This window comes from Physcomitrium patens, chromosome 2 (genome assembly GCF_059467195.1).
Source record: "Physcomitrium patens ecotype Gransden chromosome 2, ASM5946719v1, whole genome shotgun sequence".
NCBI lineage: Eukaryota > Viridiplantae > Streptophyta > Bryopsida > Funariales > Funariaceae > Physcomitrium > Physcomitrium patens.
Window position 1 is genome coordinate 14,385,333 of NC_143411.1, and position 72,089 is coordinate 14,457,421.

Consider the following 72,089-nt stretch of genomic DNA (forward strand, 5'->3'; position numbering starts at 1 on the left):
TATATAGATGAAATGTTATTTGAAGATAAATATTTATTCAAGGATGAATTTTTATTGATGGTTGAATATTAATTTAAAATATAAATTAGAAACTAATATTAATATTAATATTAATAAATAAAATAAAATTTTAATAATTATTATTTTTTATTTATATGAAATTCTACATTGACTTATTATTATAAGCATGAATTGATAATAGAGATTTTGCTTCACTACTTAGGTAATTTAAAGAGATTAAAGAATGAAATAATAAGAATTAAAATAAAAGCTATAACTTATAAAATTTACATAATTAATTTACTTATAATAAATTAAAAGAAACTTCTAATTAATATAGGTTTATTTTAGCTCACAAATATAAATGCTCAATTTATATTAAGATCTTAAAAAATTCTTTTCAAGATTCTAAAAGTCAACATAAAAATATCTTTGGATTTTCATCCTCAAATTAATGGACAAATGGAGTAATGAAATCAAATTTTGAAGCAATATTTGAGATTTGCCATCAACTACCAATAAAATGGTTGAACAACTCCTTAACTATTGACAAAAAAAATTTATAATAACACAATTTATTTTTCAATTCAATAAATATATTTCTTTACTAATTATAATTATTATCTATGAATTAATACTTTTGACTTTTTAAAATTTGATAATCTTGTGGTAGAAGATTTAACAAATCATTTACCAAAACTACATACAAAAATGAAGCAACAACTAAAAAGACTCAAGAATAAGAAATGATCAATATAGATATTCATAGCAAAGAACAAGTTCAAATCCATATTAGAAACAAAATATGGTTATTTGATGTGATACAATCACGGACATATGCATGTAAGCCAACAATTACATGTATAAATAGGTAGAAGTAGGTAAAAGTAGGTAAAAGTAAGTTAATTCTATAGTATTTGATATGAAAGCTTCATAGAAGCTTCATAGATGCTGCTTTGACTTTATAGGTGTCTTTAATTGAATTTTTGGAATTATAAACCTAGTCAACATGTTGGCCATGTGCCACACATATTGTTAGCTTAAAGACCAAGCTAACTATGTGGTTGTCAAGGACAAGAACTCGATGAAAAGATAATTCAGACAAGTGAGCCTTCACTCAAAAAAAAGTAACAAAATATAAATAAATAAGTATGTATATTGAAAGAGAAACATGAATGACTATTGCCAAAACACAAGAAAATTAGAGACCCTTGAAACTAGATTGGAAGCAAGAAAGAAGTTGACAAGAATGAAGAAGGCTTCACTCTTGTCTCTACATATACTATCTAACTAGGAGCTATGTGGCAACGTTCTATAGGACCTCCAATATGTGATAACTTTGTAGGACACATGCCTTGACTTATAAGGCAAGTTTTTCTATGTGTGGGCCATATAGTTAGCTTGATCTTCAAGCTAACAACATGTGTGGCACATGGCCAACTTGTTGACTACGTTTCTAATCCAAAAAGTCAATTAAAGACACCTATGAAGTCAAAGTAGCATCTATGAAGCTTTTAGAAAGCTTCCATATCAAATACTATAGAATTAACTTACTTTTACCTATTTTTACTTACTTCTATATATTTTTATATGTAATTATGAGTATGTCAATGACATTACCTCCTCTTCTAGGAACGAGTTCTATGAGGAGCAGTCATTATATGTTCATGAAATATATGATGTAATAAATTATATTCGCTACATACTTTAATCTTTGTTCTCTTTGAAGATGATTGATAGGGCCTCTCAACCATCGGTAGTATCCCATATCAGGATGGAAAGACCACCTAATTATTTGATCATTGTTGACGCCTTCATAACTTCCCTCAAATAGAACATTTGGAACACCATCAGGACTTGTTCCTACTTCTAGTAAAATCATCAAACATCAGGAGTCCCTTCCTAAGTCGTGATATCAAACGCAATGTATCTTGCCATCTATTTGAGGGAGAACATGTTGTTCTTGAAGATCTTCATCTCGATTGTGTCGTCTTGAAGGTTGTAACAATCGTAATGTCTCATTTGATAGATCAGCAAATAAAGGCTCTTGAGTCGAATTCACTGATTGTTGGTTTTCCATCTCTTGAGTATCACAACTACAAAGAAGCTACAAACAAGGATTGAAAGTAGAATGTTATCTTGCCTAAATCTTGTTTCTTTTATAAAGAAGGTTTTCATCTTGATTTTGATGGATGTCTTTGATGAAAAGCCTCCATTGCCTTAGCTACATTTATAAGATTCTTTACTCGCTCCCATGTAAATTCACTAATATCATATCCATGCCAATGGACAAGATATTCTAATTTATTTTGGCGCCGCCTTGAATCTAAGACTTCTTCTATTTCAAATTCTTCATTATTATCCACTTCTATAGGAAGAAGTAGAGTTTGTCATCTTTTTGGTATGTCTACTGTCTTGTATGGTTCAAGAAGAGACACGTGGAATACTGGATGGATTTTCATTGACTCCGGTAGATGTAAACGATATGCAATTGGATTGATTTGTATAAAAATAGAAAATAGTCCAAGCCTTCAATAGTCCAACTTGTTACAAAGATGAGTGGTCTTGATATTGCGATGAAGTAATCATACCTTATCATCCATGTGGAATGGTGGTTATTCCTTTTGATAGACATCCATATTGACCTTTTGTTGTTCTTGAGCTCCTTTTAACTGTGCCTTTATCGTTGCATGTAGCTTTGACAAATGAATTATCAAATCTTTTGCATCAGGATTATCAACTTTTGAAAAGTCAAAAGTATCAAATCGTGGATGATAACTATAATTAGTAAAGAAAGGTATTTGTTTTGTAGAAGAATATATCGTGTTATTGTAAGCAAACTTTGCTAATAGCAAAAGAGTTGTCTAATCATCTTGTTGGTAGTTAATGGTATACCTTAAATATTACTCCAAAACTTAATTAATACGCTTCGTTTGTCCATCAATTTGAGGATGGAATGTCAAAGATAGTTTTATATCCACTTTTAGAATCTTGAAAAGAGTTTGCCAAAATCTTGATACAAATTGAGTTCCCTTCTTTGATATAATATCCTTGGATAATCCATGATAGCGATAGATATTGTTAAGAAAGACCTTAGTAGTTTCTTCACCTGTGATAGATTTTGTACATGCTATAAAATGTGCCATCTTGGTAAAATGATCTACTATCATGAATATAGAGTCATAAGAACCTAAGATTGAAAGATTCGTGATGAAGTTCATAGAAACAGAAGACCATGGTTGTTCTAGAATGGGTAATGGCTGAAGAAGTCCAAAAGGTCGATGACGATGAGTTTTTGATCTTGAGCAAACATCACATGATTGTACAAAATCTTTGACTGCCTTCCACATTTGAGGCCACCAAAAATTCTTAGATATCAATTCCAAAGTCTTATTGTATCTAAAATGTCCTAGTGTTAGGAAGTCGTGACGAGCTTGAAGAACACGTAAACATGCTTCTCCTTGTGGAACATATAGGCATCCTTCGATATAAAGTTGGTTATTCTTGAACTTGAATTTAGAGGGATCATGAGATTTAGAAGAATTATTTTTGATATCATGAACAAGAGGGTTTGAAGACATACTTAACTGGATTTGCTTGAGAAAAGTTAAATCAACAGTCAATGTCGATTTTATTGCTCAAAGATTAAATTATTCTGGCTTCAAGAGAACCGTTCTTTGTTGCTCAAAAGCTGCATTTCTTTCTTTTGGTGCAAGATAAGAATGTCTAGACAAGACATCAGACAAACCTTGTTATTTTCTTGGCCAATAAGTGATGATAAACTCGAATCTTGATAAAGACATGCTCCAACGAGCTTGACGACGATTTAATATGCATGCTAACATGAAGTACTCGAGGTTCTTGTGATCTGTATACATGGTGACTAGATTGGAAGCACCTTCTAGATAATGATGCCATTCTTGAAAAGAATCCACAATTACAAAAATTTCTTTGTCATAGATCTCAAAATTGATTTCTGTTGCTGGAAATTTTCTTGAATGAAAGGCTACTAAATGAAGTTTTTCATGTGTTTCTATTTGTGACAAAATACACCCAGAGCAAAGTCTGATGCATCTGGTTCCATAAAGAACACTTTGAAAAAATCAACACGATACATGATTGGTGTAGAAACAAACGCTATCTTCAAAGATTCAAAAGCAACTTCCGCTTCTTGATTCCATTAGAGTTTGTCTTTACAAGTCAAACGTGTAAGTGGAGCTACAACTTGAGAGAAGTCCTTCATGAAGATCCAATAGTAGTTGACAAATTTCAAAAAGCATTGGACATCTCTTACCATTTTTGAGATCTTCCAATCTATAATATTTTGGGATCTTCCAATCTGTAATATTTTGAACTTTTTTAGGATCCATCATAAATCCATCATTTGAAATGATGTACCCTAAAAAATCGACTTGAATAGTGTAGAATACACACTTTTTTATCTTAGTATAGAGTCTTGCATTTCTTAATTTTTGTAACACATGATGAACATGAAGTTTATGCTCTTTTAGATTCTTAGAATAGATCAAGATATCGTCTAGATAACATATCACAAAATCGTCCAAAAACTCTCAAAAAACATCATTCTTTAGATGTTGAAAAGCTGTTGGTGCATTTGTAAGTCCAAAAGACATGACGTTGTATTCAAAATGTCCATACCTAGTTCAAAACGTAGTCTTTTATTCATCTCCTTCTTTGATGCGTATTAGATTGTATGCTCCTCAGAGATCTATTTTTGTATAGATGTTAGCTTGATTCAACTGATCAAGAAGTCCAAATATTAAAGGTAGTGGATACTTATTCTTGATGGTAATCTTATCGAGTCCTTGATAATCAACACACATCTGTAATGATCCATCTTTTTTCTTCACAAATAGAATTGGAGCTCCTGCCAGAGATTTAGAATGGCGTATGAAATTCTTGGCTACATTTTTTTCAATATACTCTTTGAGTTCAATCAACTCATTTTGTGATAAACTATAGATTGGTCCGAATAATGGTTGTGCTTCTTCTTGAAGGTCAATTGAACAATCATAGGCAAGATATTTCGGGAGTGTATCCATATTTTTTTTTTCAAATACATCTTAAAATTCTTGATATTGGCTTGAAATGCCACTTGAAGTCTTTCCTCTAGTAGAAATAGGTGTGGCATAAAAAATATATGGTGATTCTTTCATAGCAGCATGCAAGAAACCTTTTGCACCTATAAACATGGGTTTAATTGAACTAGACTTATGACTCTCTACTTGATTAACTACACTCGTAGTTATACTTTTAGAAAAAGTGAGAGTTCAAGAAATCCAATCTATTTAAGAGTTGTATTTTTTTAACCACGATAAACCTAAAATGATTGGATTAGAAGAAGATCTAATGATATTAAATACTACAAAGCTATTATGACCATCAATTATTACTTTTATAGGAAGGATTTTGTGTCTAATATCTCCAAAAGACAATGGACGACCATCTATGACTTCTACATGAACAGGTTTAGTTTTCTTTACTAAAGATATACTATGTCTTTTAGTAAATTCTTCATCTAAGAAACACGCTGAGGCTCCTGAATCTAACAAGGTAGAGGCTTTGTAATATTTAGGTCCTAAAATAACATTTAATGTAAAACAAGGAGAGGGCTCTGAGGAGAGAATAGGATCTTTACTAGATGTTGTACAAGGTTCCAACTGCATGGTCCCTATTGTAGCTAGACAAACTCGTTTTCTGACATATTATCTTCTTTGATAGCCATACTCCTCATTTAGTGATTGTGTCGTTTCTTTGGATAATGTTGAGCAGTGTACTTTGATTCTTTACAATATAAACATAATCTTTAATGACGACGATGAGTCTTTTCTTGCTCAGTAAGAGGTTTGAAATGTACTGCATCAATTTGAATATCCTCTACTTCCGAATGTATGTATTGAAGAGGTGTTGGTGTTGCCATTGAATTATAATAATGTTGAGGTCCACTTATACGGTTCTCATATCGAAATTCAAAAAGGCAATTGTTGCACTTCATAGCAAAGTCAATTGCTTGACTCAATGTTTGAGGATCAGGTAAATTGAGCATTAATTTTTTTACCTCATATTGTAATCCGTAGAGAAATTGGCTAATAAGTACAGCATTCTCCCACTTGATATCAGTTGCAAGTTGTCAAAATTGTGAAGCATCTAACGTTACTGATAGATTGCTTTGTAGTAAAATATGGATCTTATTGGTTGCAACATGAATTGCATCATGTTCTCTATACATGGATCGAAATTCTGCAAGAAAAGCCTCTAGATTATCCAATATTGGATCTCATCGTTCAAGAAAAGATAAAAACCATGATACTCTTGAACCTAAAAGAAGCATACCAATGAATCTAACTTGTGATCCTGGAGCTGGATAGCTTTAGGGTTGAAGTTCAATCACAAGTTGCACTTGATTGATAAATCCTCGAAACTTGGATCTGCTGCCATCAAACTTCTCAAGTAAGATAATTCTTGGTTTTCTAACACTAGAAGGACATTCCACTATAGGAAAAAGGACATGATTTGGTGCAAATGTTGAAGCAGCTCCAATCATTTCTATATCTACACTTCCTGCCAATCTTATTGTTCCTTGTGGTGGTAAGTTCAGTTGATGCATCGCAAGCATTAACTCCCTTAATTGTTCTTGAATTTGTGCCATTGCACTCTTCATTTCAATAAGTTCTGCTATGATAAAACTTAGAAGAGAGAAGATGTCTAATATCGCTCAAGACAAATAGAAGAGAGGACTTGAGAACAAAGAAATTACTAAGGACAATATCAATTTAGAAGAGGGTAATCCGTAACTTCTAATATGCTTATATGTTATCAAGAAAAAGGGATAATCCACTATTAATCAAGATTAGACAAAGCTCTGATATTGTAGGTGTATTCTTGTCAATCTGTCAAGGACAAGAACTTGATGAAAAGGCAATTCAGACAAGTGAGCCTTCACTCAAAAAAAAGTAACAAAATATAAATAAATAAGTATGTATATTGAAAGAGAAACATGAATGACTATTGCCAAAACACAAGAAAACTAGAGACCCTTGAAACTAGAATGGAAGCAAGAAAGAAGTTGACAAGAATGAAGAAGGCTTCACTCTTGTCTCTTTATATACTATCTAACTAGGGGCTATGTGGCAACGTTCTATAGGACCTCCAATATGTGTTGACTTTGTAGGACACATGCCTTGACTTATAAGGCAAGTTTTTCTATGTGTGGGCCATATAGTTAGCTTGATCTTCAAGCTAACAACATATGTGGCATATGGCCAACTTGTTGACCACGTTTTTAATCCAAAAAGTCAATTAAAGACACCTACGAAGTCAAAGCAGTATCTATGAAGCTTCTAAGAAGCTTTCATATCAAATACTATAGAATTAAATTACTTTTATCTACTTTTACATACTTCTATATATTTGTATATGTAATTATGAGTATGTCCGTGACAGTAGCTCACATGTAGAAAAACTTGCCTTGTAAGTCAAGGCATGTATCTTACAAAGTCAACACATATTGGAGGTCCTATAGAACATCGCCACATAGCCCCTAGTTAGATAGTATATATAGAGACAAGAATGAAGCCTTCTTCATTCTTATCAACTCCTTTCTTGCTTCCAGTCTAGTTTCAAGGGTCTCTAGTTTTTTTGGCTTTTTGATAATAGCCATTCCAGTTTCTTTTTTAATATATAAATCAAGTTATATCTATTTTTTAATCTTTCTTTGAGAGAAGTCTCACTCATTTATTTGTCTTTATCATGTTCTTGTCCTTGACAGATTGACAAGAATACACCTACAATATCAGAGCTTTGTCTAATCTTGATTAATAATGGATTATCCCTTTTTCTTGATAACATATAAGCATATTAGAAGTTGCGGATTACCCTTTTCTAAACTGATATTGTCCTTAGTATTTTTTTTGTTCTCAAGTCCTCTCTTCTATTTGTCTTGAGCAATATTAGACATCTTCTCTTTTCTAAGTGTTATCATGGTAAAACTTGTTGAAATGAAGAGTGCAATGGCACAAATGCAAGAACAATTGAGAGAACTAATACTTGTGATGCATCAATTCAATTTACCACTACAAGGAGCAACAAGATTGGCAAGAAGTGCAGATATAGAAATGATTGGAGCTGCTTCAAAATCTGTACCAAATCATGTCCCTTTTCCTATGGTGGAATGCCCTTCTAGTATTAGAGAACGAAGAATTGCCCTACTCGAGAAGTTTGATGGCACCAGATCCAAGTTTCGAGGATTTATCAATCAAGTACAACTTGTGATTGAACTTCAATCCCAAAGCTATCCAACTCCAGGATCGTAAGTTAGATTCATTGGTATGCTTCTTTTAGGTTCAGAAGTATCATGGTTTTTATCTTTTCTTGAACGATGAGATCTAATATTAGATAATCTAGAGACTTTTTTGATAGAATTTTGATCCATGCATGGAGAACATGATGAAATTCATGTTGCAACCAATAAGATCCGTATTTTACGACAAGACAATCGATTAGTAATATTGTATGCTTCACAATTTTGACAACTTGTAACTAATATCAAGTAGGATGATGCTACGCTTATTAGCCAATTTCTTTACGGATTATAATATGAGGTAAAAAAATTAATGCTCAACTTATCTGATCCTCAAACATTGAGTCAAGCAATTGACTTTGTTGTGAAGTGCGACAATCGCCTTTTTGAAATTTGATCTGAGAACCATACAAGTGGACCTCAACGTTATTATAATTCAATGGCAACACTAACACCTCTTCAACACATACATTCGGAAGTAGAAGATATATAAGTTGATGCAATACGTTTCAAATCTCTTATTGAGCAAGAAAAGACTCGTCATTATCAAGAAGGATTGTGCTTATATTGTAGAGAACCTAAGTACAATACTCAATATTGTTCAAAGAAGTGACACAACCATAAAATCAGGAATATGGCGATCTAAAAAGATAGCATGTCAGAAAACAAATTTGTCTAGCTATAATAGGGACCGTGCGGCTCGAACCTTGTACAACGCCTGGTGAAGGTCCTATCCTCTCCTCAGAACCCTCTCCATGTTTTACAATAAATGTTATTCTAGGACCTAAACATCTCAAAGCCTCTGCCTTACTAGATTCAAGAGCCTCAACATGTTTCTCAGATGAAAAATTTGCTAAAAGATATAGCATATTTTTAGTAAAGAAAACTAAACTTGTTCATGTAGAAGTCATAGATGATTGTCCATTGTCTCCAGAAGATGTTACTCATGAAATACTTCCTATAGAAATAGTAATTAATGGTCATAGTAGCTTTATAATATTTAATATCATTAGATCTCCTTCTAATTCAGTCATTTTAGGTTTATCATGGCTAAAAAAATATAATCCTAAAATAGATTGGACTTCTCATAGTCTTGATTTTTCTGAAAGTATAATTAAGAGTATAGTTAATCAAGTAGAAAGTCATAAGTCTAATATAATTAAACCTATATTTGTAAGAACAAGTGCTTTCTTACATGCTGCAAAAGAAGAATCGCCTTGTGTCATTTATGCCATACTTGTTTCTATTGGTAGAAAGACTTCACGTGGCATTCCAAGCCAATATCAAGATTTTCAAGATGTATTTGAGAAAAAGAATGTGGATACTCTTTCAGAACATTGTTCCTATGATTGATCAATTGACCTTGTGTCATTTATGCCACACTTCAAGAAGGAGCACAACTGCCATTTCGACCAATCTACAATTTATCTCAAAATGAGTTAGCTAAACTCAAGGAGTATATTGAAGAGAATTTGGCCAAGAACTTCATACACTATTCCAAATCTCCAATAGGAGCTTCAATTTTATTTGTGAAGAAAAAAGATTGATCATTGCAAATGTGTGTTGATTATCAAGGACTCAACAAAATCACTATAAAAAAATAGGTACCCGCTACCTTTGATATCTGGACTTCTTAATCAGTTGAATCAAGCTAAGATCTATACAAAAAAAGATCTATGGGGAGTATACAATTTGGTACGTATCAAAGAAGGAGACAAATGGAAGATTGTATTTCGAACAAGGTATGGATATTTTGAATACAACGTCATGCCTTTTGGACTTACAAATGTACCAACAGTATTCCAACATCTTATGAATGATGTCTTTCGGGAGTTTTTAGATGATTTTGTTGTTTGTTACCTAGACAACATCTTAATCTATTCTAAGAACCTAAAAGAACATGAACTTCATGTTCGTCAAGTATTACAAAAACTAAGAGATGCATGACTCTATGCCAAGATAGAAAAGTGTGTATTTCACAATACTCAAGTCGACTTCTTAGGATACATCATTTCAAATGATGGACTTATGATAGAGCCTAAGAAAGTTCAAACTATTATGGATTGGAAGATCCCAAAAATGGTAAGAGATATCCAATACTTTTTGGGATTTGCCAACTATTATCAGATCTTCATCAAAGACTTTTTTCAAATTACAGCTCCACTTATACATTTGACTTGCAAAGACAAACTTCAATGGAATCAAGAAATAGAAGTAGCATTTGAAGCTTTAAAGACAGCCTTTGTTTCTGTACTAATCTTGTATCACGTCAATTTTTTTAAGCCATTTTTATAGAAACAGATGCATTAGGCTTTGCTTTGGGTGCTATATTGTCACATATAGGAACAGATGATAAACTTCACCTTATAGCTTTTCATTCCAAAAATTTTTCAGTAGCCGAGATCAACTACGAGATCCACGACAAAGAACTTTTTACAATCGTGGATTCATTTGAAGAATGGTGCCATTATCTAGAAGGTGCTTCTAGCCCAATTACAGTGTATATTGATTACAACAACCTTGAATATTTTATGTCAATACATATTTTGAATCATTGCCAAGCCCGTTGGAATATGTCTTTGTCAAGATTCGAATTCAAGATCACTTATCGACTAGGAAAACAACAAGGTTTGTCAGATGCACTCTTTAGACGATATTATCTTGCACCAAAGAAAATAAATGATACTTTTGATCAACAACGAATAATTCTCTTGAAGCCAAAGCATCTTCATCTTCGAGCAATAAAATCAACACTAGTTCTTGATTCAACTTTTATTAAGAAAGTTCAGTCTAGTATGTCTTCTGATCCTCTTATTCATGATATGAAGAGAAATCCTCCAAAGTCTCATGGTACTTCTAAGTTTGAATCCAAGAAGAATCTACTATATTTTGAGGGACACCTATATGTTCCAGAAGGAGAAGCACGTTTACGTATTCTTCAAGCTCGTCACGACTTCCCAGCACCAGGACATTTTAGATACAATAAAACTTTGAAATTGATATCTAGGAATTTTTGGTGGCCTCAAATGTGGAAGGCAGTCAAAGATTTTGTACAATCATGTGATGTTTGCTCAAGATCAAAAACTCATCGTCATCGACCTTTTGAACTTCTTCAGTCATTATCGATTTCAAAACAACCATGGTCTTCTATTTCTATGAACTTCATCACAGATCTTTCAATCTTAGGTTCTTATGACTTTATATTCATGATAGTAGATCATTTTACCAAGATGGCACATTTTATAGCATGTACAAAATCTATCACAGGTGAAGAAACTACTAAGGTCTTTCTTAACAATATCTATCGCTATCATGGATTATCCAAGGATATTATATCAGAGAAGGGAACTCAATTTGTATCAAGATTTTGGTAGACTCTTTTCAAGATTCTAAAAGTGGATATAAAACTATCTTTGACATTCCATCCTCAAATTGATGGACAAATGGAGCGTATTAATTAAGTTTTGGAGCAATATTTAAGATGTATCATTAACTACCAATAAGATGATTGGACAACTCTTTTGCTATTGATAGAGTTTGCTTATAATAACATGATACATTCTTCTAGAAAATAAATACCTTTCTTTGCTAATTATGGTTATCATCCACGACTTGATACTTTTGACTTTTCAAAAGTTGATAATCCTGCTGCGAAAGATTTAATAATTCATTTGTTAAAGCTACATGCAACAATGAAGGCATAGTTAAAAGAAGCTCAAGAACAACAAAAGATCAATATGGATGTCTATCAAAAGGAATAACCACCATTCCACATGGATAATAAGGTATGATTACTTCATCGCAATATCAAGACCACCCGTCTTTGTAACAAGTTGGACTATTGAAGGCTTGGACCATTTTCTATTTTTGTACAAATCAATCCAGTTGCATATATCTACCAGAGTCAATGAAAATCCATCCAGTATTCTATGTGTCTCTTCTTGAACCATACAAGATAGTGAACATATCAAGAAGATGACAAGCTCCACCTCCTCCTATAGAAGTTGTAGAATAAGTAGTTATTTTTAGAATGTAGATACCTAGTGTATAGTATAAACAGGGATAGATAACTGCTGAAAAGGTGGTTCAGTAGGTAGAATGGATGAATAGTCAGGAAAAGTAATTATCATCTGTAATATAGGAGTTAGTATCTCGAGGTAGTATAAGGAGGATGGGAGAGGGGAAGAAAATACCAAACTGTGAGAGTCATAAGCCGAGGGCCAGACTGTGAGAGTTGTGAGCCAGGGTAAGCTTGGTGCTACCTCTTTTCTTTTGTTTGTTATTTTCTTTGAATAAGAGGATTGAAAGTTTTTGGATATTGTGAAGTGAATTATGGAAATGTGATTAGTATTATTTGAGAAGAAGAAAGATTGAATGCTGAAATCTGATTGTAGTTCAGCATAGAGAATGAGTCTATGTTTGTGTGAAACATTGTAATGTGAATGGCAGTTCTATGTGAAGAATTCCAGAGATTGGAACAAGGGTAATTATGTACTGAAAGCTGTGAAGGCACAATATTACAGTTGGAGATTATGAGGGTGAATATATTGGTGGAAATAGCAGTTATTAGTATGACTGAATTGCTGTAAGGAAGAGATCGATAAAGTGAAGGAAGAGATTATAGTTTCCTTCTGTGTTCAGATATTAGAAATAGAGACGATACATTCAGGAGGTAATTGATTGTGTGACCCTAACGTGAATGCTTAAGCAACTAGTCATTCGTCGTGTTTGAATCTCCCTATACGGGTTTATTCTGGGAGGTTTCTTTTGGAATAAGTAAAACGAGCAATCACATTTTGGCGTTGCTGCCGATGAGTAATAATAGCTTTGAGAGTTAGAAATTAATTACCGAACGTGTGAAAAAATTGGCAATGGAAGACGATTTCAGTAGTATTTGAAGAAAGAGTATGGTTATTAAGAATGAGAATTTAACAGCAAAGAGAATAAAGTAATCAAAGGAAAGAACAGAGCGATCGCAAGCAAGAAATTTGTTGTGTAATGAGCGAGATCACAAATTAAAAAAGAAGCATCAACAAAATTAGATTAAGCCATGGTTGCATGTCTGTCGGCATATTCGATCGTACCCAGAAGACGATCGACCTCTAATATTTCAGAAGTACATACCGTTAAAGAAATTGCCAAGAGCACTCATAGAGAGCGCTGCTAATAGTCCAGCAAACCTCTCGAAGCCGTTAACGGAAAACGAAGAAGGCACAGAGGAATTAGGTATCCCACTAGGTATCTTTTCAATTCAAAATACGTCCGATCTTAACAAGACTGGTTCTGAAGATTGACATAAATTACTTGCCAATAAAGACCAATTCAGAGTATATCAAAACCTGTCGTTTTCACCTCATATTCAACTAGTAAAATTATTTGGAGATAATAATAGTCAATCGGGAAGGCCTGAAAGTCTGAAAAAGACTTTTGCAGGAGATAATTTTTATTTTAATAAGAAATTGAGCAGAACACCGGCATCTTTAATGATGTCTAGAGGACTAGCAGTTCCGATTGCAGTTCAAATGGGTACAGTGGACGATCAAACGACTAGCATCATGTCATTACCTACTTTTCGGGGTTTGCTAGGTGTGGATCCAGATCAACATTTGTCTCAATTCTTGATGGCGTGTGTAGCCAATAATGGAAGAACAGAAGACATTTGGCTGAGATGGCTGCCAGCAACATTGAAAGACATAGCTTTTGAGTGGTATAACTATCAACCTGTGGAACAATTTATCAATTGGGAGGTATTGAAAAATATATTTTTAGTCCATTTTCGACCAATTGGTTTTGAAGAACGTCTTAGAAAAAAACTAATGAACAGCAGAATGGTACCAGGAGAAGTGGTACAGTCATATTATGGTCGTGTAGCGGATATACTTCAAAAATGGCCAAATAACCAAATGCCAGAATCATTTGTATTGTCCATATTGGTTAATGGACTATACCCACCAGAATTAAAAATGTTTGTAAAGGAGGTCCAATCAGCTACCATTGCATCATCTCTTGAGCGAGCAAAAGTATGGAAGGAATGTTTCTATGACCAGAACTTAACAGTTGGAGCCACAATGATTCCATCTCAAGGAGGTTATCAAATGACAAATTAGAATGACGCATCCGAAAGTTATTTGGGAAAGAATGATTATAATACAATTCCACAGGGAATAGTGGATGCCATTCCATTGCAAGCTGTACCACCATCATCATCATCCATATGCACCTTATTTCGCATATCAAAAATCAATACCTACAAAGAAATTGCCAAATGCATTGGTATCAAGGGATCCCAATGAGTCATTGTTGTTAATATTGACAAAAAAAATGGATGAATTGGCTGTAAATGTGGCCAAGGATAAAGAAAAAAGGCATAAACTAACCAATATGCATCCCAATGTCTCGTGCAGCAATTGTAAGGGGCAAGGTCATTTAACAACAGAATATCCTTCACCACCCCAAATGATTGTATAATGTACCTTTTGCGAGGGCAAGCATATTACCACCAATTGTTGGAATTTATGGAAGCAACAACAACTCAATAACCAGATAATGAATCAACCAACTTCGTGGGATGTCAATCAAGTACAAACAAATAATAGGTTTGGTTGGAATGGAAATCAAGCGAATAAACAAAATAGGAATTATTCTAATTTTCTCAACTCTGAATTTCACCAAGAAGGTGTATCCAATATTCATGGATTGGCGATGAACCAACCAGGATACCATCAATATCTACCCATGATGAAGCCAATGCCAGACTTTATAGTAACAATGAGTCAAGCAGGATCCTTTACTCATCCGAAATGGAACAGACCTAGCCGTAATATACGAGTAGAGATACCCATTATCCCTGAATGAAGTGGTAGGAGACCACTTTGTTGCTATCGTTGAAGACAAATCAGACATTATGTGAGTGAATGTCCTAATCCAAGGGCAAGTGATGACTATGCTCCAATATATGGAAATTGTAAGCAGTCTAGTCACACTTATCAGCAATGCAATGCACCCTTTAATTATAATAACCGAGACCAGCAAATGCAAATAAGCCAACTGGTAGAGGACAAAGGCCCTGTTCAATGAAACTCACTAGTACATCGTATCGAGGTGGTGAACGCATTGCTTACCAAAGGCCAACAAAAAGATAAGAATTCAATTCAAAACAAAGATGAACCAATTGCAAGAGAAATTGGTATGGAGTGACCAAAACAGATGTGAAACAGAGCGGATAAGGGCTGAAATTGAGGCCTTGAACACCGAAGTGACAAGATTGGCAGAGAATGTAGTCAATATTGGTCAAACATAAGTATCGACGTTGCCAGTTTCTAAAATTCCAGAAGAGAGGAGTCACTTTCAGTGCTAGTTGGAATTGAGAGATACCCAGATCCTGAAATTGGAAGCTCAAGTCCGTGAACTGGGTGAGTACAATGAAGACCTTTCAGCTCAGTTGAGGCAGGAACCGATGGAAGAATTGGAGGAGGATGAAGATTTGCAGTTGGAACCAGAATCGGTGGAACCAATAACAGATACTGCGGCAATTGATTAATTAGATAGGTCAGAGGGATCGCAATTTTTGTAGAGTTTTGTTAGATAATTTTTAGATAGATATCAATTGAGTGTTTGCGAGGACGCTGCACAGTTAGGAGTGGGGCTATGTAGAATAAGTAGTTATTTTCAGAATATAGATACCTAGTGTATAGTGTAAACAGGGATAGATAATTGCTGAAAAGGTGGTTCAGTAGGTAGAATGGATGAATAGTCAGGAAAAGTAATTATCATCTGTAGTATAGGAGTTGGTATCTCAGGGTAGTATAAGGAGGATGGGAGAGAGGAAGAAAATACCAAACTGTGAGAGTCGTAAGCCGAGGGCCAAACTGTGAGAGTCGTGAGCCGGGGTAAGCTTGGTGCTACCTCTTTTCTTTTGTTTGTTATTTTCTTTGAATAAGAGGATTGAAAGTTTTTGGATATTGTGAAGTGAATTATGGAAATGTGATTGGTATTATTTGAGAAGAAGAAAGATTGAATGCTGAAATCTGATTGTAGTTCAGCATAGAGAATGAGTCTATGTTTGTGTGAAACATTGTAATGTGAATGGCAGTTCTGTGTGAAGAATTTTAGAGATTGGAACAAGGGTAATTATGTACTGAAAGCTGTGAAGGCGCAATATTACAGTTGGAGATTATGAGGGTGAATATATTGGTGGAAATAGCAGCTATTAGTATGACTGAATTTCAAGGACAAGAACTTGATGAAAAAACAATTCAGACAAGTGAGCCTTCACTCAAAAAAAAGTAACAAAATATATATAAACAAGTATATATATTTAAAGAGAAACTGGAAATGCTGTTGCCAAAACACAAAAAAACTAGAAACCCTTGAAACTAGACTAGAAGCAAGAAAGGAGTTGACAAGAGTGAAGAAGCCTTCACTTTTGTCTCTATATATACTATCTAACTAGGGGCTACGTGGCGACGTTCTATAGGACATCCAATATGTGCTGACTTTGTAGGACACATGCCTTGACTTACAAGGCAAGTTTTTCTACGTGTAGGCCACATAGTTAGCTTGATCTTCAAGCTAACAACATGTGTGGCACATGGCCAACTTGTTGACCACGTTTCTAATCCAAAAAGTCAATTAAAGACACCTATGAAGTCAAAGCAGCGTCTAGCAAGCTTTTAAGAAGCTTCTATATTAAATATTATAGAATTAACTTACTTTTACCTATTTTTACTTACTTCTACCTATTTATATATGTAATTATTAGCTTACATGATTATGGTCGTGACATTACCCCCCCTTCTAGTGACGAGTTCTACAAGGAGCGGTCATCATATGTTGAGAAAATCTATGATGCGACGAATTGTATTCGCCACATACTCTGATCTCTGTTTTCTTAAAAGATGATTGATAGGGCCTCTCAACCATCGGTAGTGTCCTATACCAGGGCGGGAAGACCACCCAATTATTTGATCATTGTTGAGGCCTTCGTAACTTCCTTCGAATAGAATATTTGAAACACCATCAGGAGTTGTTCCTATCTCTAGAAAAATCACCAAACATCGAGAGTCCCTTCCCAAATTGTGATACCAAACGCGTTGTATCTCACTATCTATTCGAGAAAAAATATGTCGTTCTTGAAGATCTTCATCTCGATTGCGTCGTCTTGAAGGTTGTGACAATCGTAATGTTTCGTCCGACAGGTCAGCAAATGAAGGCTCTTGAGTTGAATCCACTGGTTGTTGGTTCTCCATCTCCTGAGCGCCACTACTACAACGAAGCTATGAACAAAAATTAAAAGTAGAATGTTATCTTGCCTAGATGTTGTTTCTTTTATAAAGAAGGTTTTCATCTTGATTTTGATGGATGTCGTCAATGAAAAGCCTCAACCACCTTTGCTGTATTTGCAAGATTCTTTATTGGCTCCCATGTGCGTTCACTAATATCATATGCTTGCCAATGGACAAGATATTCTAATTTATTTCGGCGTCGCCTTGAATCTAAGACTTCTTCTACTTCAAACTCTTCATTATTATCTACTTCTATAGGAGGAGGTGGAGCTTGTCATCTTCTTGGTATGTCCACTGTCTTGTATGGTTCAAGAAGAGACACGTGGAATACTGGATGGATTTTCATTGACTCCGATAGATGTAAACGATATGCAATTGGATTGATTTATGCAAAAATAGAAAATGGTCCCAACCTTCGATAGTCCAACTTGTCACAAGGATGAGTGGTCTTGATATTGCGACGAAGTAGCCATATCTTATCACCCAAGATGAATGATGGTTGTTCCTTTCGATAGACATCCGCATTGGCCTTTTGTTGTTCTTAAGCCTCTTTTAACTGTGCCTTCATCGTTGCATGTAACTCTGATAAATGAATTGCCAAATCTTTCGCAGCAAGATTATCAACTTTTAAAAAGTCAAAAGTATCAAGTCGTGGATGATAACCATAATTAGCAAAGAAAGGTGTTTGTTTTGTAGAAGAGTGTACCGTGTTATTGTAAGCAAACTTTGCCAATGGCAAAAGAGTTGTCCAATCATCTTGTTGGTAATTAATGGTATATCTTAAATATTGCTCCAAAACTTGATTAACACGCTCCGTTTGTCCATCAGTTTGAGGATGGAATGCCGAAGATAGTATTATATCCACTTTAAGAATCTTGAAAAAAATCCGCCAAAATCTTGATACAAATTGAGTTCCTTTCTTTGATATAATATCCTTGGATAATCCATGATAGCGATAGATATTGTTAAGAAAGAGCTTAGCTGTTTCTTCACCTGTGATAGTTTTTGTACATGGTACAAAATGTGCCATCTTGGTAAAATGATCTACTATCACGAATATAGAGTCATAAGAACCTGAGATTGGAAGATCCATGATGAAGTCCATAGAAACAGAAGACCATGGTTGTTCTGGAATGGATAATGGCTGAAGAAGTCCAAAAGGTCGATGACGAGGAATTTTCGATCTTGAGCAAACATCACATGATTGTACAAAATCTTTAACTGTCTTCCACATTTGAGGCCACCAAAAATCCCTAGATATCACCTCCAAAGTCTTATTATATCTGAAATGTCCTGCTGTTGGGAAGTCGTGATGAGCTTGAAGAACACGTAAACATGCTTCTCCTTTTGGAACATATAGGCAACCTTAAAAATAGAGTAGGTTGTTCTTGAATTCAAATTTAGATGGATCATGAGATTTAGAAGAATTGTTCTTGATATTATGAACAAGAGGGTCTGAAGACATACTTAATTGGACTTGCTTAAGAAAAGTTAAATCAACAGTCAATGTTGATTTTATTGCTCGAAGATGAAATTATTCCGACTTCAAGAGAACCGTTCTTTGTTGCTCAAAAGCTGCATCTCCTTCTTTTGGTGCAAGATAAGAACGTCTAGATAAGGCATCGGATAAACCTTATTGTTTTCCTGGCCGATAAGTGATGATGAACTCGAATCTTGATAAAGACATGCTCCAACGAGCTTGGCGACGATTTAATACGTGTGCTGACATAAAATATTCGAGTTTCTTGTGATCCATATACACAATGAGAGGATTGGAAGCGCCTTCTAGATAATGACGCCATTCTTAAAAAGAATCCACAATTGCAAGAAGTTCTTTGTCGTGGATCTCATAATTGATTTCTGCTGCTGAGAATTTTCTTGAATGAAAGACTACTGGATGAAGTTTGTCATCAGTTCCCATTTGTGATAAAACCACACCCAGAGCAAAGTCTGATGCATCTGTTTCCATAAAGAATGCTTTGAAAAAATCAACACGATACAAGATTGGTGCAGAAATAAACGCTGTCTTCAAAGATTCAAAAGCAACTTTCGCTTCTTGATTCCATTGGAGTTTGTCTTTACAAGTCAAAAGTGTAAGTGGAGCTGCAACTCGAGAGAAGTCTTTGATGAAGATCCGATAGTAGTTGGCAAATCCCAAAAAACATTGGACATCTCTTACCGTTTTTGGGATCTTCCAGTCTATAATAGTTTGAACTTTCTTAGGATCCATCATAAGTCCATCATTTGAAATGATGTAACCTAAGAAATCGACTTGAGTAGTGTGCAATATATACTTTTCTATCTTGGCATAGAGTCCTGCATCTCTTAATTTTTGTAACACACGACGAACATGAAGTTCATGTTCTTTTGGATTCTTAGAATAGATCAAGATGTCGTCTAGATAACATACCACAAAATCGTCCAAAAACTCTCAAAAAACATCATTCATTAGATGTTGAAAAGTTTCTGGTGCATTTGTAAGTCCAAAAGGTATGACGTTGTATTCAAAATGTCCATACCTAGTTCGAAACACAGTCTTCCATTCATCTCCTTCTTTGATGCGAATTAGATTGTATGCTCCTCGAAGATCTATTTTTGTATAGATCTTAGCTTGATTCACTTGATCACGAAGTCTGGATATTAAAGGTAGTGGATACTTATTTTTTATGGTAATCTTATTGAGTCCTCCATAATCAACACACATCCGCAATGATCCATCTTTTTTCTTCACAAATAGAATTGGAGCTCCTGCCGGAGATTTAGAATGGTGTATGAAATTCTTGGCTAGATTTTCTTCAATATACTCTTTGAGTTCAGCCAACTCATTTTGTGATAAACTATAGATTGGTCCGAATGGCGATTGTGCTCCTTCTTGAAGGTCAATTGAACAATCATAGGAACGATGTTCCGGGAGTGTATCCGCATTCTTTTTTTCAAATACATCTTGAAATTCTTAATATTGGCTTGGAATGCCACTTGAAGTCTTTTCACCAGTAGAAATGGGTGTAGCATAAATAATGTATGGTGATTCTTTCATAGCAGCATGCAAGAAAGCTTTTGTACCTATAAATACAAGTTTAATTGAACTGGACTTATGACTCTCTACTTGCTTAACTATACTATTAGTTATACTTTTAGAGAAAGTGAGAGTTCGGGAAATCCAATCTATTTGAGGGTTGTATTTTTTTAACCACGATAAACCTAAAATGACTGAATTAGAGGGAGATCTAATGATATTAAATACTACAAAACTATTATGACCATTGATTATTACTTCTATAGGAAGGATTTTGTGAGTAATATCTCCAGAAGATAATGGACGACCATCTATGACTTCTACATGAACAGGTTTAGTTTTCTTTACTAAAGATATGCTATGTTTTTTAGTAAATTATTCATCTAAAAAACACGCTAAGGCTCTTGAATCTAACAAGGCAGAGACTTTGTAATGTTTAGGTCCTAAAATAACATTTAATGTAAAACAAGGAAAGGGCTCTGAGGAGAGAATAAGACCTTTACTAGAAGTTGTGCAAGGTTTCAGCCACACGGTCCCTATTGTAGCTGGACAAACTCGTTTTTCGACATATTATCTTCTTTCACAGCCATACTCCTCATTTTGTGATTGCGTCATTTCTTTGGACAATGTTGAGCAGTGTGCTTTGGTTCTCCACAATATAAACATAATCTTTCTTGACAACGACGAGTCTTTTCTTGCTCACTAAGAGGTTTAAAACGTACTGCATCAATTTGCATATTCTCTACTTCCGAATGTATGTGTTGAAGAGGTGTTGGTCTTGCCATTGAATTATAGTAACGTTGAGGTCCACTTGTACGGTTCTAAGATCGGAATTCAAAAAGACAATTGTCACACTTCACAGCAAAGTCAATTGCTCGACTCAATGTTTGAGGATTAGGTAAGTTGAGCATTAATTTTTTTACCTCATATTATAATCCTTAGAGAAATTGGCTAATAAGTGCAGCATCATCTCACTTCATATCAGTTGCAAGTTGTCGAAATTGTGAAGCATATAACGTTAATGATCGATTACCTTGTCGTAAAATACGAATCTTATTGGTTGCAACACGAATTGCATCATGTTCTCCATACATTGATCGAAACTTTGCCAAAAAAGCCTCTAGATTATCTAATATTGAATCTCGTCGTTCAAGAAAAGATGAAAACCATGATAGTACTGAACTTGAAAGAAGCGTACCAATGAATCTAACTTGTGATCCTGGAGTTGGATAGCTTTGGAGTTGAAGTTCAATCACAAGTTGCACTTGATTGATAAATCCTCGAAACTTCGATCTGGTGCCATGAAACTTCTCGGGTAAGGCAATTCTTGGTTCTCTAATATTTGAAGGGCGTTCCACCATAGGAAAAAGGACATGGTTTGGTGTAGATGTTGAAGCAGGTCCAACCATTTCTATATCTTCACTTCCTTCCAATCTTGTTGTTCTTTGTGGTGGTAAATTGAGTTGATGCATTGCAAGCATTAATTCCTTCAATTGCTCTTGTATTTGTGCCATTGCACTCTTTATTTCAAGAAGTTCTGCCATGATAACACTTAGAAGAGAGAAGATGTCTAATATCACTCAAGACAAATAGAAGAGAGGACTTGCGGACAAAGAAAATACTAAGGACAATATCAGTTTAGAAGAGGGTAATCCGTAACTTCTAATACGCTTATATCTTATCAAAAAAAAGGGATAATCCACTCTTAATCAAGATTAGACAAAGCTGTGATATTGTAGGTGTACTCTTGTCAATCTATCAAGGACAAGAACTCGATGAAAAAATAATTCAGACAAGTGAGCCTTCACTCAAAGAGAAGTAACAAAATATATATAAACAAGTATATATATTTAAAGAGAAACTGGAATGGCTATTACCAAAATACAAGAAAACTAGAGACCCTTGAAACTAGACTAGAAGCAAGAAATGTTGACAAGAGTGAAGAAGCCTTCACTCTTGTCTCTATATATACTATCTAACTAGGGGCTACGTGGCGACATTCTATAGGACCTCCATTATGTGTTGACTTTGTAGGACACATGCCTTGACTTACAAGGCAAGTTTTTCTACGTGTAAGCCACATAGTTAGCTTGATCTTCAAGCTAACAATATGTATGGCACATGGCCAACTTGTTGACCATGTTTCTAATCCAAAAAGTCAATTAAAGACATGTATGAAGTCAAAGCAGCATCTAGAAAGCTTCTAAAAAGCTTCCATATTAAATATTATAGAATTAACTTACTTTTACCTACTTTTACTTACTTCCAGCTATTTATATATGTAATTATTAGCTTACATGATTATGGCCGTGACATTGAATTGCTAAAAGGAAGAGATCAATAAAGTGAAGGAGGAGATTATAGTTTCCTTGTGTATTCAGATATTGAAAATAGAGACGATACATTCAGGAGGTAATTGATTGTGTGACCCTAACGTGAACGCTTAAGTAACTAGTCATTCCCCATGTTCGAATCTCCCTATATGGATTTATTCTGGGAGATTTCTTCCGAAATAAGTAAAACAAGCAATCACAGAAGTGGACAATAATGAAGAGTTTGAAATAGAAGAAGTCTTAGATTCAAGGCGGCGCCGAAATAAATCAGAATATCTTATCCATTACCACAGATATGATATTAATGAATGCACATGGGAGCCAATAAAGAATCTTGTAAATGTAACAAAGGCAATGGAGGCTTTTCATCGAAGACATCCATCAAAATCAAGATAAAAATCTTCCTTATAAAAAAAACAAGATCTAGGCAAGATAACATTCTACTTTCAATCCTTGTTTGTAGCTTCTTTGTAGTTGTGGCACTCAAGAAATGGAGAACTAATAACCGGCGAATTTGACTCAAGAGCCTTTGTTTGTTGATTTGTCAGATGAGACATTACGATTGTCACAACCTTCAAGACGACGCAATCGAGATGAAGATCTTTAAAAACGACATGTTCTAACTTAAATAGATGGCAAGATACAACACGTTTGGTATTACGACCTTGGAAGGGACTCCTGATATTTGGTAATTTTACTATAGGTAAAAACAACTTTTGATGGTATTCCAAATATTTTATTCGAAAGAAGTTATGAAAGCCTCAACAATGATCAAATAATTGGGTGGTCTTTCCGCCCTAGTATGGGACACTATCGATGGTTGAAAGGTCCTATCAATCATCTTCGAAAAGAATAAAGATCAGAGTATGTGGCAAATACAATTCATTACATCATAGATTTTCTCAACATATGATTATCGCTCCTCATGGAACTCGTCTTTAGAAGGAGGGGTAATATCACGGACATATGCATGTAAGCCAATAATTACATGTATAAATAGGTAGAAGTAAGTAAAAGTAAGTAAAAGTAAGTTAATTTTGTAGTATTTGATATGGAAGCTTTTTAGAAGCTTTATAGATGTTGCTTTGACTTTATAGGTATCTTTAATTGACTTTTTGGGATTATAAACGTGATCAACAAATTGGCCATGTGCCACACATGTTGTTAGCTTGAAGATCAAGCTAACTTTGTGGCCCACATGTAGAAATACTTGCCTTGTAAGTCAAGGCATGTGTCCTATAAAGTCAACACATATTGGAGGTTCTATAGAACGTCGCCATGTAGCCCCTAGTTAGATAGTATATATAGAGACAAGAATGAAGCCTTCTTCACTTTTTTCAACTCCTTTCTTGCTTCCAGTCTAGTTTCAAGGGTCTCTAGTTTTTTTGGCTTTTTGGCAATAGCCATTCTAGTTTCTTTCTCAATATATATATTAAGTTATTTCTATTTTGTCATCTTTCTTTTAGAGAAGTCTCACTTGTTTATTTGTCTTTATTATATTTTTGTCCTTGATAAATACCAAGACTATTTGGCCTTATATTTAGTTGAATTATAATAGACTTAGACCATTTTTTAATTATAAATAAATCAATCCAATTGCTTATTGATTGTAATTACCTTAGTCTATGAAGATCTATCTTGTATTTTATGTATCTCTTCTTAAGCTATATAAAATAATTGATATACTAGAAAGACAAAAAATGCCACATCTTCTTATACAAGTGGATAATAGTCAAGAATATGATGTCAAAGAAGTTTTGGACTCAAGATAATGCCAAAATAAATTAGATTACCTTATTTTTTGGCACCAATATGATATTAGTGAATACATATGGAAGCCAATCAAAAATCTTGCAAATATAGCAAAGAAAGTTGATGCTTTTTATTGACCATATCCATCAAAATTAGTATGAAGAATAAAAAAACTTTTCTATAAAAGAAATGTGGTTTAGAAAATATTGCATTCTACCTTCTATCTTTATTTGTAATTTTTATGTATTTATAGTACTAAAAAGATAGAGAATCAACAACCAATAGATTCAAATCAAAAACTACCATTTTTTGAGTTATTAAACAAGACATTACAATTGTTACAATATTTAAGATGATATAATAGAAATGAAGATCATTAAAAATAACATGTTCTTCTTTGAATAAATGGCAAGAAATAATGTGTTTGATACAATGACCTTGGAAGAGATTCCAAATATTTGGTGATTTTATTAGTGGTAGAAACAACTTTTGATGGTATTATAAATTTTTTGTTTGAAAGAAGTTACAAAGGCTTGAACAATAATCAAATATTAGAGTGGTCTTTTCATCTTGAAATGTGGCAAATAGAATTCATCACATTTTATATTTTATCAATATGTTATTACCATCGTTTGTTGAACTTGTATTTAAAAAAATAGAATAATATCACGTACATACATATTTATTTTAATAATTTTTTAGATAATATAATTAAATAAAAATAAATAAAAATAAATTAATTTAATAATATCTTGTAGAAAATCTTCCTAGAAGCTTTATAGATGCAATTTTATTGTTATACATATTCATATGTGATTGATAGGTTTAACACTTTGCTAATAAATTAGCTATATATCACATGTGTTAGTAGGTTATATTACAAGTTAATAATGTGGTATATATACAAAAAGCTTACCTTATAAATTAAAACATGAGTTTTACAAATTAGACACATGTTGGAGGTCCTATAGAACATTGTTATGTAGCATCTAGTTAGATAGTATATATAGAGGCAAGAGTAAAATCTTCTTCACTCTTGTCAATGCCTTTTTAGTCTTTAGTCTTGTTTCAAGACTTTCTAGTCATTTTATCTTTAGTAATAGCCATTCTAGTTTAATATTATATCATCTTTGAATAATTATCTAATCTTCTTGAGTGATATAAGAATATATTGATTTTTTACTTATTTGAGATTTGCATCTATGATAAACTTCGACATCCATTGCCAATAGCAAAATTTAAGTGGAATACAATGAGATTTTAATGTACATAAAGAAAGTACAAAAAATTCAATAATATATTATATAAAAAAGAGACTAAATCTAATCTTTGCAAAAATATAATAGTATATTTACTTTGAACAAAGATTGATATTGGCTTAGTTGCAACATTATATATATATATATATATATTAGCTATCTTAAATTATTATAAAACTTTAAAAAATAAATTAAAAAATATCTACTATCCAAGTCTTTTTTTTTCAAGACATAAAATAATCTATAAAGGATTAAATGCATACTTGGTTCTAAAAATTACAAAGTAATTATATCAAAATCTAAAGTATCTTAATGTGGTCTAATCATATTACTCCACTTTTTTTTAGTAAATTCTACATTAATATAAGACAATATATTTTTTTAAATCTATAATTTTTTTATAAATAAAATTAAATCAACCAAACCAAGACAAAGAACACTTCTTCTAATTAAGACTTTTGAATTAAATTTTAGAGTCACATTATACTTTTAAATATAAAGAAGAATAAATACTGTAAATTTAAAGTTAAATAAGCTTAGATCTACTCTTATTATTTTTTCTAATATTTTTTATAAAAAATAAATTAAAATATATATATATACATTAGAAAAAAGAAAAGAAAAGAACAACATAAACAAACTAAAACTAAAATTTTATAAAAATAAAATCATTTTTATATTTACAAAAGTTTTTTATAGTAAAACTTTTTGAAGACTAAGGTCTATATTATTATCGAAATTTATTCTAAACATCAATTTTTGTTACAATCTTAGCATTATTAATAATTTCAAGATGAGTAATTTTTATAAACCTTTGATAAAATGAATTTCTTTCTTTATTTGTGTAAAAATATAAAAATAAAGATTTTTTTTATATGCTAATACATCATTTAATAAATTTTGAAACAAAATAAGTAAATAAAATATTAAATAGAGAATAAACTCATAATATCTTTATTAGAATTTTAAAAATTAATATATATGAATTTTTATAAATGATTATATTCAAAGCTAGAGTTAACAGTACTTGAAATATAAAACCACTATTAAAATGAGTCATGTATACTTTTATGTAGCCTCAATTCAGAACCAAGCAAATTTTATATTAAACATTAAGATTAGAGTGTTTATTCTATTTTAATTCAAATTCAACTTAGTCAACTCAAGATTCTTTTTGAAAATTTTACCTCCAAAAATTTTCAGCAAAAATGTGAGTTTGTATTAAAAAAAACAAGAGATAATTTTATTACAACAATTCACACTTGCAAATAGGAGCTTCTAAAAAGAGAATCAGTAGAGTTAACAGGAAGATAAATTCGGCTCTAAATATGGCAATGTAACTTCAATTACAACAACCTAATAACATAGATATGCAGTGCCATTGTAAATCTTGCACATAGTTAACTCTTGTATTTGAAGATGAATTTTGAGCAAATGAATGTCAGCTTGATTCACCATAAACTACACTATCATCCATCCACCCATTCCCTCTATTGTCGTCAAACCATCACACCACGGAAATGTGCGCTGCAAGTTCAGCGAGCTATCCCAGTGTCAAGCGCTCGTAATCCCGTTCTACGCTATTCCCACGAGGCCCCAATTCCGCGACGCCCTAGTTCCGCGTGCTACAATTTGTTTAAATTTACTCGGTTGGCTCACAAGCCAGTCAAAGGGGCTTCCTGCCTAAGTTTCCGAGAGTCACAATTATTCAACAAAATCGGCGCCGAATCCGACATCTACCAGTGGGTACATGTGGATAGAATTTGTGCAATGTGGTTTGAAGCGAGAAAAAAGTCTTGGAGAATTCGACGTTATGGCTAATTTCAGCCACTATTTCGTATCCCTGGAGTCGCTAATTTTATAATTTTGTTTCTGATTCCTCTTTCTCCCGGTGAAACAGTTTTAATTCTTACCGAATATTTAGATCTTATTTGCGATAATTCTTCCACCTGGTCACTTCCAGGTCATTCTAGCTTACACTGTAACTTGGAGTTGTGGTAGGTATTGAGTATTCCGCAAGGTCGTATGAAGGTTTTTTCTACAAGCAATGCTTGGAGAATGCAACTCAAGAATGGCGAATGTTGAGAACTTGAAGCTTTTTAGGTCATTGGCTTGCAGCTTGCGAGGGTTTTGTTTTCCTTTGTTTTTTTCTTTCAGGAGTCAGTGAGTTGGGTGTTGCGACGTGGATTCAGACAATGGAACTGGATTAGGAACAAGAGATTAGTGTCTTTCTGTGCAGTGAAGGTGTAGGATTCAAGTCAAATACTTTTCAGGGATGGTATGGGAGAGAGTCGTGTCAGAGGAAGAGCAGTTCCTTCTTTGAGTCACTGAGAACCAGCTTAAGTACTGTTCCGGCGACCTAGAAGTATCGAAGTGTACATATCGAGAGTAAGAGAGGATTTTACGGGAGTTTTTATTGCAATTATGTCTGGAAGATCTGGGGCAGGAGGCTAATGAGATCATTTTCAACGTGGGTTTTAGATCAATAGGGGTTGGGAAGTATATTTGGGAGAGTGCTGAGTATGTGGTCGTGGTTTTAGAGGCGAGAATTTGTTAAGATCGGAGACTAAAATGATGCTGCCTCTTGCAAAGCTGGGGACACTTGTGTTGAGAACCCTCAGCAAACCTTTGGCTAGTAGATTGAAGCAGCAAGCGGCGCATCACCCTCGGTTTCGGGAGATTATTATCAATTTCGCTCAGGTGAGAGTATGATTCTCTGCATTGAAGAGGTTGGAGAGGTTGACGAGATTATCGTCCTTCTGGGCGAGTGTATACCGCATTTTCCCACTACGATAGAAACCATGGTTATGTCGATACCATTAGGTCTAGTGATATTTTGACCTCCCGGCCAGACAACTGTGCGGGTCGTATACATCTCTTGCCAGTCTTAGCACGAGAGCGAGAGTCAATTGGGCTGCAATTTTTGTACTATTTGAAACAGCTGAGCAATTTACGCCAAACAGATCATTTAGGGCATGAGTGGTTGGGTTGCATACATCGGTAGAGAGCTCTGCGGGAGGTGCGCTGCTACTCAAGGTGTTGAAGACCGAGTTTGCCATACATCACATTGCACGAATAGTGCACTGGTGCTTTTGTCGCTGAAATTTGGCTTCAGTGGTGGTTCATTTGCCGTTGTGACACTGAGTTGTCGCTTTTCTCCGGAAAAATAGCCGGAAAGAGTGCACATGTTAATTTGATTCTGTGTGCCGATTGAACTATATCTGAGCCCAATATTCGAGATTAAATTGTTGAGGTGATTGTGAATTGCAGTCTAATCATAGATTTCAAGTGAACGTGCAAAGACGGATCTATGGCCATGCTACAAACGTGGAAATCCGGCCACTGAATGAGGAGAAGGCTGTTCAAGCTGCTTCAGACTTCCTTGGCGAAGCTTTCATCTTCAGTGTACGTGTCTAGACCCGGACTCTGTTGCATTTACTGCATCTACGGATTGTAGATTTCATTCTTTAATCGTTTGGGTGCTTCTTGGAAAGATCGTGGAAAGGGGCTTGACTAACTGTTACCACGAATTGCATCTAGACACTACAGGTCAATATGAACCTGGATCATAATTGTAATTTACAAAGCTCAGTCTTCTATCAACGTCACTGAAATAACTATCTATGGCACATACTGATATGTCTACCTTGTTCTATTACTGTCATTTGTCGCGGCAGGTTGGAGGAGGTGTGGTTATATATGAAGTTCAGCGAAGTGCTCGTTCTGAAGCTCGAAAAGAAGAAGCTCGCAAACAAGAGTTGGAGGTATTAGCACTGAAGAAGGCCTCATTTTTTAACAGTAGCTACCCTTGCTCACTGATGTGCATTATGTCTAGTCTTATCTTTGCCTGGCAACTAAAACTTTCAGCTTTCGTTTAATTCATCTGATGCATAGGAAAAATTGGCCAACACAGTTAATGAGCTCATTTGGATTTAGGGGGCATCTCTAATGGTCTCTTATGTTGGTGCTTGGACTCTACACATCACATGACGTGATGTGTATTTCTGAATGCTGAGTTCCCAGTTGGGTACTTCTTCCTTACTCTTTCGTCATTGATCTCCGATCCGGGCTGTAACAGGACTTGAAGAAGCGAGATGAGGTCGTTGCTGTCGAGCTTGACATGTTACGGGATCGAGTGGAGGAGCTAGAGCGGATGTTGAAAGGAAGAGGTATCACAAGCTGGATACCCGGCATAAACAAGTCAGAGGAGAAGGGCCATGTACGCACAACGTTTCCTCAAAACCCCTCCGAAATGGATCAAACAGCAAAACAGTAGTGTCAACCTCGGTTTCAGCTTCCGTTTATTTCATCTTGATTGGTGGCAAAGGACCAAAAGAACGCTTATGTCCCATCAATGGCGTTTCAACGAGGATGCAACATTCGGAGATACTATTATCTCATAGTAGCGTATGTTAGACAGAAGAGACACCAAATATTTGGATACTGCTTAGCAGGCAGTGTTTTCAGTCAGTCGTCGGTTTAGTTTCCGAATTTATCCTGGTATGGTAACTTTGTAGGGTGATTGTTCTTTTGGATTCGAGATTTATGAATATCCTTATTGAATTTCATGATCCTTTTTCTAAAACTTTTCTTTCGATTAACCATTCCCACTGCAGTATAGATTTTATTGCAGTAGGAAACGTTCTAAAACCAAAATTGCATAAACTTCAATCTCAGTGCGTTTGTTTGACAATTCAATCTTAGCGTCATAAGTCGATTAGAACCAGAATGGAATGGGTCATGCAAACTTGATGTTTTTGATAAGAGCTTGTGTCGACAGCTATGACAAATTGAATACACTCATATCCAACTTCTTACCAATTGCTTCTCATTTCTAACTTCTGTAAGACCTTTGAGGATGTGACTACTTCATGCGGATGTAATACGATGTAACCCATCCAGTCCCATGAGTAGGAATGTCTATTGTATTTCTAATAATAGTGTGCAACTTCGGAAAGTTGTAATATCCATCTTACATTGCAATCATGTACCATTCAATTGAATTTTAAAGACTCTACTTGGTGTAAAATAAAAACCAAACAAAGTATTGTGATAAATTTATGTAATTTATATGATATTCTAGATTTTACTTTGGTTGTTCATATAAATGTGTGTTTATATATATATATATATATATATATATGATTTGTTTTTCTTCTTTTTATGAAATAATAAAAATGAACTTGAAAGAATATAAATTTTATTTCCACATATTTTATTACATTAAAATATTACAAATATTAGTATGCAAATGCCAAAAACAAATAGATCAATAAATAGAAAAAAATCTTAACATTACAATTTTAGTAAGAATATTTACAAGGCTACAAAGAAAGTAAATTGCAAATTGTTTTAAAAATTGAATTAACAAATTTGAGATATTTTTTTCTTAATATATTTTCTAATTTATAGCAATAAGATCCAATAGAAGATTCTAAAAGAAGTAAGATGTATATATATATATATATATATATATATATATTTAAGATATTCAAAATCCACCATCCATTTGATATTTTTTAATTATTAATTATTAATATCCAATCAAATCTTTATTCAATCAAATGGTTTGAAAGGTATTGAACAAAAGTGTCATATGGTAGATAGGGAGTTAATGTGGTAGTAGCAAAAACTATGGTGGCATTTGCAATACCCTATATTTAAAGAAGATGTTATTTTTGTGGATTATGTCACATACTTGAATCTAGAAAAAAATTCAAAAATACAACATAATTATATTCTATTGAAATAAAAAAAATGAAAAAACAACAAGAGATATAGATATAAGATTAAAAAAATAGAAATGAGAAAAATAGAAAAAAAAATTAAAGTGTCTATTGTCAAATATAAAATAATTAAATAGTTTAAATGTTCTAGTCTATTTTTTATAATCTTCATAATGTTAGGACAACAAAACATCCAAGCTTAATGCAACCATATATATATATATATATATATATATATATATTTTAAATTCACTTTGTTGGAAAAATATTTTTATTAATACAGCCTTCTACTTTATTTAAACTTAGTAGAAGTTAAAAAAAAAATTATTAAATATGTTTCCTTATAAAAAATAGTTAATATTAAATAAAAACAAAGAAAAAGTAAGTTATTGTAACAAAAACAAATATTCACGTGCTATCATCAAGTTAAATTCCAATACCAAAAAGATATAATTTTTTTAAAAACAAAAAATCAAATATGAGTTTTTTTTAAAATATATATATAATTATATATATATTAAAAAATATATATAATTATATATTTTAAGATCATATCTTTTTGTATTCAATATTTTAGATATATACCTAATTTAGGCATGTAAAAAAAAAGAAATACCAGTGAAGAAAGGAAAGAAATTGACGTAGGGTTTATTTCCATTGAACTTTAATTTGTTGATTTTATATATATATATATATATATATATGTGTGTGTGTATGTATGTATGTATGTATATTCTATGCAGTCTAACACCAAAGTAGAATTTTATTTAAAAACTTTTTATGTTTTTGTGTTATATGTGTGTGATGAAAACCTCCATCTAAAAAAATTGAATAAAAAAAAAATACAGAATCACTTCAGAAATTCAATATCACTTAATATAAATTATTCATAAAAAAAAATAGTTTATATTATTTTTCATTTCAAAAAAAATTTCAACTACATAAAATTTAATTTCAAAAATTATATATATATATACTTACACTTGATCACGTTCTATTAGAAATACTTTCAGTACTGCTCATTATACAAAATTCATTTATTACATCTGTAGAAATGAAGCATAAATTTCGTATATATAATTCTGTTAGTTTTTTTTAAAATAATATATTATTTTTTAAATATATATTATATTATAAACATCTAGAATCATGAATGCTTCCGATGCATCACAGGGAAGAGTGGATCTTTGATGACCAAAGGAACCCATATATGCCCCAAATATCATATTATATAATATTATTCAAAGTCTGGGAAAGTGTGATGGAATGGTAGGTAAGTTGTGCATACATGGCAGAAACGGATGAATGAATGATAGCGTTCCGAGAGGGGGTTGAGGAGGTTCCGTTCATCCAGGAGCGAGAGAAAGTGGGAAAACCCCGTTCACACCGGAGCGGTGTGGCGCAGGGGGAGCAAAGTGAGTCACAGCGTCGTCGTCGTCGTGGTCTCGTGCGTTGGGCTGGCCCCGAAGGAGGCACTGTGATGGCAATCACGGGGAGATCAATCCCGATTAGGACTTAATCCCATGTGTCTGTTCATCTTCATCTTCTTCTCCTCTCAATTTCTGCCTCTCATGCAACAATTCGCCGGCGACGCGCAATTCTCAGCTGTTGAGAGAGCCCCCAGCACTGGGTTCACGTCTCATTCAGGTTCATGTAATGGCCGGAAGAAGCCCGCCTCGCCACAGGCACGATGGATCGTCGCCTCTGCCTCTCGGGATCGACGCCAGCCCTGCTCCTGCTCGATGGGTTTGTCTTCGAAAACCCCTTGCTCGGATCTGAATGTCGCTTTTAGGGATGCAAAACCTATGGTCATTCACTGCCATAAGTCGGCAGGGAACCTTAGCTGCCCATCTTGCCTGTTACCTTAGATGCTTTCACATGACTATATAGCAGATATGGCTCCAGACATGGAAGATTTGCATCTGCGGATTGCTATTAATCTGAGGTTCCTTGGATTGGATTGGTACAGGATGGACCGCAGACTGTATGGCCGCACGATCCTCGCACAGGATGGAGTTATTGTGTCTTTATCCCATCGTGGGTGGTCATTCCTGAAGCAAAAGATTCTGATGGAAAACCGATTAATCCTACAGTGGTATATTAAATTTGCTGTGAAGCTGCTCATTTACTTGAGCGCAGCTTTCTGTTTTGAACTTTTGCATGTATATACATACGGCTCAAAAGAGTATTTGGTTGCTGCGCGTTCTGAATTCAGATGTGTGAATTGAGACATGGACGAAATTCCTCTGCCTATGCTTGCGATGATTTCAGCTCGCAATTCGTGTGTGTGACAGTTCTTCAAAGTACAAGTTGGTATTCAGTCTCCAGATGGCATCAGCACATTGCGGCAAACCCTGAGAAGATTCAGCGATTTTCTAAAGCTGCATGCTGCGGTAGGTGTATTTGGTGGTTTTCTTATTGGGGAGTTTGCATTCAATCAACATGTATCTTTGTAATGTTGTTAGTCCCGTCATGAGCTCAGTTGCGTCAGGTGTTGATAGTATTCTGATTGTGGAAAAGTCTTGCAGCTGAAGAAATTGTTTTCAAAAAAGAAGTTGCCAGCACCTCCCCCTAAGAATTCATTGATGCGGATCAATTCGAAGCAGCCTCTTCTTCAAGAGGTAAGGATGAAATATCTGTTCTATGAAGTTGCATTTACACTAGAGTTCGTTACTGCCTGTCCGAAGGTGATGAGGGATATATGTGGAAGTGTTTCACTTCAGTTCCTAGCACATTCTTTTGATCTCGTTCATATGTAGTAGATTATCCCATATGAACACATCAGATTTAATACGAGATTCTGTAATTGCTCCTGCAGAGAAGACATGCTTTAGAGGAATGGATGGGAAGTCTGCTTGCTGATATTGATATCTCCCGTAGTGTACCACTAGCCTCGTTCCTGGAGCTTGAGGTTGCTGTCCGAGCTGGTATGTTTCGTCGCACTGAAATTATGTTCATCATCACATATATGATTGTGGACAGGATTTTCACTTCAAATCTTCTCCAGCTTCAGTACTTATTCCCTCATGGTGATGGTGAATTTTAGTTTTTCTTTTTCTTTTTTGCAGCTGCTACATCGATCTCAGAAAGGCAATCGCAGCTGAATGTGACAAACAATCTACCATTGCAAACCACTCGTAGTCTTCGCTCTCGAGCATCGTGGACCGGAGGTGGTTCCTCTGTAGTATCTGGCGGATACTCTACGTTGGATTATGGGAGTGATGTGGCGTACGAGAACTCCGTTGTTGGCACTCCAAGCAAAGGGAGTGAAGGTGGATTGGAGATAGAAATGGAAGCTCTGTCTCTTGAAGAGCAGGCTGCCATAATTGCTACCTCAGGAGATAGCAGAGTGAACCAGCAGCAAGAGAGAAACACCTCAGTGGGGTTGGCTAGGTCTTACAGCGAAGAAGTTGGTGCGATGATACAGTCTCGAGGCGAGTTCAAGGATAACGTTGTAACAGATGAGGTGTGTTCATTGACGTAATGGTGCTGATCTTTTGAGCTGCATATCTTTCTCTGCACTCTGTACTTTCATATATATTTATTCTAAACAACAATCATTAATTTTTTTAATCGTGGTTTCATTTCGTACAGCTCTTAACAAGAAACGAAATATGTAGAGGTGAGGGTGAATTGGCGGGGGCAAGCTTGGATGGAACAAGTCTGAAATCTCCATTGGGTTTAGGGCCTCGGCACAGGCGCAGGACATCTCAGGAAAGTTTATTCAGTGAGATTAGCTCTGCGCCAGAAAGCGAGCTGTATAGAGGTGTTTCGATGGATGTGCCTTCTGACCATCCCTTATGGAGTTTTTCAGCTGTCGATTCCAGTGGTGACCCCAATTTGACAGATGTAGAGTCTTTAAAAGGAGTAGGGTTGGTTTTTCCAGCTGACCAGCGGAGCAAGGTCAAACGAGTGATGGGCACATTGCAGAGACGAATTGTAGCTGTGAAAACTGATATGGAGGATCTGCTGGCTCGCCTGAATCAAGAAACTGCTGTTAAAGAATTCCTTACAACTAAGGTATTATCATGGATCTTCTTACTATCTGACACAATGCCCGGGACTGTTGACAATTATTGCTTCTCCTAACACAACGTCATCATGGCTGCTTTTGTGGGATCTGCGTTAAGAGGACTAGAGACTTTTTGGCTTGTTCTGGCAGGTTAGAGATTTGGAAGGTGAGCTGGATGGAATGCGACGAAAGAGTCGAGAGGTGTTGCAGCAAGCTGTCTGGGCGGAACGAGAACGCATGACTTCCCTTCAATGGGAGCTGGATGATTGTCGTGTGGCACTTCAGTCATCTGAGGAGACTGTGCAGTCTTTACAGGTACTTAGACTAATTGCTGTGACTCATCGCTTTCAAATATTAGCATATCATGTGACATGTATTGAGCTCTTTATTAATCCTCAAATCGCGTGGTAGTCATGTGGACACAGTAAATAGACGCTAGCTTTTGCATCCTCGTGGGATTAAAACCTACTTGAGCATCTCCTTACCTTTGAAATTTAGTAAATTGCTCTCGGCGTTCGTCTTAGATATGTCTCAATTTAGATGACCAGTTATTGTTGTGGTTTACCTTGGCAAGGGTGCTGCACTGAAGCACTCTAATGCAGGGGTTGTTGTAGGGAGATTTCTTTGGACGTATTTTGTTTGTTAAGGATTCTGAATTATGCAGGCTTCAAAGGCGCACTTAGAGGAGCGCCTTGAAGAAGCTCTTGCCAAGTGTGAGATGACGAGGAAGGAGTTGGTGGATGTTCGTCAGCTTTTTCATTCACGGCAACAAGAGGAAGATACTGTGGATGCTCAGGCACGTGCAGAGAAAAAGGTGTGGAAATTTTACCTTTTCCTTAGAGTTGATGCGTTCTTAAGAAAAAGAAGTGCATACTATTCCCGTGTTATCCAATTCTATACATTGACTACTTAGTCATATTTTACGCACAGGTGTTGACCAAAGAAGTAAAAAATCTACGAGCTTCACACATGGAAATCAAGCAGGAGGCTAAGCAAGCAATGCAGACCAAGGCCATCCTGGAGGTGAGTTGGTTGTAATTCCGTCAACTGTCAATGTAATTGGTATTTTCAACCTTAGTGAGACGTTATAGAAGTATGTTTGGAATTGGGGGAGAGGTTCTCAATCATTCACTGCTAGCACGTGGGTCATCCTTTTGGTACACTTTCAGGCAAGCCTAAGCGAAGAGAAACAAAAGCAAGAGAAGGCACAGATAACACGAGCAAAGTTTGTACATGAAATCGCAGTGCTTCGGGCTCGTCTACAGGAATGCAACATGGATGAGCTGCGTAAAAGAGGTGGTTCTTTGGGACGGACAGAAGCTTCAGATATGCTGTCTACTTTGGAGAGCCGCATTTCACTTCTGATTGGACAGGTGTTATTTTCTACCGACATGTTGTTGAAAATGGTTGAGTAGAATTTCGGTTTGTCGTTAATTCAACAGTTAACGAGCTCAGGCTAATGAACTTCATTCTATTCCTTCAGAGTCAGTGTTTTGTAAGTGGTCCTTTTGGAGTTTATCTAGCTATATGCACGTTTACGGATTACTTCCTCTTTGTACAAGTTTTTGATGTGAAACCATGATGCATTACAGGCACAGTTGCTGGTAGAAGAGGATGAAGAGCTCTGCAAGCTCAGCTCATCAACGAATCGGTCACTACTCCAACAGTATAAACAGAGTATTGGTGATTCTGAGGGAACCGTCCAGACAGACCAAGGAAGTGATGCAATACTGCGCAAAATGTTGATCGATACGTTTATTGAAGAGGCACAACTTTGCAAGTCTATTAACTCTTTGACTTGCAATGCTATCACATCTAGAGGATCTAGGAAATTAGACCTAATGTAGGGTTAGAGCACACATTTTTAATCCACTACATGAAGTTTTAAAAGAGCATATTATATAGATTTGTCATCCTTGATTAGCTCTTTCTCCACCATACTGTGATAACGGAGACCTCATTTTCTTGCTAGTGCTATAATCAGGCACAGCCAACAATAGGAGACTTTTTGAGCTAACCCTTACGGTATTGAATGTTGTATGATCAGAATGTTCTCTGACCAGGGGAGCCTCTCTGAATGCTATTTAGTCCTGCTCACTTTTGATGCGAGGAGCTCAAGGACATTTGCTTCCTGTTCCTGCCTTAGCTTATTCTTTTGTCTGAGTGCAAGAATAATTCCATGTTTCTTGGGACTTGATGTGGGAGTAAAGGAAACAAATGGCATTCAAGTGGCTGCACTTTTGTCCTCAACATTGGGTATTTTCTGATAGCAACTTGCTTATGTGACATTTGTCAGCAGGCATTGAAGTCTGCAGAGAAAAACTCTGGTACTTGGGCCACTTAAACCAAAGCACGAAGTTATCCTCTATTCCAAAACCTCAGCTTTCACTAAAAGCTTCTTAATAGAAATTAGAGTCCGCCTCTTCGTGACATGACATTTGATGTTTTAACGATGTGTGCACGTTGGTGTTTAGTGATGATTTTGGGGAAACTCATGAAGTCATGGATGCTGGAATTAAGGGACTTTCCCAACTTCACAGTCAATTTCATCATCCATTTAATTGCCTTAGTGATAAATTTTATAATAATAAAATGCTGATTTTGCTCATGACATCATTTTTATTTCTTAAAAAAAAACTAAATATTTTTCTTGTAAAAAATAAAATGTACACACTTTTATTTTGATTTTCTTTAAAAAGTAATTAAGAATATAAATTTTTTGAAGATGTTTATGGATTATGTTTGTCAATTAATAATTATAATGTAGCTCAACATTCCATGCATGTTATCATAATCTAATGGACCTTGAGCCATAGCAAAGTTGTCATTTGTTTAGTAGCCTAACAAGCTTGTCACATGGATTATTTTAAGCTAAATGTGGTAATTATATTTTTCCCATTTATTAGCTATCAAGTTAGAAGGTAGAATTTTATTGCAAAGGCAGTGCAAAAAGATTCAATGACATAGTTTATTAAAAATTGTTTTAAAAAAGACAATGATATACTCTAAGAAGATCTTGTGCATGAGTGCATTAGTAATTTGTAATGGCCTATAAAGAACTTGAAAAACTTTTGCAAAAGTTTTTAAGAGATGTAAGACTTTATTGCAAAAACTTTAAAGATAAATTCAAGATAATTTAAATAAAACTCTAAATATTACTTATTAGTTTCAAAATATATATATATATATATATATATATATCTATTTTGGAAACAATCAATACATGAATAAGTAAATAAGTAAAATGAAGCATTAAAATTGTTGGAGTTGTGATGAAGCAATGTCATCATTTTACTTTGGATGTTTGTAAATTTTTCACATTTAGACTTGTTGAACTAGTCAAATTTTGAGTGACGTTTTTTTGAGGACAAATAAAGATTGATTTTAATACGTACGAAATATATATATGCCTGACATGTGTAAGTTGATATTAAGTGATATCTTATAAGATTTTATAACAGCTAGGCAATGGTTGCAATGTATGATAAAGATCATTTAAAAACAATGATTTAAAAAGACATCAATTTAAAAGTGGCATTATTGGTTATAATTTTTTTGTATTGATTTGGATTAGAAATTTAAGTTTAAGATTAATACTTTTAAAAATAAAGAATGTAATAATATGTATTTTATAAAGTTATAATTAACAAACAAATATATGATTATTATATTAATAAATATTTAAATTAATACATAATTAATAAATAATTATTATTAAAAACTAAGGAATTCACTAAAATTTAAATATTTAATAAAAAGAAGCATTTTTGATGTTATAAAATTTTATATCTACATAATAAAATTAGGAGAATGATGAAGCAATCCAAATTTTTACTAAAGCAACCTACTCTATCTTAAGCATCATTGCATCCTTAGGGCCCTCATCCCTATTCCTAGCTATTCCCCATTTCTAACCATTGTTAAGAATGGAGAGGGGGGCTAGGAACGTTAAGAACAAGGGTGACGGTTGGAAATAGGGAAACGACTAGGAACATGGGAATGGCTAGGAACATGGCATGTAGGTCAATTTAGTAAAAAAATTAGGTCGCTTTATCATTTTCCTAAAATTATGGTGTATTATATATTAACTTATATTTACAATAACTAACAAGTTAATAATACAATTAATAGGAGAAAAATATTCAGACATTAGGTTTTTTAATTTTAATTTTTTCCAATAAGCATTCAAAGATTTTTGAGGTGCAAAAATACCAAAAAGAGGGAAAGTTATTCATATAAATGATAACAACATGAAAACATAAAATTAAGGCTAATTTACATAATATTTTTTGATTTTTTTTAAAATTAAGTTACTAATAATATATTGATATGTTTTGAAATTTAGCAATGTAATTTTTTAAAATTTAATTTATATATATTTACAAGGAAGAACAAATAATAAGACGAGTCTTTATTATGTCAAGGCAATTTGTTTCCGTCCGTCCGTCTATCCCCACGCTCGTTCGTCCGCTCGTTCGTCCATCCATCCGTCTGTCTGTCCGTGGGGTGGACGGAGCCCAGCACCGTCCCTTAAAGATGCCGCTGCGCTGTCTTGGTTCCTTGTTTGGCGTCAGCCCTGAGTGCTTCCGCCACGACAGGTTCTACGCAGAATTGTCTCACAAGTGCCGCGCACCACGACCGTTCCATTCAGAAATGCACTCCCAGGGAATTCAGGAAGGCTGTGACATGAAGCCCCAGAGTGCGCCATTCAAATTTCGTCTCAGTTTTCACACTTTGTGTTGTCAAGCAGCCGTCGCAGAGCGGCCGTGGCTATGGCGGCTCTGCTCCTTCTTCCGGCCTCTGCGAGCACCTCCCTGTGCTCGAGTCGGAGTTGCACGTCCGGTGTTGACGTGCCGGAGAGGGTCGTTGTGAGCGCACGGAGCGGTAGGAGAAACGAGGCTTGTTTCGCAGTGTCGACAGTGCGGTGCGAGTATGGGCGGAGGAGCGGAGATGCGACCAGTTTTACCAGAAGAGTGCTCACGTTTTGTACCTATGGGGACGATAAGGGTCGTCCTGGAAGTAGCCATGTTGGAATGTTTGAAGGAAGTGGTGACGTAATTGGAGCTGGGTTGGATAGAGGGAACGGTAGTGGTAATGGGAAGCCTGGGGGCGGTGACGGTGGTGGCGGTGGAGGAGGGGACGGTGATTCAGAGGAGGAGCGAGAGTTTGGGGTTATGCTGAACTGGGAGCAAGTGGTGAAGGAGTTGGAAGCGAAGGGGATCACCTTGCCTGCGGACATGGTTGAGGCCGCTCAGACCACTGGTATTCGGAAGCTGCTTCTTGAACGGTACATTGCTCTGCAGGGAGGCAGTTGGGGATCGCTTGTGAGTAGTAACGCGATGCTGCGGAACCGGCTCTTGGCTGACCCTAGTTTTGTGTTCAAAGTGTTCACTGAGATCGCCATCGATTCTGGATGTGCTACGTTTGCTGAGGTTCAGAAAAGAGGAAAAGATTTCTGGAATGAATTCGAGCTTTACCTTTCAGATCTTGGAGTGGGCATTGTATTGGACATTGCGCTTGTTGGGATGTTAGCACCATATGTAAGTTTCGGAAGGAGCGCAACTGGAGTGGGCTCTAGAGCACGCCTTTCTCGTGCCATTCAAGCCTTGCCGAGTAGCATTTTTGAAGCTGCACGACCCGGCAGATCGTTCAGTGTACAGCAAAGAGTTGCCGCATTCGTTTACAAGGCCGTGCAGTACGGAGTCACAGGGTTTGGTTGTGGAGTTGTAGGCCAGGGCATCGCAAGCTCGATCATGACCCTCAAGAGGAAGTACAGAAAGCCAAACCACGACGAGGAGGTTGCTGTGCCTCCAATATTCAAGAGCGCTGCATTGTGGGGTGTTTTTATGGCTCTATCATCGAATACGAGATACCAAATTATCAACGGTCTGGAACGTGTGGTTGAAGGGTCTGCAGTTTCAAGACGAGTACCGCCCGTCGCCCTTGCTTTCACAGTTGGAATTCGATTCGCAAACAACATTTACGGTGGCATGCAGTTCGTCGATTGGGCTCGCATGGTTGGTGTTCAGTAAGCGTCCTGCGCTCACGCTAATTTCCTTACACCTGCCAAGCAATTCCTGAACTCAATTTTTACGAATTTCACGGCCTTCCTGTGGAGCACAATGAGGGCCCATTTCAAAACGAGTGCGCCTGATATGAACAGCCTCAGCAGTGGTACTGGGTATGTGTAGAGCATTTCAGGACCATGACTAAGGAGAATTTCGGTTGTGGCTTCAGCTTTCAGAAAGCGTAACGCACGTTCCTTTGTGAGGCAAAGGTTTAGGGTTTAGGATCAGGTCGTATAGGCTGGCTCCAGTTTCTGATTTTGGAGCGCCTGTCTCTTCTTTGGCGTCTTTCTGGATAGTATGATTGGATGCTCTCCAGTGTATTAGTCGCAAGCTTAGACTGGAGAACTTTCTCTTTGTGCACCGCTGTTGGTCGAATTCAGGTGGATGACCTGTGCAGGAATTGTTCTATCCAACGTTGCAGTACAATATGGATAGTGACTATGGTTTCACATTAGAATATGAATATGAGGAGTTTGTAATCCATTAATTCTAGAGGAATTGAAGCTCCAAGACTATCTTAGGTAACAAAGACTGACTCTAAAGGTTGTATGCGGCGTTACCTGAATATGAATCGGCTGAGGGGTCCAATCCGAAGTAAAATTCCTGCTTTGTCTTCACACACAACCTATTCATGTATTTAAACATTAGCCCTAGTTGTGTGGAGCTGTATATCTATGTGACTAATATGTGGGGTGGGCCTTTAACTTGATTGTTGGAAAGAAAAGATCTGTTTGGGGTTATTCTGGATATATTCACGAAATAGGATAATTGAAGATGTATGATATATTTTATGTATCGAAGAGTACCACAGTAAATAATTATCAGGAAGGGCTTCTTTTTCTCATCATAGTTCATAAAAAGCTCTGGTGAATGGACAGCATGTAAGAACCAATTAAAATAATCGTAATTCATTGTTCATTCTTCATCATAATATACTCATGCCTTGAATTGAAAATTATCTATTATTAGGGTATTATGAAATAGCATGTGAATATATCTTTCACGAAATTGTTTACTGATAGAGGTTAGGTCTTTATCCAGAAAAAACATATTACTACCCATTATAATTTTAACCATTTCGAAGCATACCTCGTTGAAACATTCGTAGTGGTAAAGCATTTTAAAACCTGAAGATTTAGAACTTTTTAGTTCCAACCCATGGGGACATTAGGCAGTTTTAACAGTTAATGCCAATACGTGATTGTAATAACATAGCATGAGATATGTACTGAGTATTTTAGTCCAGATCACTCTGGAATCCAATATTACATCCCTGCACTTTTACAGGTTGAGGTTGACCATTGAATTAGTTTGATTGGTTCGAAGAAGCGGTGGATTAATGTGAGGTGAACCTTTGGGCACCAGTTTATTTTATTTTATTTTATTGATGCTGCTCTTATTATTCCAGTTAGAATGTGGTTTAAGCACGCTATCATCATGTAACAAGGTAGCTATAGAATTTCATCCTACCATACCCTTTCATCACTGATGTAATCACGTCTGTTTTGGTGCAGAGCCTGATTGTTTCCTCTGAAGGCACAGCTCTCCATGTTTGTTTATTGCATTACACTATCGTTTTTCTAATTACTGATTCTTTATGTGAATGATTGTATGGTTTAGGGTTTAGGTCCAGTTCCCACTTTTGTCTAAGGTCTTGTGCATACCTACACATGTCTAAGGGCTTGTGCATACCTACACATGTCTAAGGGCTTGTGCATACCTACACATGTCTAAGGTCTTGTGCATACCTACACATGTCTAAGGTCTTGTGCATACCTACACATGTCTAAGGTCTAAGGTCTTGTCAGAGCTCATCCTACACAAGAACGTAGGATAAGAATCTTTGTTTCATTTGGTTACCCTCAAAACCTCTTATTCATTCAAATTATGTTTAAATCATAATGTAACAATTGCATATAGTATGGATACAACCAACATCTGTACCATGTTTTCTCTGTGCACAAGCTTCTGTTGAATATATGGAAAGACTTGTAAAGAGTTTGACTACATTGTTGTATTGTAACCTTGATTTTCAATGAAAAGACTTGTAAAGAGTTTGACTATATTGTTGTATTGTAACCTTGATTTTCAATGAGATTGCTACCAATTCCTTGCACTATAGATGTGATGCTCTTGAAAACCAGGAGGCTTTTGGTTGTGGAGGATCCTTGTTGATTTTAGAATGAATGATTCTATGAAGCTGATCAAATGCTATCAAAGCTTGTATGAATTAACTTTTGTATGTACAAAGATCAATTCATGAATCCAATCATTCCTCAAATTTCCAAAATTGCAATTAAAATTTAATTTTTATGAATTATCATGCCTCAAAGCTCAAGCTTTTAGTTATGATCCAAACCTTTAAATTATTTTGTTATTGTGCACGAAGTCACTAATTTTTCAAAAATTGAGAGTGGTATGATAAAGTAGCCTTCTAAATTCAGTACATAAAACTTTTGCAAGGTGAATTTATTGATTATTTTTCCATATAAGTGTGTTTATAAAATATTAAAAAATAAGAAAATAAGCACATATTCATAATTTTTTACATAACTAACTTTACAATTTTTTTCATATGATAATGTAGTTTTAAAAGTAGGTTATTTATTTATTTATTTATTTTTTATTGATTCATTGTTTTAGGTAATAAGATTAAATCACCTTAATATTTAGCAACCAATTTTGGATTTCAAATATTTAATATTATTATTATTCACTAAGTCTTTGAATTGCGTATGATAATTTTTGTATATTGTAATTAGGATTAATAATAGACACAAAATACATGTGTTTTGCAAGACCAATTAATTAAAGAATTGCACAAAGCTACAACAAGCAAATTTTAAGAAGGCTAAGTATAGGAAAATAATTTATAGAATTAGTTTTAGCACTATTCTAAATCCAAGTAGAAGATCATAATTGCTTTGTAAAAAATGCATGCTAATTATGTGCTTCCATGATTAGTTTTTTTTTTTTAATAATTTTTTAATATGTTTCTAAATATAATTACAATAAAAGCCATAGAATACTTGTTTGTAAAAATGATACAAAAGTATTTTTCAATACTTAAAAAAATCTTAGTAATATATGAAAAAAATAAATTATGCAAAAAATTATTTTGTATGTGGTTTTATAGAGGTAGGTACATAATTCTAAAGCCAAATCAAAGAGCCTCCTTGGTATGGCAAGTATATGCCATAGATATATATCTATTGTAATTATTACTTAAGTAATATGAATAGATAGAAATAGGTAAAAATAGATTAATTTCATAATATCTTCTAGAAAAGCTTCCTAAAAGCTTCTTAGACACTGTTTTGACTTCACACCTATTTGTAGTTGATTAGTAGGTTAGAAACTTGGTCAACAAGATAACCATGTACCACATGTATTGATAGCTAGCAAAATAATTTAACTATGTGATGTCCATATAAAAAACTTATCTTGTAAGTTAAGATACATGTCATGCAAAGTCAACATGTTTTTGGAGGTCCTATAGAACATTGGTACATAGATTCTAGATAAATAGTATATATAAAGGCAAGAGTGAAGCCTTCTTCACTCTTGTCAATCCCTTTCTTTCTTCTAATTTAGTTTCAAGTGTCTTTAGTTTCTTTGTTTTTGGCAATAGCCATTCCAATTTCTTTTTCAATACACATACTTTTCTATTTCTATTTTGTCATATTTTTTTGAGAGAGTCTTTCTTATTTATTTGCTTTCATCAAGTTCTTGTCTTTTACAGATTGACAAGAGTATATTTACAATATTAGAGCTTTGACTTTTTTTAATTAAGAATAGATTCTCTCTTTTTCTTGATAAGACTTAAGTATATTGGAATTGCAAATTAACTTCTTTTAAACTGATATTGTCTTTAATATTTTTTCTTTATTTTTTAATCTTGTATTTTATTTTTTATGAGCAATATTAGATATCTTTTCTTCTTTAAATATTATCATGGTGGAGCTTCTTGAAATAAAGAATGCAATGGCATAAATATAAGAGCAATTAAAGAAGTTAATGCTTACAATACATCAGTTCAATTTATTACCACATAGAGCAATAAAAATAGCAAGGAGCAAAGATATAGAGATGATTGAAGTTGCTTCAACATCCACATCAAATCATGTCTTTTTTCCTATGATAGAACATCCTTTTAGTGTTAAGAATGAAGGATTATAGTACATGAGAAGTTTAATAGTATAAAATCCAAATTTTTAGGATTTATCAATCAAATACAACTTATGTTTAAATTTCAACTCCAAAACTATCTAATTCCAAGATTACAAGTTTGATTCATTGATACACTCTTTTCAAGTTTATCATTATTATAATTTTTATCTTATTTCAAATAATAAGATCCAATATTGAATAATCTAGAGGTTTTTTTGGCAAAGTTTTGATCCATGTATGAAAAACATGATGCAATTTATGTTGCAACCAAGAAGATCCATATTTTGCAACAAGACAATCATTTGATAACATTATATGCTTCACAATTTTGACAGCTTATAATTGATATCAAGTGGGATGATGTTGTTGTTAGCCAATTTTTCTAAAAATTATAATATGAGATAAAAAATTGATGCTCAATTAATCTGATCTTCAAAAATTAAGTTAAGCAATTGACTTTGTTTTGAGATGTGACAAGTAATTTTTTAAATTTTAATTTAAAAGTCGTATAAGTGTACCTCAACATTATTATAATTCAATGATAATGCCAACATCTTTTCATCACATACATTTGGAAGTAGAAGATATGCAAATTGATGTGATATGTTTCAAATTTCTTACTTAATAAAAAAAGAGTCATTGTCGTGAAAAAAGATTATCCTTGTACTGTAGAGAATCTGAGAACACCACTCAATATTATTCAAAGAAGCGATGCAACTACAAAATAAAGAATACGATTATCAAAGAAGATAGTATATGAAAAAATATTTTTTTCTAGCTACAATAGGGACGGTGTGGCTGAAACCTTCTACAATACCTATTGAAGGTCCTGTTCTTTCCTCAAAATCCTCTCCTTGTTTTACAATAAATATTATTTTAGGACCTAAACATTACAAAGCCTCTACATTATTAGATTTAAGAGCTTCAATGTATTTTTTAGATAAAAAATTTGCTAAAAGACATAGCATATCTTTAATGAAGAAAATTAAATTTTTTTACATAAAACTCATAAATTTTTGTCTATTATCTTCAAAAAATATTGTTTATAAAATCCTTCTTATAGAAGTAACAACTATTAATCATAACTTTTTAATATTTAATATCATTATATTTCTTTCTAATTCAATTATTTTAAATTTATCATAGCTAAAAAAATATAATCCAAAAATAGATTAATTTTTTTATAATCTTAATATTTTTAAAAATATAATTAAGAATATAATTGATCAAATAGAAATTCATAAATCTAGTGCAATTAAACTTGTATTTGTAGGTACAAGAGCTTTCTTGCATGTTGCAAAAGAAAGATTATCTTATGTCATTTATGCTCCATCTATTTCTATTAGTGAAAAGACTTTAAGTGGCATTCCAAATCAATATCAAGATTTTTAAGATATATTTGAGAAGAAGAATGTAGATATTCTACCAAAATATCATCCCTATGACTATTCAATTGACCTTCATGAAAGATCTTAACAGTTGTTTGAACCAATTTAGAATTTATTACAAAATAAGTTGGTTGAATTCAAGGAGTATATTGAAGAAAATCTAGCCAAAAATTTCAGATGCCATTTCAAATCTCTAGTAGGAGCTCTAATTTTATTTGTGAAGAAAAAAAAAAAAAAAAAAAAAAAAAAAAATCATTGCAGATGTGTGTCAATTATCAAGGACTCAATAAAATCACCATCAAGAATAGGTTCTTACTACTTTTGATATTTTGACTTCTTGATTAGCTGAATCAAACTAAGACCTATATAAAAATAGATCTACAAAGAGCATACAATCTGATATACATTAAAGAAAGAAATGAATATAAGATTACATTTTGAATAAGATATGGATATTTTGAATACAAAATCATGTCTTTTGGACTTACAAATATATCAATATCTTTTTAAAAACTAATAAATGATGTTTTTTGAGAATTTTTAGATAACTTTGTTATTTGCTATCTAAACAATGTCATATTATAATAAAAAAGATAATAAAATTAAAAGATACTATTAATATTTTTTTATAAAATAGTCTTCTATTTATTTTTTAGGGCCATAAATAAGGCAAAAAAAATAGATTGGAAAATAAAATGATATAAACATGTGTAGGAGAGAATTAAGGGTAGTTTTTAGTAAAATTTACTTCAAAAAACCAAGAATTGATATCCAAAGAGGACCAATTGTCAATCTGGATTGAAATTAGATTCCAAGGCACAAAACTACGTACCTACAATGATTCTAGAGTTTCTTTCATAGATCAAAGAGTGGAATTTAAGAAAAAACTTTAAAATAGGTTTTTAAATATTATTTTTATATCAATTGATTTAATATTTAATTTATTAAGTAAACAAGTACTTACAATACACAACACTTAGCATCAGCAAGGTTGCATACAAAGAGAGTATGGAGTAAGATATCTCTCACTTCCAACACCTATTACTTATAGGTAGTAGTTGCTACCCTAAAAGACAACGTCCACTCTTTGACTTTTACACACATGGTCTTAGGATCCTTTTGGCATCTCACGAGTCCCAAGAGTATCCTATGTCCAATACTAATTACTCTTATATCTTACATATATGCTCTTAGGATCCTTTGGCATCTCACGAACTTCAAGGGTATCTTATGATACATACTAATGACTTATACTTAGTCTTTGGATATTCCCTTGTTAATACTTTATCCTTTTGACTTTGACTCTTAGTCCATGACTTCGTCCTATATCTATTTGATGCCCTTACCATATACCAAGAGTCAAACCTTTGACCACTAGCAACTTACTTAAGGTAATATCCTATAGAAGGTAATATTTTCTACTTTTACTTTAATACTCTCACTTTGCTATTGGTCAAATGCCTTTTAAGCCTATTGCCTATGTCAACATGTGGTGTCTATCCTTTACTAATGCCTTTGTCAACAAATCAGCAAGCATGTCCTCCATTGTAGAATACTTCATATCAATCACTCCCATTTCAATCTTCTCTCTTATAAAATAATGTTGAATGTCAATGTGCTTGGTCCTTGAATGATGCTTTGGATTCTTTGCAAATGCAAGACATCCTTGATTGTCACACTCCATTGGAATTGCTTCCATTTACACATCTCCAATGTCCTCCAAAAGTTGTCTTAATCATATTGCTTCTATTGTACCATGGCTTACTGCCATATACTCCGCCTCCATTGTTGACCTTGCAACTGTTGGTTGTCTCTTATAATTCCATGAAATTGCTTCCACTCCAACAAAGAATACATATCCCATTGTTGACCTTCTATCATTTGTATCTCCAGCCCAATCCACATCACAATAACCATGCAAACTAATGTTATCACCTCCAAGGCATAATTTGAAGTTCAAAGTACCTTTTAAGTACCTCATGATTCTTTTGATGGTTTTTCAATGGATTGGTCCAGCCCTTGATATGTGTTGACTCACAACACTCACCGCATATGCAAGATCCACCCTTGTGCCAACCATTGCATACATAAATGAGCCCACTACTGCCTTGTATGGAACACCTTGCATTTGACCTTCAACTTCAGCAAACTCTTTATCCGTGAGCTTCATCAACTTCAAGTTTACCTCGAATGGTGTTTCAATAGGCTTACACTCCTCCATGTTGAATCGTTTTAATACTTCTTCAATGTACTTGCTTTGGCTCATTGTAATGCTCTTCTTAGCACGATCTCTTACAAACTCCACTCTTAAACAATAGTGAAGCTCTCTCAAATCACTCATTTCATACTTCTTTTCTAAATTTACCTTTAATCAATCCATCATCTTCAATGTATTGGTTAAGATGATCAAATCATCAACATAGAGGATGACAATCAATATGAACTCATTTGATTGCATCACATATAAGGAATGATCAGCCTCACTCCTTACAAATCCTTCACTCACAAAGAATGTATCAATGCATTGGTACCATGCCCTTGGTGATTGCTTTAATCCATATAAGGATTTCTTCAACTTACAAACAAGGTGTTGTTTGCCTTCTTCAATAAATCCTTGAGATTGATCCATGTAGATGTCTTCTTTCAAACTTCCATTCAAGAAAGCCGTCTTCACATCCATTTGATGCATCTCCAAATCCATTGCTGCCCCAATTGCTACAATAGTTCTAATAGTGGTGAATTTGGCCATGGGAGCAAATGTCTCATTGAAATCTACACCAGGAACTTGTGAGTAGCCTTTGGCAACCAATCTAAACTTATATCTCACAAGATTACCCATTGCATCCTTTTTCGTTCTAAACACCCACTTACAACCAATTGAAGATCGATTTGATGGAAGTTGAGTCAATTCCCATGTTCCATTATCCATGAGTGATTTGTATTCTTCTTCCATAGCATTCTCCCACTTCATAGCATCCGTAGACTTCATTACATTACATAAACTCAACGGATCAGCAAGAAGTGCAATATTGGCATGTTCTTCACTTATTTGAGGAAAGATGTGGTTCTTCTACCATTCACCATGTGGTTTTCTTTCTCTCAAAGGATATCTCCTTTCATTTGAAGAAGACCCTTTCTTTTTGCATTCCATCCTTCTTCTTCCTCAATGCTTATTTTTTCTCACTCAAAGGTTGATATTCTTCATCATCATCATCATCACCTTCAATATCTTCATTGTCTTCATTGTTGGTTTCAGCAATTGAAGGCACACTATGATTTACCTTCTTTGGCACTTAATCTTAACTTCTATTTCCTCCATCCTCATTATCATTATCATCATCTTCTTCTTCTTCTTCTTTTTTTGCTGAACTTGGAGATGTGTCCACAAACACACCTTTACTCTTACTTAGACACTCTTCTAAGTGCTCAAAAGCACTCTTATGTTCCAAAAATTCTACATCATGACTTTTGATGATCTTCTTGGTTTCTAAACACATTAGCCTATATGCTTTGGTACCTTCACAATATCCAATAAATATACATTTTGTATCTTTTGCATCAAGTTTGGACCTCATACAATCTGGTACCTTTACATAAGAAATGCATCCAAAAATCCTCATATGTGAAACACAAGGTTTCTTCCCACTCCAAGCTTCTTGTGGAGTCATTGATGTAAGTACACTTATAGGGCATCTATTCCTTGTGTACACCGCATTTATCACAACTTTTGTCCAATACTCATGCCCAAGGTTTTGTATGTGAAGCATATTCCTTACCATCTCCATAATGGTACGATTTATTCTTTCAGCAATTCCATTTTGTTGTGGAGTGTAAGGAGTAGAAATTTGTCTTGCAATACTTTGAATTTTCATGAAGTCATCAAAATATTTTGACATGTATTCATCTCTATTGTCCGTTCTCAACACTTTGATCTTGCACTCACATTGTTTCTCTATAAGAGCCTTAAATTCTTTAAACTTTGAGAAACATTCACTCTTAGCTTTAATGATGTAAATCCACACCTTTCTTGAAAAATCATCAATGAATGTAACAAAGTACCTTGCTCCTTCAATTGATGGTGTCTTCATTGGTCCACAAATATCTGAGTGCACAATCTCCAAGAATTTTGTTGCACGTATTGCAACTCTACTTGGAAATGAAGCCCTTTATTGTTTACCTTGTATACATCCTTTACAAGCAAGTGTCATGGTATTGTAGCTGAATTGACCAAGATTCAAGCCACTTACCATGGATTGGAGCTCCTTCATGTATTTGGCATTCAAATGACCAAGTCGTTGATGCCAAATTCCAAACTTGTCTTGATCTTGTGGAAAATCAGCAAATGTCGCCACTTCAACTCCATTCACCTTTTTGCAATTGATGAAGTAGAGATTTCCATCTCTAAGGCCTTTGACAACGTGTTGGCCATCCAATGTCTTGACAAAACATCCATTCATGTCAAATTGAACCTTACAACCATGTGATACAAGTTTGCTCACCAAAAGAAGGTTCTTCTTCATTTTTGGCACATGTAGGACTTCTTTCAATCTGATCCTCTTCATTTGGTCCTTCACAACAATCTCCACTACAATGGGGCCAATTCTAATGGCTTGTACCATGCCATTGTCTTCCAACTACACTTTTGTTGCTGGAATTTCTTCATAAGTGTCAAATGAACACTTGTATGGTATCATGTACTTAGTAGCACCTGAATCTATAATCCACTTTGACATGGCAACTATGGAGGCTCCTTCCTTAGCCATGAAAGCATACTCATCTCTACCAAAACTATCACTAGCATTGTTTGCATTCTCCTTCTCTCTTTTCTTGGCCTTGTAGCAATTTCTAGTAAAATGACTTGGTTTCCCACAAATATAGTAATTCTTCATATTGCTTTTTGAATTATTACATTGGTGAAAATAGCTACCTTTGCCTTGTCTTGAAAATAGAGCCGAATCATCACTTGCAAGCTCCTTTTCTTTCTTCTTCGTCATTTCATCGGCAAGTCTTGATGTGACATAGTTCATGGTAAGCTCCTTCATGTTGATGGACTCCAATGCCACAATGAGATAGTTGTAGGATTCGGAAAGGCTCATGAGTAATGCCAACACAATGTCCTTATCATCAATTGATTTATCAACAACTGCTAGTTGGTTAGCAAGTACTTTTATCTTGTTAACATGAGCCATGAGGTCATCTCCTTCTTCCATCTTTACTGTCAAGAATTTCCTCCTTGTCCAAAGGATGTTGGCAAGGTTTCTACTCTCATAGATGTTGCAAAGAGTCTTCCATGCTTCCGCTGGTCCATTGCAAGCTATAACATGTGAAAAGTTGGCATCATCAAGGTTTGTTGCAATCATCCCAAAAGCCTTCTTTTCACGACGTTTGTACTCTTTCTTCACTTTGATATCAGCATTGTCACTTGGAGGGTCTTCACTTTCATCAATAATGTCCCAAAGGTCCAATGAAGCCAACAAAAGCTCTATTTTTTTTCTTCCAATAGTAAAATTTGTCACCCTTAAACTTCTCAATCACTCTCAAGCTCTCACCTTTACTTGAAGCCATGTCTAAGGAAGGGATGTGTGAAAGAAAATCAAGAAAAGAAGATATAGAACTCTCAAAATCAACAAAAAGGTGTTGCTGCTTTAGGAACCCAGAATGCCCTCTTTGTAAGTAAACAAGTGATTTCACTCTTGTATCACTCTCAACTTCACATATAAGACTTCTCACAAATCTTACACTCTATTTGAACCTCTTGTATAAGCTTTGCCACTCTTCAATCACTCCTCTTTTCTCACAAAACACTTCTAGCCTCACAAAAAAACTTCTTGTGAAAATAGAACAATCTCTTAAGAAGTTAAGTACATGAAAGCACAAAGTTAGAACACCAATGATAAATCTTAGCAAAGAAATATAACACAAGAGTTCTAAAACATCATTATATGGAGTCTAACAACAACAAAGACTATAAGTGCACTTAACAATAAATAAGAACAAAATTACATCAACAACTAGATGTATAAGAAGGATTACAAGATAACAAACTCAAACTTCAGCAATAACCATAAGATCTACTCCTTACAACAAGAAAGACTTCAAAGTACTTCAAAACTCACAAGTAAAGGTGAGTGGGCCCATAACCTATTTAGTAAACAAGTACTTAGAATACACAACACTTAGCATCAGCAAGGTTGCATACAAAGAGAGTATGGAATAAGATATCTCTCACTTCCAACATCTATTACTTATAGGTGGTAGTTGCTACCCTAAAAGACAACGTCCACTCTTTGACTTTTACACACATGGTCTTAAGATCCTTTTGGCATCTCACAAGTCCCAAGAATATCCTATGTCCAATACTAATTACTCTTATGTCTTACATACATACTCTTAGGATCCTTTGGCATCTCACGAACTTCGACGATATTCTATGACACATACTAATAACTCATACTTAGTCTTTGGATATTTCCTTGTTAATACTTTATCCTTTTGATTTTGACTCTTGGTCCATGACTTCGTCCTATATCCATTTGATGCCCTTACCATATACCAAGAGTCAAACCTTTGACTACTAACAACTTATCTAAGGTAATATCCTATACAAGGTAATATTTTTTACTTTTACTTTAACACAATTTTGAGTGAAATTTCAAAAATTAGTAATGTTCTTGATTGATTTAGATTTTTAGAAATAAAACTATGTTTATATAATTGAGGATTTCTTGAGTTTTGTGATATATATACAAGTAAATTTTAGATAAAGTATTGATTTTCTAGTTATAAATGTATATACAAATTTTGAGATTAATCAAATGATTAGATCAAAATATGTAAAGGTTTTTGTAGGTTGAAGTCTTAAAAATTGGAGTTTGAAGATAAGGGATTATTTTTAAGATCTTTAGCAATATGACAATTGGATTGAAGTATTTTTTATTTTTTTATTTTTTATAGAGATTAGACTTAATTGCCAATAATTTAAGTGAATTTTGGAAGAAATTCAAGAGTTCAAAAGAGAGATATTAGTACTAGTAGTTCAACATTTAAATTGGAGTAAGAAGCCAACCAACACCTAAGTGGATTTTAAGATTTTTCTTCTATTTGGCAAGTGCAATTATCTTCAAATTTGTTGTACTTATTTTTAACTAAAAATTTGAAATGTAAATAAATTACTAAGTAAGATCAATAGTTTAATTAATAAATATTGAGGTTCCAATCTACCTTAGGATTTGATTTAGGGTTTAGGATTTAGGATTTATCTAGCATTTGATTTAGGATTTAGGGTTTGTTTAGGATTTAAGACTTATCCAAGATTTGGTTTAGGATTTAAGGTTTGTCTAGGATTTGGTTAGGATTAAGGATTTATCTAAGATTTGATTTAGGATTTAGAGTTTGTCTAGGATTTGATTTAGAATTTAAGTTTTTTTTAGGATTTGATTCAAAATTTACTTAGAATTTTATTTAGGATTTATTTAAGATCCATTAGAAATTTAATTAAGATTAAAGTAGAATTTAATTAGTATTTATGTAAGATTTATTTAATATTTCTCTAATATTTCTTTATAATTTCTTATGGATTTCTTTTGGATTTCTTTAGGATTTCTTTAAAGTCTACGTATTATTTTTTTATGATTTCTTTAAAATTTCTTTAGAAGTTCTTTAGAATCTCTTCATACTTTTTTTATAATTTTTTTAAAATTTCTTTTGGATTTAATTAAATCTTAATTAAAATTATTAAGATTTAATTAGAATTTATTTAGGATTCTATTAGAATTATTAGGATCTTGTTGTTGCGATTTTCCTTCTAACTTCTACACTCAAGTGCTTGATATATTTTCAAGCAAGACTTCATGTAATATGACAATAACATCTTAATCTATTTTAAGAATATAAAAAATATGAACTTCATGTTTATTGTATGTTACAAAAACTAAAAGATGTGAGATTCTATGCCAAGATTAAAAAAAAAAAAAAAAAAAAAAAAAAAATGTGTATTCTATACTACTCAAGTCAAATTTTTTGGATACATTATTTCAAATGATTGACTTATCATGGATCCTAAGAAAATTTAAACTATTATGGATTGGAAGATCTCAAAAGCAATAAGAGATGTCTAATGTTTTTTGAGATTTGTCAATTACTATCAGATCTTTATGAACTTCTCTCAAGTTGCAGCTCCACTTATATGTTTGACTTGTAAAGATAAAATTTAATAGAATCATTTGATGCTTTGAAGATAGCTTTTATTTTTGTACAAATCTTATATTGCATTGGCTTTTTTAAGCCATTTTTTTAATAGAAATGGATGCATCAAACTTTACTTTAGGTGTTATATTATCACAAATGGAAATAAATAATAAAATTCATTTAATAGCTTTTTATTCAAAAAAATTTCAATAGTCAAGATTAACTACAAGATTCATGACAAAAAACTTCTTATAATTGTGGATTTGTTTTAAGAATAGTGCCATTATCTAGAAGGTGCTTTTAATCTAGTTATTATTTATATTGATTATAAGAATCTTGAATATTTTATGTTAGTACATATTTTGAATTATTGCTAAGATTATTAGAGCATGTCTTTGTCAAGATTTGATTTTAAGCTTACTTATTGATTCAAAAAATAATAAGGTTTATCAAATATCCTTTCTATATGTTATCATATTGTGGTTCGGCTACCATGTGAAATTATTATGTTTATATGTTTGATATACAATTCACTAAGTAACATAATAAGAGCTATGTTAGTGGATTTTAATTGATTGTAGAACATGATTAGATTACTACTTTGAAAGGAGGTTGTTTAAAAGAACTACTATTAGAATTTATATAATTTTTTTAAATTTTTTATAGTGGCTTTTAAGATTAATTTTGGTTGATAGTAATATTCACCTATTTAAAGTCACCTTTGTTAGACATTGGTAACTCTTGAAGTCTTATTTTGTTTCTTTTATTTGATGTTTAGGACATATATTATGTAAAACTTATTAAAAAAAGGGTTGGAGATGGATCTTCGTAGCAAAAAGAGAAGTTAGGATATCCTTATGGATAAATGGAAATGGATGATAAAAATCTTCATTCCTATTGGCCAAAAATCATGCCTATTGGGCTTCAAGGAGGCTGCCTAAGGCCTTATTAGGAATTAGGATTATTCTTTCGAGGTCATTCAAACTTTAGAGGCTAGAATCAGCAAGTTTAGCTTTTTGGCTATGGTTTTGGTACAAATTTTGGTGTGATTTGGAGTTTATATGAAAGAAATATGGATGCTCAAAATTAAGGTAATGATTTTGTATCTACTATCACTCTTTTGAATATAACACATGCATATAGAAAGAAATGAAGGATCGACAATTGGAATTGCAAAGAAATATTTTTTGGCTACACTTTTTATATACTACTTGATGAATTTTAAGTTGAAATAAAGGAGATATTTCAAGTTGAAGTCAGTGCTTCAAATCTACAGGTAGTAAAAGACCTAATTCTCTAGTCGTTATGCTTTGAATTATATCTTAAGCAATTTGATGATATTTTGGTTCAAAATTTCTAAAAATGTGTATAATCATGTTATTTAGTTTTATGTATAATTTTTGTGATATTTGAATATTAGATTTATAAGATATAAAGAAAATAGTACTTAGGTGCTTGTAGATTAGGATTTAAAGCACTTATTAGGATTTCTAAGAGGCCAAAAGATTGATAGTGAATTTATAGTTGATTTTTTTGTGATAAAGCATGAGAATAAGTACTACACTATTTAGAAATTTGATAGAAATTAAAGAATTGGATCAAGAGATATAAATTTCTAAAATTAAGAAAGAATAAATCTTTTATAAAAAAAAATTATTTTTGAAGGATTTTGCTACAATTTGGGTATTTTATATAAAGTGAAGAGGTTTTGAGAGCTAAGACTTTATATATAAGTTAAAGGTGGAATAAATCATTTATTAGAGCTTAGCCAATAAGTTAAATCTAATCTCTCTAAAACTAGATATCCCGTATATTTCCATATTGTAAATCACATCATATGAAAATGTTCTTATCTTATATCAAAAAAAGAAGATGCAACTTTTGATTAACAAAGAATAATTTTTTAAAATCCAAAGCATTTTCATCTTCAAGCAATAAAATCAATATTAACTATTGATTCAATCTTTATCAAACAAATTCAATCAAGTTTGTCTTCTGATCTTCTTGTTTATGATATCAAGAACCCTTCTTTTAAGTGTCATGATCCTCCCAAGTTTAAATTCTAAAAAAACCTATTCTATTTCAAAAAACACCTATATATTCGAAAAAAAAAACACGTTTATGTATTCTTCAAGTACGTCATGATTTTCCAATGGTCAGATATTTTAAATACAATAAGACTTTAGAACTTATATTTAGAGATTTTTAGTGGCTACAAATGTGGAAGGCAATCAAAGAATTTTTCCAATCATGTGACATTTGTTCAAGGTCAAAAGTTCCTCATTATCAACCTTATAGACTTTTCCAACCATTATTAATTTCAAAACAACCATGGTCTTTTGTTTCTATAGATTTTATCATGATTCTTCTAGTTTCAGATTCTTATGATTCTATATTTGTGATAGTAGATCATTTCACTAAGATGGCATATTTTATATCATATATAAAAGCTATCACATGTGAAAAAATAGCCAAGCTTTTCCTTGACAACATCTATTACTATCATGGATTGCGTAAAGATATTATATTGGATAAAGAAATTCAATTTGTATGAAGATTTTAGAACATAATTTTTAAGATTCTAAAAGTAGACATAAAACTATCTTCAGCTTTTCGTCCTCAAATTGATGGACAAATAGAGCATGTAAATTAAGTTTTAGAATAGTATTTGAAGTATATTATCAACTATCAATAAGATGATTGAACAACTCTTTTTTTATTGAAAAAGTTTGTTGATAATAATAGATGGTATATTTTTCTATGCAATAAATACTTTTTTTTACTAATTATGATTATTATCCATGATTTAATACTTTTGACTTTTTAAAAATTGATAATCTTGTAATAGAAGATCAAAGATAATTTTTGTATAATTGCGGCATTAAAAAGATAGAGAAACAACAACTAGTGGATTCAATTGAAGAGCCATTATTTTTTAACTTACTAGATGAGATATTATGATTATCACAACCTTCAAGATAATGTAATAGAGATGAAAACCTTCAAAAACAACATATTCTTCTTTGAATAGAAGGTAAGATACAATGCATTTGATATCATGACTTAAAAAGAGACTCTTGATGTTCGGTGATTTTATTAGAAGTAGAAACAATTCCTAATGGTATTACAAATATTTTGTTTGAAGGAAGTTACAAAGGTTTTAACAATGATCAAATAATAGAGAGGTCTTCATGTCCTTGAATGAGATATTACCAATGGCTGAGAGGACCTATCAACTACCTTCAAAAGGAACAAAGATCACAGTATGTGGCAAATATAATTTGCTGCATCTTAGACTTTTTTAACATGTGATTATTGCTCCTTGTGAAACTTGTCTCTAAAAAGAGGGATAGTGTCACAAATATATATCTAAAAAAATTAATACCCAGATAATATGAATAGATAGAAATAGATAAAAATAGATTAATATCATAATACCTTCTAAAAAAGCTTCTTAAAAGCTTCTTAAAAGCTTTCTAGATATTGTTTTGATTTTATATGTATTTATAGTTGATTGATAGATTAAAAACTTGGTCAAAAAGCTAATCACATGCCACATGTGTTGGTAGTTTACAAAATAAACTAACTATGTGGCGTCCATATAGAAAAACTTACCTTATAAATTAAGATATGTGTCATGCAAAGCCAACATGTTTTTGGAGGTCCTATGGAACATTACCACATAAATCTTAGGTAGATAATACATAAAGAGATAAGAGTGAAGCCTTTTTTACTCTTGTCAACTCCTTTCTTGTTTCTAGTCTAGTTTCAAGAGTCTTTGATTTCTTTGTTTTTTGATAATAGCTATTCCACTTTCTTTTTTAATATATATACTTCTCTATTTTTGTTTTTTCATATTTATTTGAAAAATTCTCACTTATTTATTTTTTTAATCAAATTTTTGTCTCTAATAGTATATAAAGATATTAAATATTTTAGATATGTAGGATATATTCTATATTTTATAAATTATGTTAGTGGAGTAGTATATATCAATAAATAGTGATATATATATTTTTAGTATAAAATATGTAATTAAATTAGATCTAGCTCCAATACCTTATCACTTTAATTGAAGCTTTTATGTGTCATGAATTTGGATTACTATTGATGTTTGTACTTTGCCAGGCTATTTATTATCACCTCACATAAAGCTAAATATGTATTAGTGATGGTAGAACAATTTAGTAAGTGAATTGAATTTATGGCTTTATCACAAAACTTTTTAGAATTGGCAAATATGACTTTTTTTCATTGTGTATTGGCTTAATTTTCAAATACCTTCTAAAATCTTAATAAATAAAAGAAAAAAAATCTTTAAAGTATTTCAAAATTTATATATTAAAGCTTTAATAAATTATTATGCTACTTATAGAAATCATCTTAAGATAGATGGCTTAGTTGAATAAGTTGTTTAAATTGTCAAGCGTGATTTACAAAAGTATGGATTATTTTATGACAACCATTGTGATTGAGATTTAATATTGCCATAGATTGTAATAGACTATTGCTTCAATAGACAAGCATCTTTGATATCTTATAGTCTTTATCTATTGTTATATGGATGAGAGCCAAACTTACTCTATTTAATATATAAAAAGTAAGTTTTAGTTATATATTTAGATGATTGTAATATTTGGATTCAATGTCTATACAATCAAGTAAAGTTTTATAAGCATGCCATGCATATGGCTATGGAAAATTTATCTATTTTTTAGCATTGTGATATCTTATGATATACTCATATTTGTAATAGAGCTTATTGATCTTAATTGTAGAGATTCTCTAAAGAAGATTATGTATATATAAAATATGAAGTGTCTACAACACTTGATATTGAGGTAAGATGCACAATTCTACGTATAAAAAAATATGTTGCCTACTATTTTATTGTTGGAAGGCAAGAATGGACAAAAGTGTTCAGAGCATTCAAAGAATTGTGTTCTTTGTCATCTACCTATTGATGATTACGTATATCATAAATTAGTAGTTGAGCTAATAAGACTTCATTGTTTTATATGTAGTCAGAAGAAAAGAATTGCTACCATGCTATTATGCTGTTAGTGCCAATGTAGGTAGCACATGGCATATTTAATACTACTTCTTTTGACTCTCCTTTTAAAAGATTAGATGTGTCTTTGTTGTAAGAAGCCTTTTAGCCATGTTTTATCTATTAATAAGGATTAAATATTTCTTCTATTGTATTTTTTATACACTTTAATGGTGTAGTTGCTACAACACTAATTTAAAAGAGTACAATTCACTAACATAATTACAATGCGTTCATCAGCTATGATATATATTTTGTAATCCAAGCTAATTGAAGGGGCTCTTAATGAGCTAAAGAAGGCACTTGAGAGTTTATTAGTTGTATACTTATTATTGGTTTAGATGTCATACTTTGTGATTGATTTGTAGCATTTAATCTGTTGTATTTAACGATCTTTGTTTTTATGATAACTGTCATGTAACATGACATTGGGTGCCAAATCTTATCAATTTTATATAATTTAGTTAGATTAGTGATTTTTTCATCTATTGAGATTTTTTTTGTTAGTTATCTTTATTAATATCAATTATGATTTAAATACCTAGGTAGAAAAAAATCCTTGACTTGACATTCTTATCAAGTCAAGTCTTGTGAGTGATTTTTGAGAAAGAAAAAGAACTTGTTGTAGGATTTTACTTGGCTATGGTGATTTAGTCATTTTAGTAAAGTTTAGGATTTTTTCTATTTTCACACTTGTACTCTTGGATTCTCTTTTTATGATGTGAAAGATAGCTTAACTTAATTTGGTGTAGATTTTTAATCTTTCTTTGAGAATTTATTGGTTGTGTATTTTCTATTGATTTAGATTACATACTTAGTGATTAGTTTGTAATACTTCATATGTTATATGTAACAAACTTTATTTAGATAACATCCTTATTCTACAATGATATATCATCTTTGAACTATCTAAATTATCAAGCATGTCATTTTTATTAATATTATTTTTTCTTGAATGTATCTAATTTTTTAAGTAATATAGATATAATTTTAAACTTCTTTTTATTATCTTTTAAATATTTATTTTATTGATAATGTATGCTTAACTAACAATTAAAAATCAAATAAATTTGACTATAATTTATGATATTTAAATTTTATTTTTTATTATTATAATAAATAATTATTTAAAAATTAAAAATATTTATAATAAAAAATTAATATAAAAATAAAATAAAGAAAAAATATAAAAATATAAAAAAATATATTTATCTTCCTTAAATATAATTTGAAAATAAAATATTTATAATCAATGTGAATGCAAGGCACTTGTAAGACCAAGATCGGATTTATTGGATTCATCCAAGAAAAATATACAATCAATTTGGTAGAAGTTCATCCTTTTATTCAATTTAGTTGCGACTAAAATTTTCCAACTTGCTATAATTTTTACGCATATGTTGTTGTATTATAACACAACTATATAGTGATAATATAATCAAAAATAAATTTCTAATTAATATCTAATCATCTTGATTCAATAATAATACAAGATATTTAAACATGGGTCTTACAAAAGCCTCTTAATTTATTTTCTTGTCTTAATAGCTAGCAGATTAAAGATTGATTAGTAATTTTACCTTCTAAGCTATAGAAATTCTTTTATTGCCTTAAAAAGGCCACAAACTGGAAAAAAATAGGATAGAAGAGATAAATAATTAATATGGTTGATACTAGGATTAAGTTGAAGGTAGGATCAAGCTAAAAAATTTCCTAAGATAGATTGGATTGATACTCAAGAATTGAGCGTTTGTAGAACAAGATCAAAATCAGACCTCCAACCACTAAAATGCCTATCTAAGGCAAAATATAAAAGAATTTAGAGATTGGCAATAAGAATTGGAGAACTAACTTTAAGCTTTTTTTAAAGGTATAAGATTTGTTTTTATAAGATTTGACATGGCTTTGCAATTTTTATTCAAAATCAAGGTTAATATTCGTGACTTTGGATTTATGCAATACAATTAGGGCAAGCACTCTTAGCTAGTTTCTATAATTGATGTCACATCTATAGTTTAAAATATGAAAATGATTCTTTGATTATGTATACTAAGTGTGCGTAAAATTTTGTATTAATCTAGTGATGTGATTAATAGATATTTGGTTTTTGATAAAAGAGGATATTAAAAGTTGGTAATTTAGAATTGAGTAGAATTGCTATAATATTTAAAGATCTACTAGTTGGAATAAGGTGAAATTTGGCATGGAATTAGAAGACTTGAAGATCAAGCTATTTATCAATTTTGAGCTAAAGTTAACAATTGGAGAAGGAAAAATTGCTACTAGAACATCTACATCAACTATTGAGTTAGTAGTTGAATGACATCAATGCAATTTTTTTAATATTTTTTCATAATTTGTAAGTTGAATTGAACTGAGTTTTTCTAAGCATATAAAAGACTTTTAGTGGTATTTACATGTAAAATTTTGCATCCAGTAGACTATCAAATTAAGAGTTATAGCTTGCTAAAGCTCACTAATTAGAATTAGAGCTTATAAAGAGAAATTGAAATTACCTAATCATAAAAGTAATAAGGCAATTGAAGTTTGTATATAGTTGAAGTTACTAATAAGTGTGTTTTTTAGCACTTTGTATTAACTTTAAGCACTTTTAAATTAAAATTCAATTTGCATTCTTCTTATATGGATGAAACCTATTAAGATTTTTTGGATACTTATAAAATACAACTTCATCTTCCATAGCTAGGTGCCTGATGTATTTCTAAACAAGACAACATGTAATATAACAACATGGTGGATTTATCTTCATTCTTATTATCGTCCGCAAACTTGTATTAAAAGTTTGCTATGAATTATTCTATTATGCTACTGTAAGATTTATTTATACATGAAATATGTGAATTATCAAATTGACTCACTACCTATTTTAAAATAAAAAGATGCATTTAGAGTCCTTAAAATCAAAATATATGGTGAATAGTATAGAAATCTTTAGAAAAATAAAAAATTAGAATGTTAGTTGTAAAATTCGAGTCTCAATAAGTCTTAGAGGCAATTATCTTAGTTGATTTAGTATTTTATACTTATTATTGAATATTGAGGGATATTTACTAAGGTCAATATTTGTATTAGTCTTCTATCTATACATATTACTTATAAAAAAATTATAAATATTAGTTAGTAGCTAGAAGAAGCATGACAAAGAACCTCATATTTTTTTAGTTATTTATATGGAAAGTAAGATTTTTAGTGGATTTAAATAGATTTTATTACTATAAAAAATTATCAAGGCAAAAAAATTTAGCTTTAAATTATAAAAATATTATAAGAATTTTTAAATTTTATTTAGTATTTATTTAGAATTTTTTAGGAATTTTTAGAACAATTTTCAAGACTTTGATAAAAATAAGTTTTATCACTTTGGAAGCCCTTATGAAGAAATGGAATAAGATTTGAAGGCCACAATAGATTAATAAGCTAATTAAGTATTTTTAAATACTATGGTGAAGTCAAAAATGCAAAATTATTGGTTATATTAGTAAAAAATAGGAAGAACAGCAGCTAGTATAGTCCTTATAAGAAAGGATGTGCATAAGTTCCATATAGGTTGTAGTACCTTGAAAGTAGTTAAGAAGATAAGACTAAGGCCTTGTAGCTCTTAGAGATCCATATACACTACTTGTGAACCTTGGTGAGGCTCAAACTTTAGATCTCTTAAGTAAATTATTCTTGAGGTAAAAATTATTTACTCAACTTTTTATTTATTTATTTGTTATTTTTTAAACCTTCATAACTTATTCATAGTAACTCGGATTTACATATTTCTTACACCATTGGAAAGATAAAAAATAAATAAATAAATAAAAATATAGTTTTTACTTTTTATTGGATAAAAATTTAATGAATAAGCTATGACTAGTTTTATAGTGTACAATTGCTTGATTGTACTTGTTCCACTTGTTTTGTGTTTTGCTTCTTTTTTTTCTTGTTCTTGCTACTTCCACTTCATACCACCCATTACATGCAACTCTTAACTGAAGTCATCTTGTAATTAAATTGAATTTTACACTTACAGAATATATATCCATCACTATTCAAAAGTACCTAGAAGCCTTCCAAGTGATATTCCTTCTCCCACTTGAAATTATATTCAAATGAATGCTTTTAAGATAATAATGAATTTTTTCTCTTTACAATCATGGTATTCTTTAGAATGTATTTATGTTTTTGAAGCCTCTTCCACTTTACGTCTTCTGTCAAATACATATACAAATTTTAATGTGGTAATTATATTATGTATCAATATTATACAATATGTAATATATTATATTAAAATAACACTTTCACTAAAGTGTTACTTCCATGATAAGGGAGGATGACAGCCATTTTTTTAACCAACATTCATTTGAGGATATGGGTGAGGAACTAGTTCTCATGGCGGGACCATCACAGGTAGGCTCAGGATAACCATCTCCGAAATGAATAGGTGTGAGAATCTCCTGCCTTTGAAACCATCACATTTGCACAGAAACCCTCACAAAATGCTAAGAATAGGAAAAATGTGGTCCGTGGATTGTCAGAGAAACTGATGAGCACGTTCTGTGGTACCATATGATTCCAGTGAAACATGACATTTGTAAAGAGTATTTCATCTCAAAGAAACAGTAATCCCTCATCAAGCTGTGATATTTTCTAAGCTTGCTGTGGGTTTTAATTGTTTGTGGTGGCTTGCTCGTTGGCTGTGAGTTTTAATCGCATGGACTCGTTGGAAATATTATAAGCAATTTTCACACCCAACAGTCATTTTGATTCTAATGTTAATTTTGGAAATAGTCGTCGATTCCCAGAGTGCGTCGTTCAAGTTAATCTCTCGGGCACTGGATGCTTACATTGTACTGTTTCTTGAAGTTTAGAAGGTTGTCGCGGTTGATCGTTTTTTATGTTACGGTATCTAGAACACTCTCGTACATCTGAATATGAAGCTGTGACTGGTGTGGTGTGAGTGCCTGGACTGTATTGTGCGGAGTCGAAAGTTCCGTAGTCTGGGAGCAAGTAACTAGGCTTGGGTAGAGCAGTGGTGCAGGGTCGGAACCCAACTCTCTGTGCAGCTTAAGAAGAATACGCCTACGATTGCCGTGGTTTCTCGAAAAGGTGTCGTTAGCGCAGTTTGTGGCGGGGTACCTCTGTGCACTGCAACTATGTTGTTCCTGTTTGTCAGGAAGAACTGCATGAAGGAGTTTAAGAAATTTGTTGGATCGAAGTGAGCCGTACACAGGTAGTGTGTAGTCACAAGAGGTGTTGATTCCCGACCATGACCTTGTGATGCGTTCGTAGGGGCTGTGGTGTTGAATATCATTATTTACATGAATTCGGTAGCTGGGTTGTTGGCTCGTAATGGTGGTTGGCTCATTTGGCATTGGGATCAGTTTGTTTCTGTTTAGTGACAAAAATTTGACCCTATAGGATTGATGGTTCATGCAACGATGACTTTGTGTCGCAAGTCCGGCGCTGTCTTGCTAGCACAACTGTATTCTAGAAGGATTGAAATCGTTGTCAATTCAGATTCATTTGTAAACGGTAGCTTCGGTAACGAAGTTCTGTGTTCCCATCGGCAGTTGGTGTCAATTGGCTTCAGAAGTTTAAGTTAGCATCATTTTCTTATAGTCGATGAGTGACTTGGTCCGTTGTTTTTGAAAGTGTGGTACAAATGCTCGTACTGAAACTGCCGCAGACTGTTCACTGAGCTGCGAATTACGAAATTGGTTTAGGAGTTGGTTTGATGAAGGGCTCTTGAAGATTATCTGTTTGTGAAACAGATAACTCGGATGGTTGATTCTTACTTAGTACAACACATGTAGTACCATGTTATGGTCGTGAGTTCATTGTTGAGTTTAGAATGTGAATCTTGTATCTGATTAAGCACCTTTGTTGTCATATGTGGGCTCAAAGTAGCCTATATTACAAAATATTGAATTAGATTGTTTGGATAATGATGATTGACGTATTGTATATAACGCAAGCAAATATCTGTGTAACTTTCACGAAGAACATGGAACTTTCATTGGTGATGAAGTTATTAGGATTAGATGTTGAAGACATCCATGACCAAAATTATGGAACTTTCATTGCAGATAAAGTTGTTTGGATTAGAGGGTGAAGACATCCATGATGTAGTTGATGATTGCTTCAATCCAAAGCAATGCATTAACTTGGAGGTAAATTTACAAGAAGTTGTGCAAGAAGTGCAAGTCATTATTGGACAAAGTATATATATTTTACAATTGTATATATTATACACTTGGTCTAATAATGATTTGCACTTCTTATACATCATTATTAGACTAAAAGTATATATATATATATATTACCATTGTTGGAGGATTTTTCACATGTTGTTTTTAAAGCAATGGTGGTAGTTAAAGGTTGTGTAAGAGATTAATAAAGAGTTGTGTCCATGTAAAGAAGAACAAAAGAGACTTTTCAGGAATTGCTATTCAAATTAAAGTGGTTTTGTGACATGATTTATGAAGTTAGTACAAAGAAAGGATTATGTAAAAAAATGGACCTTACAAGAGGTAACTAATTTGATCTGTGTAATTAGAATGTATTTGAGTGTGATAAAAAAAATTACACGAGGTTCTTTTTTACTTTGAAGATCTCAAGCTAGTCAATTGTATTTCACAATAATAAAGTATCATTAAAAAATTTGAAAGTGGAACAACAAATAAAATAGAGTTTTTTATATTTTTTTTACAAATCAAATTTTAGAGATATTCCTATAGTCTAGATGAATCATACATTTGTGGATGTATATGTCATAACATAGTTAGCATTCATACTTATTACAAAAATAATATCTTTAAAAAATAGAATAATATTTTGGTTCAGTGTTGAGAAAGAAGCTTCTATCTTATTTCAATTATATTATCTAAATATTATAAATATATTCTATTATGGTTTTTAAATAAAAGAAAAAAAAAACATATTCCTAATCGATATAGAAAAAGGTGATATAAATCTCACAAAAATATTATTTAAAAAATATGTATAAAAGTTAACATTGTTAAATAAAATAGATATAATTATTTAAGTTATTATAAGAATGTATTATTCCTATAATATGATAGTAGTGCATTGTGATTTATGGATTATTAAAAAAAATCAAAAAAAGTGATTATTTTCATCTTGAATTAATTGATTTTGAAATATCTAAAGTTGAAACAAATAGTTTGGCAACACCAATTGAGGAGAGGATATATCAAATTCTTGATTATATAGCTCTTGAGGCAAAATAACCTACAAATACATCATATCAAAAGTTTGATGCATTTAAAATACATATTTTAAGTTTTAAAAGATTTTTTAAGATATTTTGAAAAAAAAAGATTCTATTAAATTTGAAATTGCTAAGATAACATAATATAAAATATAAAGATTACAAAACTTTAGTAGTCTTTTCGAATTTAAATTAAAAATTGAAGAATAATTATTTTAATAATTATTTTATCAAGATTGATGGTTATAAAAACATTATCCTTGATAATAAACTTACAAAAATTAAACATCTTGGCTTGTGGCAATCAAAGCATAATTTGTAGAATTTTCTTCATTTGAAATATATATATACATATAATATTTTATTAATTTTTCTTCATAGTTTAGGAAGATGGTTAATTAAAATATAAAATAATAAATATAATATTAAATCAATTAAACTCTGTTTAAATATAAGTTTTTTTAAAAAAAATTAATATTTTTAGATGTAGATTATTTTATTCATAAGTAAATAATGTTAGTATTTTTTTCACAAAAAATTAAAATTTTATTAAATAGCTTATGTTATTATGATAGAAAAAATAAAAAATATTTATGTATATATTTTAAAGAATATTAATACATATTTTAAAAATAATAATTATATCATTAACTAAGATCTTAATTTTTTGTAATCTTATTTGTTCTTTAGATTGGCAATAATTTTCCAAATGATAAAAAAATCAAATTTAAAATTTAAAATTTTAGAAATAAAAAAAATAAAATAAAAATAAATAAATAAATCTTAAGAATTTTTTATCGGTGTCGTTGAAATTCCTCATATTAGGAAGTTTATACTAATAAATTCTTATAAAGAAGAGTAACAAAAAAATATATTGAAGAAATAAGATTCTTTATTTTTTGCAAATATCTAAAAAAAAGAAACATCTTTTTGATAATAAAAAAAAATTATGTGATATAATTATATGGAATCTAAAAAATAATTATTTGATTGAATAGACGAAGGTTTTGAAATATTTAAATCAAAAAATAAATGCATAAAATCTTGTAGAGCAAAATATATTCTTAAAAAATATTCTTAAAAAAAATATAGTATTTTTATCTTAGATAATGTTTTAAGTAAAGATGTTCTACATCAATTAATAGATGCTATAATATTTGGCATTAAAAGAAGCAAGTTGATAGCTACAAGCTGAGAATAAATAGTTTTAAAAAATATTATTAATTAAAGAAGTAAAATTAAGTTGATTTTATTTTTAAAAAATAAATTCATTGGAATATTTTTTAAGTATGCCCTCGAAGATGGATAATCTTACATATCTTACTTATTCAAAAGTTCAGGCTATAAATACACCCTTAGTTGTTGTACATACATCCATTATGTCTATACATATATACCTAAGACTTCTAATTAACTCATGCAGATCTCTTTTTTCTTGTCCCAACTTAGATCCCAATTCCTCTCCTTCTCACTTTTGCCTTGATGAAGATCTTGATTCCTCTACTTCTCTTCTTTGCCTTAGCTAAGGTCCCTCGATATCTCTTTTTTTTTCCAATATGGATCTCAGTTCTCCTCCCTCTCTTTTTTGTCCCAATACAAGTCCAAGTCCCACTTTCTCTCTTTTCTTTATTCCAGCATAGGTTTCAATCCCCCTCCTCTTCTTCTTCACAAATCAATCATGGATTTTATCTCTCTATCAATCTTCCAAGTGTTTTAATCATTTTCACTTAAAAGGTGTGATCACACATTGTGCTTCATCAAGCATGAAAGTATAATTAATTGATATTTTTTAAATATCTAATATAGTCCTCAAGAGAAGTTAGAAAGACATTATTGTTTAGAAAACTCCATTAGATTCATTGGCATTCTTTTTATGAGATTCCATATAAGTTTCTTTGGCCACATATTTGAAGATTAGTATTGGCTTCATTTTTTTACGTAAGATAGAGGCACTTTGTTGATGTTGGTGTGAAAATTTTTAAGCGATTAATGAAAAATGTTGTATAGTTATTAAAGGTAGATTGAGTTGCAAAATTGTGTGCAATTATGGCCTCTGAAAATCAACCATCTTGGTTACAAAAGTAAAGTTGTAATCAGATTTTTGTTGGAAGAAGCTTTAGAAATATGATTGTAAATCACTATTATTGTCTATTTGACCATAAGCTTCTTTGAATTTAAAAAAATTTGCATTCATGCATCAAATCCTCAAATTAAATGTTGATGCTATCCATAGTAATATAAGCAAGTACAACATTAGGTTGATGTAGAAGGTATAAAATATTATTAATTTATGTAAATTATTCTTATATATATATATATATATATATATATATATATATATTAGTTATTATTTAGATATAATTATAATATATTTTTTTTGTATTTTTTTCTAATCAAATATTACTTATAGATAAAGTTGTTCATCTTGTAAGATTACTTGCATGAATTGCTATTATAAATTTTTCCTTGAGTCTCACAAAACTAAGCTGCCATTGATGAGATTTTTATACAAATATATTTTTTTGTTATAGATCATTATTTGTGTTTTTTTTAAAATCATATTAGTAATTTTTGAAATAAAAAAATCAATAGCAATAGCTTCATTTTACAAGCATCTTTCAACTATTTATGACTTCTTTGTACCAAAGCTATGAAGACAAAAAAGACGGCTAAGACTTACACTAGGAAAAAGAAGAGAGATAGTAGAACCAATGATGGAGTAAGAAAGATAAGGAAAGAAGCCATAACTTGTACTAGAAAAAATAAAAGAAGAAGGGAAGTCAAGTCCATGCCAAGACAAAGGAGAAAAGGAAGGCAATCGAGATCCACATTGAGATAAGATATAAGGGATTTGGATGAGCCAATCAAAAGCCTTGGCTGTATATGTAGACATAATGGGTGTGTATATAGCAACTTAAGATATCCTTGTAGTTTGAGCCTTATTTAAAATGTCTATAGAGGTTATTAAAAATTATATTATGTATTCTTTAATATTACATATTCTAAGATCTTATTTACATAATTAAAAAATTCTTTGCATATAGTTGCTAGTTTTTTAAAGATGAAAAGATCTTTAATAATTCATGGCTTAAATGACATTTAGAAAAAATTTAAGTCTTTTTATAACAAACTTAATGATGAAAAAAAGACCATATTTTTTGATATAGAATATTTCTATTGTAAAGATATATGGCTTGAAAATATCAATCAAGATATAATTATTCTATTTTATAAATACAAATCCAAAAATACCAAAGAAATTATTACAAGTTTTAAAGAAAAATCATTCATTAAAGTAGATTTTTTGGATTTGTAAGTCTTCATGATTTTCTTTGTAATATAACTCAAAGAGTTTCTAGAAAAGATTTTGATAGAATTTAAAAATAGAATAAAAGAAATGGATCATATTTTTTATCAAATACAAATGTTATCATGTTAAAATCATTTAATTATCTAATATTATTATATGTATATTATTATAAAATTCTATTTGTATAAATTATGTCAATAATATATGTTAATATATATATATTTATTAATAAATAATAATATATTATATATTTTTTACTATAAGATGATTTAGATATAAAAAAAAAATCTAAAAATTTTAAAAAATACACAAAGCCATATAATAATATAAAAGTCATATTTTTACATATCCATCTTTTAATTTTTATAAAAAAATTAATATAAATATAATATATATAAAAAAACTACTCATGAACTTAGGTGGTTGAAAATTTAATTTTTTACAAAAAATAATATAATAATATAACATCAAAATATAAAATATTTTCAAACATTATATGTCACAAAAATATTTAAAATATTATTATTTTAGAACTTATTGATTTTTTATATATATATATATATATATATATATATATTTTATTGATACATCTAATATGATGTATTTAATATATTCAAGCTTAAAAATTTATAAAATATTTCAAAAATTCTAATATTTATGATAAGAAAAAAATTACTATAGAGATTTTTAATCTTGAAGGATGCAAAAATTAAAAAGACATTTAAAGAACTTATGGCTTGATAGATGTGGAAACTTAAAAGATACAATATTAGGTTTAAAGATACTTTTATCATTAGAATATTTAAATTTTAAACATTGTAAGAAAATGAAGTTTGATAATTATACATATGATGCAATCTTATTTTTATAAAAATTATTCTTAGATGGTTGCAAGTACTTTAAAGACATGTCTAAAGAATTTTGCAACCTCACATGAATCCAATTTCTTGATTTAAGGAATTACAAGAACTTTAAAA

At 32.3% G+C, this 72,089-nt stretch overlaps 3 protein-coding genes across 3 annotated transcripts; all 3 read left to right on the top strand.

Annotated features, from left to right (window-relative positions):
• The first annotated feature begins 27,642 nt into the window (after positions 1–27,642).
• On the top strand, positions 27,643–30,549 carry LOC112279219 (uncharacterized). The gene is made up of 4 exons (XM_024513449.3): positions 27,643–28,664; positions 29,235–29,369; positions 29,642–29,728; positions 30,043–30,549. The coding sequence occupies exons 1-4, from the start codon at positions 28,536–28,538 to the stop codon at positions 30,238–30,240; spliced, it is 549 nt and encodes a 182-aa protein (XP_024369217.1). The 5' UTR covers positions 27,643–28,535; the 3' UTR covers positions 30,241–30,549.
• Positions 30,550–33,098: 2,549 nt separating this feature from the next.
• LOC112293902 (PX domain-containing protein EREL1) lies at positions 33,099–37,838 on the top strand. Its single transcript, XM_024543869.3, has 12 exons — positions 33,099–33,436; positions 33,660–33,785; positions 33,985–34,083; positions 34,219–34,311; positions 34,509–34,617; positions 34,759–35,156; positions 35,285–35,710; positions 35,853–36,017; positions 36,367–36,516; positions 36,633–36,725; positions 36,872–37,075; positions 37,295–37,838. Exons 1-12 carry the CDS (start codon positions 33,347–33,349, stop codon positions 37,547–37,549), a joined length of 2,208 nt encoding a protein of 735 aa, XP_024399637.1. The 5' UTR covers positions 33,099–33,346; the 3' UTR covers positions 37,550–37,838.
• Positions 37,839–40,395: 2,557 nt separating this feature from the next.
• Positions 40,396–42,370, top strand: LOC112279008 (protein RETICULATA-RELATED 1, chloroplastic). The gene has a single exon (XM_024513037.3). The coding sequence runs from the start codon at positions 40,475–40,477 to the stop codon at positions 41,732–41,734; it is 1,260 nt and encodes a 419-aa protein (XP_024368805.1). The 5' UTR covers positions 40,396–40,474; the 3' UTR covers positions 41,735–42,370.
• The last annotated feature ends 29,719 nt before the right edge of the window (positions 42,371–72,089 follow it).

Excerpts from the sequence above, each read along its gene's own strand:
- LOC112279219 (XM_024513449.3), top strand. The coding sequence starts at position 28,536 with ATGATGCTGCCTCTTGCAAAGCTGGGGACACTTGTGTTGAGAACCCTC. Across the intron at positions 28,665-29,234 it reads TTATTATCAATTTCGCTCAG|TCTAATCATAGATTTCAAGT; the intron begins GTGAGAGTATGA and ends TGTGAATTGCAG. Across the intron at positions 29,729-30,042 it reads CTCGCAAACAAGAGTTGGAG|GACTTGAAGAAGCGAGATGA; the intron begins GTATTAGCACTG and ends GGGCTGTAACAG.
- LOC112279008 (XM_024513037.3), top strand. The coding sequence starts at position 40,475 with ATGGCGGCTCTGCTCCTTCTTCCGGCCTCTGCGAGCACCTCCCTGTGC.
- LOC112293902 (XM_024543869.3), top strand. The coding sequence starts at position 33,347 with ATGGCCGGAAGAAGCCCGCCTCGCCACAGGCACGATGGATCGTCGCCT. Across the intron at positions 34,084-34,218 it reads TTCTAAAGCTGCATGCTGCG|CTGAAGAAATTGTTTTCAAA; the intron begins GTAGGTGTATTT and ends AAAGTCTTGCAG. Across the intron at positions 36,517-36,632 it reads AGGCACGTGCAGAGAAAAAG|GTGTTGACCAAAGAAGTAAA; the intron begins GTGTGGAAATTT and ends TTTTACGCACAG.